Genomic DNA, 72,089 nt, shown 5'->3' on the forward strand with positions numbered 1-72,089 from the left:
TACCGGGGAGAAGTAAAGAAAGAGAGAGCCATGACCAAGGTGACCATATGGCTCCGTTTTCAGCGGGACAGTTTGCATTCTGGTACATTTTACCTGTCTCAGGTACCATTCTTTCCGTTAAGCGAAGCAGGACTACACTTACCAGAATGCATTGGGTTGAAAAGCCTGAACTGTCCCAAACTGTTCTGATGAACACTGAGCCATATGGTTACCTTACTCATGACCCAAACTGTAAAATGGATAAAAAAACAAAACAAAAACAAACCAGAAATACACTGGAAACAAATCCAAACTAGATCATCACTAAAGCAGAACGCCAGCATCGTGCGGGAAGAATGAAGGGTTCTTAAGATGGGACAGTTCTTTATGAACTGCTCTACCCAATAAGCAGAGCTCGTTCCAGGGAAGGAGGTTCTGCCTGGTCTGTTTGATCTCACAAAGTTAAGGCTTCAAGAGGCCCAACGCAAACACAAGGAGCTGAAGAGAATGGGACGATCCTGGGAAACAGCCAAAAAACAAAAGCAGGGTTAAGAAATAAACTAAGAAGCTAGTTCAAATGAAGCCCTGGAGTAAACAACGTTGATAAACATTCCACCTCAACAGTGTCTGTGCGTCAAAGCATGCTGCTGGCCAGTTGGTTAATGACAGAAAAGATGACGTTTAAAGGGTGGGAAAAATATCACGGTCCAGATAAATGTAGAACCGACCTCATGCGTTACAATATAAAACACATGTGTTTCTTTCATATGCACATTTGAGACCTATATGGAACTATATTGTTAGCTTGAATAACTTTAATCACACATACCTGCCTTGAAAATTTGAAGCAGAATAACATTCACAACTGAAATTATATAAAGACTCTAAATGCAACAATAACATAAAATACTCTAGTACAAGCTTATACATTGTCGGTAAGGTCCGTACGCAGTTTTACATTAGTCAGAGGTCTTAAACTGCTGCAAGCTACTCTAAGAATGTGGTATTAGCTTTCATTCACATACTGTACTATCCCTTTCTGTTACCATGCCCACACAATGCAAAACCACTTCGAGCTCAACACAAACTGAAGATTTTCACAACACCAGTAAGGTTTATTGTGCCATTTAAAAAGGTTAGTAATGAATAAATGAAGGTTTTCTGAAGGGCATTTGTTTAGGAAAAATTGAGCATGTTCTTAAATGATTCACACACATTAGTTTTCACACACAGCTTTTTATTTGATCAACCTACATCCTACATGTACATACAATACGACTTGCTGCCTGTTCTTTTAGGAGTTTATCAGCCTCCGGGGGGGAGGAAAAGGGTTTTGGCGGTTTCGCGAATAGAAAATGATTTGCCTCTGGGAATAAAAGTCTCGCCTTGACATTCTACCTCGGATAATTTTTTAAAAAAGCAGCTGGGTTTCAACTGTAAACATGCCAGCACGGATTGTGGGAGGCTGTGCTGCTGAAGGGGGCTGTCCTAATGGTGTGACAGAAAACTGATGGCCTGTCTGTCTCGTAGAAGTCAAAGATAAAACCAGATTTCTGAGAGAAGTGGGTATCGTCACCTCCTGCCATTCTGCACCCCCAGACTTCATCGGAAACAAGAACACACACAGAACAGGAACACCTCCAAACAAGAGCATTGGATCTAATTTTTCCTAAGGGTTCAAGCAGCAAATCATCACCCTAAAGCTAATCAGTTACAAGCATCAAAACCCAAGATAAATCTTAGTAGAGCTAAATACCTTCCTCTACATGTATTGGAACACAAGTGAGGGTGTCTTTTCAGTGTAGTATTGTATTTAAATGTGTAATTAGTCTTCAAAGATGTGTGGTTTGATTTTCAGTTTTGGAACAGTCCAGACCATCATACCGATATGACCACCTACATGACAGATGAGAAGAAAATTAAATCTAGTTGCAAGGAGATGAGGCATCTGTTTAGTAGCCGAAACAAGCACAGGATTACAGTATATACACAGCATATAGAGAAATACTTTGTGCTTTTACCACGAGACCCAAGCTGAAAAATAACCCTGTACTTCTCAAAGTGCACTCATTAGTCTAATAAAATCCCCAGCAGGCCAAGGATTATAAATAAGTCTAAACTTTTCTTCATAAAATATTTATGGGGAATGAAATGAGGAGAAGAAACAATTTTATTGGCTGACTTATGTCAGACCAGACCATGCAATGTTGACTCATAGGCTAGATAAAATATAAAAAAATTAAAACAAATCCTTACGAAACACTTTTATTGATCCAGTGCTTTGAAACAATGACAATATGCCAGTAGGCTGCAGCATTGTATTCTTAAAGTAGAAACGTTATCATTAACAAGTTGGAACGGAAGGGTACATATTGGGGGGGGGGGACAATACTCTTGTTCGGCAGAGACAGGTACAGAAGTGACCAAATGTGCAAGTCCCACATTCTGTCACATTTACAAGTATCTAACACTACTGCGTAACTTAACATAAAAAAATAAAAAAGCAGCTTTCTTATTGAGACCTACCTGTAAACTGAGGCAAAATGCAGTTTCCATCAAGTTCAGCATTTTAAAAGCAGAAGATAGTTGCTAGATTTTCACGATTGATATTATATCCCTCAAAGTGGTGGTTTCTAGTCCAGAAGATGCAAAACGTCCGAGAAAAACAAGAGTCAGAAAATAGGAAATATGGAAATGGTAATTTTGGCTCGCCCAATATGTTTGTGATGATGGGTCCTTCTAAACACACACGGGGGCATCAAAACTGAATGCATTTGGAAATAAGTTGCATTTTCATGGAACGGCCCATCTGTGAAGGTATTACATAAACTAATTTGAACTTATGATGGCATCTTTCTCGCCTGCATTGCCTCAGTTTACGGGGGGGGGGGGGGGGGGGGGGGGGGGCGTAAAGTTCATTGGTTCAAGAGAAAAATAACTGTATACATTTAATGTTCACAAAAAAAAACTATGAAATTCTTACCATGTTTTGTTTTCTGATTTGAAACAAACATAACATAAAAAGGCATATGGATTACATTGTTATAAAATGCTTTAATAAATATATTTAAGTTATTTCTAAAGAACATGTCAAACAAAATGCACTAATGAATCAATGACTTTGCAAAGCAACTGTTCTTTTGGACAAAAGTACAAATTTAAGCTATGCTTACACAAATCCCCCCCCCCCTTTTAGCATAGATAAATAGAGTCAAATTAAAAAAAACCACCACCGAAGGAATTTAAGTTAATAAGGATTTTATCACACGAAAAAATATATTATATAATATATATAGATATATATATATATATATATATATATATAATATTGTGTAGATATATCAGATAGTGAATTCTCCATTAGGTAAAAATATAAGGTGCATACATACGGAAAATCACGACGACGTCATGTATTTTATTTTTGTGATTAACAATATATATATCATATCTATATATATATATATATATATATAATATAATATATATATATAATATATATATATATATATTTTTAGGGAAGTAATCTTCCCTTCATTAGGCCTGTATCCAAAGCAGAGATCTGTTTCACAAATAGTATCACATGTTTGACATTCACAAAATTAAAAGGAAAAGGGAGATGATCCCCATGACTTAAGTATAGTACAAACAAATGTATCTTAAACTGAAGCAGTATGGGGGGGGGAGAAATAAATCAATCATTCTGTAAAGCAAACAAATATTTCCATATACATATAACCAGTGATTATATTTGACAATAATTATGTTCTAATGTATAGTTACACTTTGTATAAACATTTAAACCGTCAAAAAACATCCTTTTCTTCAAAACAAAACATAAATAAAAAGGAATGGCATTTAAAAAAAAAAAAAAAGTGTTAATAGTCTTACTAAATTCAAATATACATAGCAATTCCTTTACTATATACATATGTACAAAATAGTTTTGAACAAATACAAAGCAGTGTTGTGAATGAGCTCTTCCCTTTATTTTATTGTTAAACTGGCAGGACAGTCTGACAGCTGCTATGCAAACTGAAATCACAAGGCACTTGCTAGAAGCACAAATACTGCAATCCTAGAAGTTACACAAAAAGGCCACTTGATTCACAACTGCAGTCACTGTTGTTTTGCGCTAGCTGTGTGTTGTATAAGGCAAATGCTGTTGAAAAAACAAAGAAAATGACTGACAGTAGAAACAACTGTAAAGAGTGCTGTGAGCTGCCATTCACCGATATACTAAATATTGTTTTAATGTTCACAAAAGCCTCATCCCTTTTGTCCTATAAAAACTACACCAAGTAAAAACAACAAAAAAACTGTAAACAATTACAAAATTTGTCTTTATACATTTTCCCCTCTTTCTTAAACAGTACATTTCAAATTGAGGCACCTTCCTCATCTGGTACATAGAGTAAAATAATTAACTGTACAAAATATATATATGTCATTATATATATATATTTTATATATATATATATATATATATATATATATATATATATATATATATATATATATATATATATATATAATATTATATATATTTTAGAGTTGATAGGTTTCTTTGAAATAGTCGGAACAGTGACTTGGTAATAAAATAACTTAAACAGAAAAAAAAAAAAAAAAAAAAAAAAAAAAAAAAAGTGTTCTGACATTTTGTCTCTATCTTGGAATACCTTATCAATTATGGAATATATATATATATATATATATATATATATATATATATATATATATATATATATATATATATATATTATATATATATAAATTATATATACCAAATCAGAGTTTGAAGTCCATGATGAAGACGACGATGTGCATTTCCATTTTTACATACAAGCTTAAGTAGGCACGGAGGATTATTATTATTTTTTTTTCATACGTAATTGTCTATCACGTCTTTGCTGACAGCTGCATTTACATTTTTACACCTATTGTCCTTTGAGCTGTAGGCCGTTCGGTGCGGCTGCTTCACCAGAGTGCTGTTTGCTGTGCTGACAGCATCCCCTTTCCCAGGCAAAGTTTTTGTGCACTTGTGGGAGGGGCACTTGTCTACTTCCATGCTGGCCCTCTCCTGCTCCTCTTCCTCCTCGTCCTCTCCATCGCAAGTTCTGTTTGGAGGAGACATTAATTTTTTGCATTCATACTGCATGTCTCTGTTACTGCATGGCTTATCTATAGGATTCCTAATAGGATTCAGTGGTTCCCACTGATTGTTGACATTCTCCTCTATGGATGGATGGCTTCTTTCCCTCTCTTTTCTCCTCTTCCTGGTCCACCAGATACAGATGGCGATGCAGAAAACACAGAGAATGGTGAACACCACACACAGAACAGGAACCAGGTAATCTGCATAGAGGAGAAAAACAAATCCAGGTCAGTCTTATTTTGATTGATCAGTTCATTCAAGATGCATTCTCAACCTGCTCACATTCAAGTGGCAGAAGACAGTGTGCCCCAAACTCTACACAAAAGAGGGACAGCCCCTGGCTCGACTGCTAACAAAAGGATCTAAAAATTATGTAGATTGTTGAATATTTCATTCCTATCTCACATCATAATCCCAGGTCAAACTGAACTAGCACTTGCTTGATTGAGATTGGTAAGAGTGAAGCTAATATAGTCCGTTACATTTTCTAGTGCAGTGCTCCAAATACAATCCATTAAGGGAAGCCTCCTTCCTAAACATTGAAAATCTCTGCAAACAATTCCCAGCCCATGAAAAACTCCCCACCCTCTTAGGAGAGGGCAGGAACAAGCTTCATTAAAAAAAGAGGCAGCCCAATTCACAAGCGCCTGCAACAGCCTGAGGGACAGGCAGTGACACCGAGGCTCCTCACACAGGGAGGAGGATGGAGAAAAATAAATGCTATAGAATACAAAAAACACACCAAAAATAAATAAATATATATATATATATATATATATATATATATATATATATATATACACACACGCTCCCTTGAGAAAGATATGTACAACATATCAAAACGCTGGCTCTGAGCTAAAGTGATTGTGTTTAAGTATACTGTGTTGCTTTTGTTTCATTTTCTTCATTAACAATCTTTACAATTAACATTTATATATGTTTTAAATGTTAATTGTAAAGATTGAATTTACCCAGCATTGCTTTGGCAATACTTGTAGTAACCAGTCATGCCAATAAAGCACTTGAAATTAAAAATGAAATAGTCCAGACCAATGATTCTGCAAGGCACCAGCCAACATTAGGAAGTACAGTAGAACTGACCAAAGTAAAATCAAGCCCACCACACAAATACCTAGGAAGACAAACCATGTCTGGGAAAAAAACAGCTCCATTAGATACAGTACACTTCAAAAACTCATGGATTATAAAAACACACTGTAAAAAAAAAAAAAAGACCAAAAACATAATCAAAGCACATTTAAAAAAGTAACTTTGCAGGCGGAGTTGATGTTATCCTAGCAATACAAAAGATTGATAGCCCCAGACAAGCAGCAAGTCTCTCCAAAGCAAACACTGATCAGTGGGAGTGTCCATATATGGCCATTATTACCAGCTCCACTCACCAGTTGATTTCCCCATGACTTGGGTTTCCACTTTGACTTCTACTACAGCCAGCATGAGGGTGCTGTTCTGTCTTTTGGAGAGCGTGTTGATGATTGTACTGGCAGCATCCTGGATGAGGCCGTGGTCCTGTTCGTCGTCCACAAATGACTAAGAAAGAAAGAAAGAAAACAGAAAATATAAATCAATAAAAAAAGAGAATGTTTTTAGTACTACTAACACATTTACAACTATGATCAAGTTATTGGCAGAAAACATCAAGCCATCCATTATTAGCTCCTTTAGGCAGCAAAGTATTTCTGCATAAACCACAGTCCTTACTCGAGGGCTACTGTAGGAATCTGTTCCAGCCAGCGTTTGCACTTTTATCTGAATCTTCACTGCACTGAAATTGGATATTTTAAGAGGATATGAAATCATCTCCAAAGTGCCTCTATCTCTAAATTATCGCTGTACTTGCTGTAATCATTCTAAAACACATGCATGAGTGAAGTCATTTACATTTCTTATATGATACCCCTGCATTACAACTTATATTTAACTGGTTCCTCATTTTAAATTACTAAAAATCACACTTTAATCCTCTCTCCCTTTGTTATTTGTGGCATGAAAACAAACTGCATGCTATTAGATGAAATTATGTTTTAATCTACTATGGGATTTATACATGTTTTTTTCTCCACCTCAAAAGTTTAGAGGATGGCCAAAATTTTCCTTGTACAGTCAGCCTAATTGCGACAGAAGCAATGTAAACACCAGGCCACTCGAAGCAAGACAAGCAGATGTAGAACTGTATCTTCGGATATGCAAACGGGGCGACTGACAGTTTTTGGGTGGTGTGCATCTAAAACAGGAGTACTTACTATAGCCACTTCAATAGCATTTTCATTGGAGTAGGAGATGTCACAAAGCACCAGCAGAGATCTCTCCTTGGCAAGCGTCCTTGTTGCTGGGAGGTACTTCAGTTCGGTGCAGATGTTCTCCACAGTGGTGCCCTGTTTAAAACAAAGCAGAAATGTAAGCTTTTTGCGTCTGACAGAATCATCACAGGTCTTAGGCCAGCAAAATGAGTTTGAATCTGTGGTTTCACACAGGATTTATTTTTATTTGATGTCTGGACTCACCCGTGGCACTTTGTCTTTGTTAAAAATGAACGTGATCCGCGCACAGCCGTTATCCAAGTAGCCCGTATGCGGCTGGCATTGGGTGTTAATGGGCACAGGAGGCTCCGGGGCACTGCAGACACCCCATTCGTGGCAAGGTGGTGAAAAACAGGTGAAGAAATTGTGTTCCTGACATTGTTGACCTGCAGGGCACTGGTGATTATCTTGTCCGAGACGCTTCTGTAAGAGACAAGGCTTTCTACCACACAAAACCTGCAAATGCAAGGGAAAAAACAAACAAGCAGTGAGGTTGTGTCTTAGGAACTTTTAATAAAGAACAACAGCTCCTCATCAGTGCCTGGCTTCCATAAAAGCATCTGAAGAGAAAGTGATAAGTTGTCTGACAGAATATTATACAAGTGTAGTGACCTCACAGATCCCTTAAATCACATGATAAATGGAGAGTTAACAGAGTTTAAAACAGCTTGGAAGAGAGACCTGTGTGGTCTTACTTGAGAAATTCTGTCCAGATCACTAACTCCATGAAAAATCACTTTTTAAAAAAGAAAGCAAGACCATGTCATATCATATCAGCATGCTACTGTTACTATAAACTAGCAGTCATTCCTCTACCTGTCCCTTTGGAAGAAAGCAATGAAATATTAAAAGAGTGGCATCTACAGTACATCCTTCAGGTCGAGTCTTGTTTATGGAACATGACAAACATGTTTTTACTGTAAATGCATTCACTTCTGTATTTTTATTTATTTATTTATTTTTAAAAGACAGGAACACTATAGCAAAGAACAATTACATCTATTTAATAGTCAAACGTTTTGGGCCATAAAAAAAAAAAAAAAAAAAAAAAAAAAAAAAAACTGGACTAACTTGAAAACAAAAGCTTTACAAGAAAATAAATAAATAAAAATAACCCACCACCAACTCAAACTCTAATTCAAGATAACATTAGTTTAATTAAGTAACATTTATATTTGCTGATTAAAAGCAAACAAAAAACTAACCCTTAATTGAGCTTTAATCAACTGGGCTGTAAAACAATAAGCTGAGACTGATGAGAAATCTCTTCAAGAAGGCCCGAGACGCAGTACGAAGGCAAATAGAACCGCACTGTTTGTCTCTGCCCAACCTCGCAAAACTCCCATGTAGGCTGCGCTGCTCAAAATCGAGAGTTTAAAACAACATCAAGTTGAAGCAGCTGTTCAACAACCATACCAGTATAATTCAGTTTAAACATTCTGGTGAACTTTAGTAACTATTGGCTCTCAATATGTACCTTTCGGAATCAAATACATAAAAAAAAAAAAAAGTACTTTACCTTGGTACAAGCGATGTTTCCAGCTAAACATTGACAAGTATTGCATTCCTGCTCCCATCTGCTTCCATGGGGGAACTGCAGACTAGCATACCTGCATGGCTTTCCAATGCCAACAACTAGGAGACCATGGAACAAAAACAGTCACTTGTAAGTCAATCAGTTCAAACCTCCTTAATAAATGACCTGTGCTGCATGAACAGAATTTGAGTTTGTGTGTTTACAAGTTACTGGCTTCCTGCTTTAACAGATAGATAAACAGTTTCACAAAATGCTTCCACACTAGTTGTGGTAAATGGACAAGTGTATATATTTTCTGTTATGCTACAACTAATTTGTTGCACTTATCCCAGCCTTCATTTATTACCATCCGTGACACACATGCACATTAAAAAAAAAAACGAGATGCCTGTATCCAAAACACGAAACAATGAATTGTACAGTTAACTCTATACACATTTACATATTATCGTTACCAAGGAATCCCACCTCTCCCTCCCAATTTCTTTTATTTATGCACAGCTTTGACAGTTAAACTCTCTCTCTCGTTCCATACATAAGTTATTTTAATTAAAACAGTAAATCACTGGTGTCCCCCACCTTTACCCCAGGGAGGCACAAGCTTGAGTAGCTTTACAGGCAAATCTAAAAGCATTATTACCATCCTGGCATCTGGGGCCGGCTCTTCCGGGAGGGCAGGTGCATCTGTACCCATATATTTCATCAACGCAAGTGGCACCATATGCGCAAGGGGATGACTGGCATTCATCAATGTCTGGATAGAAAAACAGCAAATGAGTCAGCAAAACTAACAAATGCAGAGTGTTGAAGATTTTCTATTATCTAATTGTGTGCAAATCAGGCATCACAATTGCTTGGCTTTAGGAGTTATCCTTTCTACCAAGATTACTAGCAATTAAGACTTCATAATTAGCTGACGTTAAAAAAAAATAAAAGCATGACACACAGGACTTCAGTGTAGGATGAAAATGTTTTCATTAAAGTTCATAGAATTAACATAAACCTCCCATTACATCCTGTTAACAGGCATTGGTATGAATTGTTTACCACCTGGGAGCTTTGGCATCATGTAACGCCACAAGGGAATCCTCATGTTTACACCCAAAGCTCAATGGAAACTTCATGCAAGCAAAATGTAAATCCCCCCCCACTCTCTTATGCCAACTCTTTGCCAAAAGCATGTCAGAATAAAAGATGAGGGGAGAAAAATAAATTAAAAAATCACTAATTTCACAAAGGACCATTTTCTCACAGAGGAGAGAAGAGTTTCCATGCAATTAATTATTCAGGTTTGGGGGTACAGCTGACCTCAACAAAACACAAAAGGTCAAAGGCTGGGGAGTAACCAAGGAGCTAGGTCACAATGACAGCCCTACAGCCAGCCCTCCCCCTCCATCACATTACAGGCACTTACTGATTCTGCAATCTGGTCCAGCGAAACCTGGTGCACACTCACATCGAAACCAATTGATGCCGTCCACACAGATGCCGCCATTGTAGCTGTAAAAACAAACCCTCCTATTAGAGTGGAATCCTCTCACGGAACCATCACAAGCCCAGACGAGAGCTAGCGTGGGGCTTTACAAAGGCAAGCCATGTAGGGCCTTCACATGCAAATCGTCGACTCATGCTGGGATCTTTTTTTTTTTTTTCACTGCTTGCTATATTTGAAAGAGTGATGCCCCCCCCCCCCCCCCCCAAATTGTCCAGGCTTGTTTAATTAAATTGCAGAACGCAAACCAAAGAGGCACTTTAAAAAAATGTTTTTGTAAATTTGTAACACAAGGTAAAATTCACAAAAGGACCAAGTCAATTTTGACAGTTAAATCAGAAGATAATTCAATTAACAGCCAAGCCACCTGTGGTAAGGTGAACAGAATATACTGAAGATTCTCTATTCATAGCTGTTTTTACCAGACCGAAATGCATTTTTGTGGTGTTGCATAACATTGTACTAAACAATACTCAAGATATTGAACAATAAACTTACCAAGGGTGAGGATTGCAATCATTGGTATCTACATTTAAAAAAAAAAAGGAAATTAACAGTACAGTTAATCCCGATTTAAATGGGAAATATTCATCTAGAGTAAACTATTTATGTCCATAAGTAAATAAAACAAATTATTTTCCAGTGCCGAGGACAGGTGGGATATATAATGAAATATGGTTTACAATCCAAGGGCATACTCTCATACAACTGCTTCAATAACTTCATACTATTGGCAGTTTTATTATTGAAATCATTGTAACATTTGCACAGATGCTCTATGATTCCTTACTACACGTAGATACAAGAGCGCTATAAAAATAAAAAATGAATGCAATGAAAGACGACATTATCTAAGAGTCATATCCGCACAGTACAAATCAAGCATTTAGTAAAGGCAGATTATATATATATAGCTCTGGAAAAAATTGAGACCACTGCAAAATTATCAGTTTTTCTGGTTTTACTATTTATAGGTATGTGTTTGGGTAAAATGAACATTTTTGTTTTATTCTATAAACTGACAACATTTCTCCCAAATTCCAAATAAAAATATTATATTAATTAAAATAATTTTTTAATTTAATTTTATATTATATAATATATATATATATATATATATATATATATATATATATATATATATATATATATAGCTTTTTTTGTCTGAAAAAAAAGAAAAGGACCAATCTGGTTGACTGCAAGACACATACTTGTGCAGTGTTCAATATTTCGTGCAAGTTAAGTCATGTAATACTTAACTCCACCTTAACTGTTGGTATGCTCCTACAACACTGAAAAGTTATCCTTCAAGGATAACAAACCACCCACTTAAACCCAGAATACAAAGCAAAATGAGTTATTTCCATGCCAATACATTCCCTGCCCAAAAGCTATTAAAACTGCATGCATACTCTTGCAAAGATTTTTGATAAAAAAAAAAAAAACACGTATTTAAACCCCACAGTGATACCAATTTGAATTCTTACTCTGTGTGCAGGTGGCTCCTTCCCAACCTTCCTTGCAGATGCATGTAAAAGTATCACCTCCTCCAACACACGTTCCGCCATTCTGACAAGGGATTGGAGTACAACTGCTGTTCTTTGCTGCAAATTAAAAAAAAAAAAAATAAATAATTTAGCTTAAAAACGCAAAGATTCTTGAAGATCATTTAATTACATAGACGCAAAGGCAAGAAGCTCACCAGTATTACAGGTACTGCCACCCCATTCAGGAGGGCAGGCACATCGAAAAGCATCTCCAACGTCATAGCAGGTCCCGCCGTTGCTGCACGTGTTAGCGTCACACTGGTTTTCACCTGAAAAGAAGCAGCATGCCTGTTAAAACAAAGCTAAAGCAGATAAGCTGTAACACCTTGCTGTCTCACTGAGTCTTTACAAAAGACAGAGTAAAGACTACAAACAAATCAAACCAATCAAGAGGAAGAAAACAAAACTGCTTACGTGAATGACAGGTTTTGCCTTTCCAACCATTCTGGCACTCACAGTAGAAATCATTTACCAAGTCCACACATTTGCCACCGTTTTTGCAAAGTTTGTGACGACAGTCATCTACATCTGAAGCAACAAACATATCAGTATAAAAGACTGCAGAGCAATTATAATAAAAACAGACACAAGTTGTCTAATACAATATACACTTACTAATCTCACATAAATTCCCCTCCCAGCCATCATGACAGAAGCACTGAAATGAACTGATTCCATCGATGCATGTTCCTCCATTTTTGCAGGGATTGGTAATGCAGTCATTAATATCTAAATTAAATTAGAAAAAGAAAATTAAACATGGTTCACACACACACACACCCAAAAGCAATAGGTTTAAAATTCCTTGCTTACTTTCATGACAGTAGATCCCAGTAAATCCTTTTTCACAAGCACAAGTAAAGTTTCCTCCTGGTTGGCTAATGCATCGCCCATGTGGTCCACACACATTGGAGGAAATATACTGCAAACCTTCCTGGGTGGTGTTGGTTGCAACTGCGACGGTGCAACTGTCAATTACTATAATAATAATTTTTAAAAAAAGGAAGTGGAGGAAGAAAATTATATTTTATTCCGCAATGTTCAGGTTTAATGATCGTCTATTGGCTGCAGCATGAAATTGTGCAGTTTAATGATGCAATGACCGGAAATCAATATGCGATTCCCCATTCCAGTACCAGGAACTACAAAATCGGTTTTCTACATGTTTCAAATATGGTATTGGCATCCAAGTACACAGATCCTTATTTAATTTATCTTAATTTTATAGCGTTATTTGTAAATCAAGAAGTAGAACAGAAAAAAAAAAAAAATGTAAAAATTTTATTATAATATATTATATATATATCATGCTGGTGATAGAATGTGGGTACCTTCGCAAGGGGTGTTTTTGCAATAATCTTTGAAGTCTGAGCAGTTTTTCCCCTCATAGTCTTCAGAACAGGCACAGTAGTAATCTCCTCCAACATTATAACATGAAGCTTGATTCTGGCAAGGGTTGGGGTTACAGGGATTACTTCTAACCTGAAACAAGAAAACATTGTTGAAACTTTAGAATCACTGGTAGTGAGAAACCCTTCGAACACACAGATGAAAATCTAAAGAGTAAACCCAAGCAGTCTTCCTGTAATCTTATTAAGATGATGCATCTTCAAGTCTGAGCTCTCTTACTGTAAACATCTTAGCGTCCCCAGCATCAACAGGACTAATCTTGTTAGGAAGGTTACCAGAGGCGGCTAGCTTATAGATTACACAGAGCCCTATTTAGCACAAGACTTGAGAAGCTAAAGCAGTTTTCAATAGAAGTTTGTTTTTTTTTTCTCCCCCAAAGCATTAAATCATGCAGATGCAGTCATATTCTTTCACAGTTTTAATGCTTTTGTAAGTCACACATCAGGAAAAAAATTCTTAACTTAAACAAAACTTTAAAGCTTGTAAACCATCATTGCCACTATTGCCTTTTATGGAAATACTGGAACCTCTATAGTTTTTCATGTAGCCCAGTTGATTAAATTAACCTTCGAGCAGGACTTGTAGGTTGCTCAAATCCTGTGATAAAATGGAGTCTATTAGTTAATGGTTCGCTCACGCCTTTGTTCTTTTTAAACAGTCAATGCTGTCTGGTTTCTTGTACTCTTGAATGCAGATGACGGGAAATAAAAGCAGATGGGTGCTCTAAGCTCACTCGTACTATTGTGCCAGTGGAATCCCCACATACAAAAGGTAATGCAATTACTTATCAAAAGGTATTGCTTTCTCACCAGATTATTTTATTAATTACAAATTGAGGATAGATATATATCTCCTTAATTTATAATTAATCAAAAAAACTGAAAAACGCCACCACACAGAAAATCCTTTGCCTGCCAAAACAAACAAACAAATCTAATATATATATATATATATATATATATATATATATTTAGAGGTTCGTGGCGTAGGTAACCTCCCCCCAATATGAACACAAGTTCAGCCGATAGTTTTTCTAGTGGCTAAAGTGTGGCACAAGTTCCCTGCTATGCTTGAGTAAAGCTGGCCAGCTCTCACTATCGTAAGTCTTTTGATCTGCTACACCCCTTTTTTTTTTGTATGGTTTCTTGTTTGTGAAACAGTACCCTTTCAGTAAATCACATTAAAAGCAAAAGCAAGCTGCTTTTCAAGTGCAGTCATTACCCCTATACTTGTTCAATTCTGTTAACGCCTGGTTATTTAAATGAACTGGAATTTTTTTTATTCAATCTTTATCATAGAATTCTGAATGTAAAATGAACACAGTGTAGCTGTAACTATTCTTCAGGTCTCAGCTTTCAATTACTCCAAGTATTGTCCTAAGGAGTATAATACATGTCACCACAGTATCTGAATAATAGAAGTAGTGAGAAAGGCAGATTGTGCAGCTTCAGGCTGCACTTGACTCATTTGCCTGTTACACAGAACATATCGGGTGACATCCCTGTTTTTTTTTTTTTTTTTTTTTTTTTTTTTTTTTTATATATGGAAAATGGTTTCATAATGGCTGCCCATTTAAAAAAAAAAAAAAAAAAATGGGAAGGACTCTTTGCTTACTGCTCACCTCACAGAAAATACCAGAGAAACCCTGCTGGCACTGACAGAGGAAGCCATCTATCAGGTCCTGGCATCGCCCCCCATTCATACAGGGGCTGCTCGCACATTTGTTTATCTGGATTTCACAATGTTTGCCAACAAATCCTGGATGACAGAGGCAGTGATACCCATTCACCTCATCCTGTTGTAAGAAAAACAACAAAACACACCTCAGGATGTAAAAAACAATTCGCCATTTCTGAAAACAAATCGACCAACACACCCAAGCTTTTAGAACAATATCTCCAGTGCTGGTTCAGTAAAAAGCATTGAAGGAGGACTATACCTATGCTAATTCATTCAGAATTTACACCCACCTTACACGTCCCTCCATGTTGACATTGCCCATTGCAGTCATTAATATCTACAGATAAAAAAAATAATAAAAAGTTGTTTTATTTACAATATATACGAAACATGAAAAAAAAATAAAAATCAGCCTTTTGACACACTATAAAAAACAACTTCTGGAATTAAACTCCAGGGAGAAGCCGAAAGTCGTTACGGAAACTAAAATTAAACTACCAGCTTCATACAGAGTACATGTCACCAGGACACCCTTTTGCAGTGTGCTAGTCATAACAGAATATTGAAGACAGGCAGGTCCCGCTGCATGAAAATACTGGTTTTCAACACACACATACACACATTTGTTAAACTAAAAATAAAATACAGCTATATAAAAATAGCTTGTTTAAAAAAACTGGGTAGCAGCAAACAATGATCAATACTAACTGAAGTCACAGTTTTGGCCATCCCATCCTTGAAAGCAGTCACAATAATATCCACCAATTAAGTTTTTGCAAGAGTAAGCATTAAGGCAAGGCTTCCCCACACATTCATTAGCATCTGTAAAGAGGAAAAGGGAAGGGGGAAGGAAGACAGTAAGAAACAGGTTTCCAACCACCAAAGGTCATGCATTAGTAGTCTTGAAAGAGACAGTTTATAGATTCACAACACAGGCCATTTTGGCTTCCTACTCCTGACCCATGACAGGCTAAAGGATGCCTTACATTCTTCAAAATCAGAGTGGAACCTACAAACTATTTTTTACTTATTTCAAATGGGAGATCAGGTCAGAATCTATTACACTGTCACTTTAAACACCGCATAATTTTGCAAGAAATCCAATCACAAGTATAAACCAAATGCCAACCAAGACACCCATACTTTCTGCACCCAATTATTTTTTTTAAAAAAGCCAAGCAGAAAGGAGTTCACGTTTTTACTTTGCATTATTTAGTAGGTCTCATCAATTTGCAAACAATTTCTATGTATTGCAGCTGCCTGTCTACGAAACCCAATCTCCATGCTTAGGCACTGGCAAAAATGCAGCGTCAAGAGAGGAATATATAATTGAAGACGTAAAATAAAACCTGAGAACTTAAATTTCGTATCGAAGCTCATTTACAGATTATAAACAGTTTCCTTTCGGAATCTGTTTCCTGAACAAACTCTACCACCATGAACAATTTGAGAAATGCACTATTCGATCTGGTCCCAAAGATAACCCATTTAAAAGAAACCGAGTCCCAAGGCTAGCATTTGCCAGCAAATGTATTATTTATAGCTTTACTCTAGATGTCACCTGGATCATATTTCAAATAGCCTGCTTTCAGTACTAAACCAATTAAAATGAAGTATACCGTAAGATTACTTTCACAATTCTGGGGGCAAAATAACCACATGGAGCAACAAACTACAGCTTCAAAACAGAAATTGCTGTCTTTCCCCTGCATGTTTTGACACCTTGTTAAAATAGCAGAAACCCTTACCTATCTGGCAGGTCTTGCCAACCCACTGAGATGGACAGATGCATTCAAACCCATTTACTTGGTCAATGCATGTACCCCCCCGAGCGCAGGGATTGGAGGCACATTCGTCAAGGTCTGGAAAATAAAATTCAATACATTCTTCTTACAGCACATCCCTCAATAAGTGTCATGTGTTTGTACCGACCAAAAACTGGGGGAAAAAAAAAAACATTTCAGGAAAACTAGTGAATGCCAAGTGTAGGCATGGATTCTATAGATTTATGGTGCAGAAATATTTTCCAACATTGATATTTAAACAGTGAGTATTGTATTACTATTGTTTCCTTAATTAGTCCAACCAACAAACTATAGTTCATTGCAGATGTTACAATAAATTAGGTTTATCTAATATTCCAAATGACTGTAAATCCTATTTCAAGGGCCACATCCAAACAAGAGCATCCAGGACTAGAATACAAACCAACTGGCAGGAGGTCCAGCTAAGAGTCTAGTATTGAGAGAACATGTTGCTGACTTCACACTGCAGCACGATTACTCTTTATATAAAATCGGGGGGGGGCAGCTACAGATATTAATGCTATCAAAAAAATCCTTACACTTGGACTCTGAATAAACGTCCCAGATAAGATACAATACAGAGAAGTTCACACCAATATGTATTATATCTTTACATTTCCAAGCAGTAGACTTAAACTTGCCATGCCAAGGCAGTTTTTTCCTCCAGACAGAGTTGGATGGTCGTTTTTCGCAGTGAGGCGAGGGTGGGAGTTCAAATTAAATTAGGTCAGCATTTTAGGAGGCTGTGTGGTCCAGTGTTTAAAGATAAGGGCTTGTAACCAGGAGGAACCCCAGTTCAAATCACGGCTCAGCCACCGCCTCATTGTGTGACCCTGAGAAAGTCACTTAACCTCCTTGTGCTGTCTTTTGGGTGAGATGTCGTCGTGACTCTGCAGCTGATGCACAGTTCAGACACCCTAGTCCAAGTCACCTTGGATAAAGGTGTCTGCTAAATAAACAAATAATAATAATTTTTGTCTTAAAACAAAGCACACTTAGTTCAGCTAGTCAATGATCAGTAGCTAAAAGTTTGAAGGTAAAACACTTACCGTTGGCACAGGTTGGACCGTTCCACCCTGGGGGACAATGACATTCAAAGCCAGATGGGATTTCATGACAAGTGCCACCATTTGCACAAGGATTTGAGACACAAGCATGTTCAGCTGTAAAATTAAATATGAACATATAACAATACATTTGCACATAAGGAAAATAAATAAATGCAGGACTTTAATACAGACACAAACCTGCTTATATCAGCAATAAAACTCTTATTTACTTATAGCTTTTCTTCCTGCTTACCAATTTCACAGTTCTTGCCAGAATAGCCGTCCGGACAGACACACTTGTATTCATCAGGCTCCGTGTTCATGCAGGTCCCTCCATTAATGCAGGGGTGATGTGTACCACAGTAGTTGAGATCTTTAAAATTAGAAGACAGAAAAAAAAGCGATACAGTATATAGACAGGAGCAGTAACACAAAACCAAAAGTACCATTTCAGTTTAGAGACTAAAACAGATCAGTGCCGACTCCCCATTAAAAGCAGTTAATCTTTGCACAGCCTGTCATCACATTGCTCTTGGGGGGGTGGAAGGGCGGTAGAGAAAGCATGAACACACTCAGCAAGGGGCGATCTGAAAACCTCTGTGCAATACACTAACTTGCGATTTGGCAAACATTTCTACAGTACAGTGGATTTAAAATCAAAAACAGGACATCACGTGAAGACTATTTGATTGCACTGGAAGGAAAACACACAGTCCACAACAAAAATAATTTATTTATCTGAAGTTCAGACTGGAAAGCACTTTTTTGGTGTGGCCATAAAAAGTAGGATTCAAGTTTCAATGCACCTGCATATAAAATTAGCGAACATTTGATGGGATAAGCCACAAGCAGAAACAAATGTATAGTTCAGCATCCAAAAGCCACTTAAAAGGGTTGGTTAACAGTCAAAAGGTGTGCCTACTCAAGTAATAAAAACCTCAAACCCATGCAAGTGTGCCACGTTATGAGAATGCATACCTTTGTTGCACAGCAAGCCACCCCAGTTCTTCTCACAGGCACACTGCCAGGGCTTGACACAGGTTCCATGGACACAGCCAGGGTACGGGAGACAATCGTCGCAGAATTGTCCTTGCCACCCGTACTGGCAGCTGAAAAGAGAATGCATGGATGGAATCATTAGCTAATAACATAGAATCGGATCTCAACCCAGTGAACAACTTGCACTGGCTGTAGGCAGTGGATGTCAAAGGTTGCTTAGATCTCTACTATTTACATTTTTATACACTGTGCAAGTAACATATTTGTGAAATTCTTTTGACCTGAATAAAAATGGTCGTCACATACTGCCCGCTCCCACCCTCAAAATCAATACATTTCAAAAGTAATTGTTTACTTCATCCTACTGAACCAGAAGACACAAGGATCTCTTACTTGAAATAGGATTTGAGAATATAAATTAGACTGCCACTTAAGAACATGCTCTCCTGCTTCACCATCCTTCCCTCCCCTCACCCCAAAGGAGTTTTCAAATATTTTGAAGCAGTTGTAGTTAAAATGTTACTGGGAAGGTAGATGCTTAGGGGTTAGCAAATCTGTTGTTGCAGGGCAGCAGGCTGTTATTCCAAGCCCACGAGTGCTCAAAGTCACAGCTGTCTTGTCAATTCTCTCTGTGTTATTTTAAGCCACCTTTCCCACAGAAGTAGCCCATTATGCTCCAGCTGTTGAATGAAATGCAAGCTTCAAAACTGTGCCCAAGAAACATTTTCCAAATGCATGACTGGGACCACTGCTACTAGTCCTTCCCTTTCATAGGCACCGAATTCACCAACATTTAAAAAGAAAAGAAACTGGATATTTTAAGGACGGTATAACAAAAAACAAATACTCAGATTGCAAAAACACAACAACTTGAGGGGAGATACTGTATTTGATTTACAGCAATGCCCTGGCTTCCAGCACACAGCATGCAAGGCGTTCTGCCAATCCATAAATAACTTCAGTGATACTTCCAAAATAAAACTTTTTGAAAACAAGTGCTCCTTATCTTTATAAAAAGGTCTTTTCACATCTGCTAAATTACACCGAGCTGAAACTAACCAACCATAACAGCTCTGCAACTACTTTAATAGTAAAGCTGTGTGTAAACTGTTTAATGCTGCAGCTAAAAATACTCTGTTGCAGATCAGTCAGAGTAGTAATAACACCCTGTGACTACAGAGTTTTATAAAAAAGGAGAAATTCATCCCACCCACACCCAAATTAAATGAATGTTTAATAAACTGTGGCATGAAGTGCCCAGGTAAATCACTGGTGCAGAAGTAACTTGATAGCTTTTGAATGCTGTAAGCAATTGGTCACAGTCTTCATCCCAAAGCTAATCCTAATGTAGTATACTGCTGGCCTTTCCCAACCAACTGGGCAATTTATTCATCACCCCATGGTTTAAAAACAAAAACAACAAACATATCCAACAACACTATTCAGCATGCACATTCAAATACTGAAAATGATTATGTATAAGAATTTTTGGCTATGAACTTTACATTTTTCTAGGAGATTGAGATTTCCAAAGTCAATTAAAATATCTCTTTAAAATCAAGTGTGTAATTTTAATCCTACCCTGTACAGAAAATGCTACAGCAGGAGTAGGGCTCGAATTTTTCAGTTTTTATTTTCCAAATCTCTACCTCCCATTAAATGTTAATTAGTAGTTGTTAAGCTGTCTCTGCATCCTAATAAACTACTAATTAAAAAGGCTGGGTGCAAGATGTTTTTTTTATTTCCTACAAAATCAAAGACATTTGAAACAATGGACTTGCTATCAGTGTACACTGTACTGGGTATTTTATTCTGAAAAGAATGAAATGTGATTAGGATCAGCGACGAGCAATTCAAGTAATTGGGTCACGTCTGTTTGAAACAAATTAAGTGAAACAGAAATCAGGCTCAGTCAAGATATGAAGGTAAAAAACAACTGACATGGTTTTGTGATTAACAGCTTTTCCGAGTTTAAAATTAGGAAAACTGAATATGCTTGAAATAAGTTGATCAAAAATAAAATAAATAAAAACTTCGAGCCCCAAGTATGAGCAAATTTATTGAATACAGAAATTCAAGCAAAGTCCTGCTGTACTTCCAAAAGAAGTTACCAGTTTATTACAGAACAGGCTTGTACGACAGTATTAGCAACTTCATGCCCACGTGTCAACACTGCCTGATTATTCCCAGGAAAATTCAGCCTCTAAGCAGGGTGTTTTCAGTTTAAAACCCCTGTTTACAAGTCAAAACGGTTACTGCGTGGGATACTGGTTCAATTCTAGGGATTGTATGGAAGAGCAATCTGGGTCTTCCTGTCCAACAGGAAGTCTTGTTGCATCCTTGATTTGAACAGGTACTAAACATAACTGTTTCCATTTCCTCATGAAAAAACAACAACAACAACAACAACAACAAAGCATTATGTGTGTTTAACAGAACAAAATTCAGCCAACAGCAGATAGACTTTGACAGGATTCCAACATCTATGTGCGAAACGCTCAGGCTAGGATTCAGCATGTTAAGAATTCCAGTACAGATCACACGGTTTCTTAGGGTGCTGCGTATTTTACTGTGTCACTTTATATTCACTCCTTTCATTTTTAATGAACAGCTCAGTCATTAGACTTCCTGCTGGTGATAATCTGACCTCTCTAAAGGAAAAGTCCAGAACCTGTTCAGTGCACAGTAGTTAGATATCAGCGCTGTACTTTGACACACTTTTAAAAAAAAAGTTTCATTCAGCATGTGAAGACCAAATACACACTTGTATTCAGTTCTTTATTGTGCAATATGTGAAGCCCGGGAATTGACTAGTCACGGGTTACATGCTGAAAGACATAGAATAAAAAAAATAGACAAGGATGCCGTCAGTAGCCTAGTGCGTTTCACAACTGTTTGCAATCTTACAGTCCTTCCTATCACTGAATTAAGAGAATCCTCCACCTGACGCACTTCCAAAATGACAGCCAAAAAGACAAAGTGAATCAAAGGCACCGACATCTGTGACAGGGGCTACACTCATGACTGGGGCGGGGGGGGGGACTCGGTTCAGTGGAAAAACAGGCAACAGTTTGTGTGGAAGTGAACAGGATGGTGTCAAAACAGCACAGAACAATAGGTCTCTAATCAAGGTCCATCAACTTAGTACAGCAGTGGGAGGAGGGAAAATAAATAAATAAATAAAATAATTTACACCGGTTTCACTTGGCAGACAATGAATTCGACGACGTGACACTTATATCCTCCAACATAATGGGATTTATATTAAAATGGATAACTCTGCACCCCTCATTCTCATTTTACACTTGATCACCCACAGAAGGATTTGAGACCTGCTGTATGAAATCACCCTGCAACTGTTTAAATATCTGCGCACAAGGATATCCTCTGGTTTGAAATATTGTGGAATACAGGAAGCAACATCCAGCATGCCACTCAAGGGAATATTAAACGTTTACATGAATGCTAGAATTGACTTCCTCATTTAATACCAAATATAGAATAGTTTGTATTCAGTTTCTAAAACTGAAAGTCCTTCACACACACAAAACACTGTTACAGTTTTTTGCTGAAAAATTAATAAAAATTAGAAATCACAGCATTTTGTAACACGAATGTTTTAATACTTGCAAAAAAAGGCACATCCTAATTTGGCTGTGTCTGTAATCAACAAGTCACCAAGTTCAAAACAGGGCCGCATTTACCAACTTTAGCAGCAAAGACAGCTACGCAGGAGAGAGGAAGCAAGCGACAGGGTACATGTAAAAATAATGGTTACAGCTTGGCAGATCACCTGTCAAAGCATGTAGTGGTCAACTTTGTCCTTGTGACTAAAGCTCTGGCTCATTAAATCCAACTACAGTATATATTTCCAACCATTGTGGAGATACAGAAGCTCTCAAAAGAATGCACTGGAAACATCTCCATCTATTTCCTGCAATAGCCCATCTCTCACCTTAAATCTCATTCCCACATGAAAGCATTCCAGGAGCTATTTTTTGCCCAGACCTCATTAGTCAGTAAATAGCATGTATGTAGTTGTCTACAGTACAGTTCAAGTGTAACATTAACATATTCATTTTTGCACAAGTTACTGGAACCTAAATACTACAGACAAGCGTTCCTTAGCTTTGTTTATTACTGTTTTTTGCAGGGACCCATGTATATTGTTCTTCAAAACTTACATGAACAGTTGCCTTCAAAATTAAGACTTCCCTTAACTAAACAAGTACAGTATGTACAGAAATATTTTAGAATACTTAAAAAAAAAAAAAAAAAAAAAAAAAAAAAAAGACAACTGCTGTATAGCATATTGAGTGAATCACAGTTTCATTTAAAAAAACTCCATGCACATGTCTTAGTGAAATAAAGAATTACTGTAGAGTTTGAAATTGTATTGCGCTGTTTACAAAATAGAGCAGCTTTTAGCACAGGGTTTAATTGAAGCTTAAGTACTAGACTCCTAGCCCAGACTCCTGGCACCAACAGGCCTGCAGTCTCACACCCATCTGCTTTCCTCCCATTCTGCTACTTAAGGAAGCTGTCTTGTTTGTACCGGGTAAGCGAAAAGTGGCCATCTTCCAAGAGCCAAGAACGCGTGTTGCATTTAACAATGGCATTGCTTAGGAGTTTATACTTACTCAAAAGCTCCATGAAATCTGATCCCGCTCCCAAAAAGAAAAAAAAAAACCACTTAAATGCATTAAAGTCATACTCTGGTGCAACAGTCTCCTGCAGGTTGCCTTCAAATTAGATCCTAAACTTACTGATAAAAAGTCACTCAAAGTCACACAGAATTTAACTAGGACACTAATGTATTCATTATTCAAAGCATGGTCTGTATTAGGCTGTACTAGAAGTGATTTACACATGTCCCTAATGACCCCATGATGACCAGCACTATGGTTTCAAGATCCCATACCATGCGACTAATAACTTGTAAAATTGTTTTCTTATGCTTGGCTTAACCTAGTCTGCAAGAACAACTGCACTGGTTAATATCCAATCCAAATGCATTTTCCCAGCACGGAGGTAGCTAGCCGGAACCCCCCCCCCCCCCACCTTAACCGACATGTTTTAATAGCTTTACAAACAAAGCAACAGCAAGCAGGGGAGGGGCTTGACATGCTTACTTGCATTCGCCAGGTTGAGCACAGGATCCATGGAGCAGGTTGCAGCCTTGTTTGCAAATAGCTGTGAAACGAAATAGAGGCTGCCGGTTACAATTTGTACATCAGTTAGTGAACTCCACAAAAGACATAACAGACAATAGATATGCAAAAATAGACTTTTAAAATAAAACAAACCACAACACCCACAAGAATGTACTATACAATTAACACATCGATTTATTAAAAAAAAAAAAAAAAAAAAAGGGTGAATGTAGGCACTACAAAAAGTATTTAAGGGCATAACTGTCTGGGTCATAAATGCTAGTTCTTGTCAGAAGTCTGAGCTGCGAATCTCTGTAACTGAAACTTCTCTGTATCTTACTGCACGGACTGTATGGCAGTTACCTTGCACACAGTCTTCCCCCATCCAGCCTTCCATACAGGCCTTGTTCCCATTCTGATCACAAACAAAGTGACCAAAATAGTCATCTCTGGGTCGGCAGTGCTTGTTACACATAGAGCCGTAGTCATTCTCGCTGCATTTCACACGGATTTTGTACTGGAAACTTGCAGCTGGTCCATTGTGCTGAAATGTTTGGCTGTCTTCTCCAGGGTTGATCATCCCAGTGTGGACGTGACGTTCGATCAGCAGCTCAGGATCTAAAAGCACGAAGCAGGAAAAAAAAAAAAAAAAAAAAAAGGACAGAACATGGAGATCACAGTCCTGTTTATCTGCTCCCTCCATCCCCAGTCAAACTTGACATTATGCAAACAGTCTCCTACTTAAGATTTGAAAAAAACAGCCCCATTACAAAAATTAAGGGAGTAGCTCAGAACTGCACGAGTTTGATAAACTAATTTTAAGTTTCCCTGCTTTGTGCATTAACTTTGTAGGAAGTCCAGCTTAAAAAAAAAAAAAAAAAAAAAAAAAGGTTTGGGGGCCAAAGAGGAAATTCAAAACAAACAAATCTGAAGCACATCCCACCACACCCACAAACCAAGACAAACAGAAGCAACCCCGAAATGCTTCAGCCCCTGCTTCAAAGCTGCATGAACTGCACAGTCATGCATTCTATAAAACACGGCAAAACAAGGAGGCCCAAACCAGACCACCCTGGTGGTACGTTGTAGTAGCTGATCCCCATTCAAGACAAATCGCTCTTATTCTTATTTAAAAAGGGCTGCACTTACACTTGCTATGCTTAACCTCCTATTCTCCTTAGAAGCTGCAACAAAAGAGGGAGGCTCTCCCAGAGAAGTTGCGCTTGTTTATAGCTGCTATAGCCAGGGTTAGGGTTATTGCTCTTGGAGAATGAGAACACAAAAGGATACACCCCCTTTAAATATGATATACAGATTACCTTATAAAAAACAGTTCTGAGCGATTTATCACCATGTGAATACACATTTCAGCACAGTAAAAGCAAGAACTGATGTTACAATTCAAAGCATAATCTATCCTAAAAGCATGCAAGTGTGACGTGATTTAACAAAGAAGGGGTATGCAGACAGATTAAAAAGAATATAATAATAAAATGAGAAGCCGTTTACATTTTTAGAACATAAAGTATTATTAAAAGAAATAGTGCGGCATCTTCTGGTTTTTAATGGCTTGCCTTACAACATCAGACAAATTAAGGAACAGAAGGGTAACAAAAATAGCTCTGGTATCCCCGATAAAGAACAATGCTCCAAGTCACACAAATTCTTTATTGTATCTAAACAGAGGGGCCAGCATTCCCCAAAGCCCTTCCTGCAGAGTAAACATAAAATAACAGGCTTCTTCCGGCTCTGCGAGTGTGTTCCCACCAGCACGGACCATGTACTGTAGTGTAAACTAGCCATAAAAATCATCCCCTACAGATCCAATACATACATAACACTACATTTCACCAATGCGAAGACAGAAATTCAGTAACAAACACACAGATATTGTAGCTAAACTAGATAGTACGTGGCTTCTATGCTGCTCTAAAGTGAGTGTTATTGCGCACCAATGCACTTGCAGTTTAAACTGCATGTCTGGCTTTGTGTAATTATTCAGTAGTTTAGTAACATGTCCTACAGGGCAAACATTGTGGCCAGGCTTCACTCCAGCTCAAAAGTTGTGCAAGGCCTGGCGAGCACAAGTGACCTCACAAGGAGGTTCATCAACTGCATCAGCACATCCACATGCTCTATGCTGTAGTGCTGCAAACTCGCATCCCAGTGCCCCTCTCCTGTGTCTCAATCCATTGCCAAATGTTTGACACAGCAGAGATCCAGCCCCGACAGTAGCTAAAAAGAATTAAACCCAAAACCTCACACCTAACCAAAAGCACACATTCCAACTAGTGACCAAGCTGTGCACTGACCTCCTAATTGCCAGTGTTGAGGGCTCACGTACTGTAATAAAAGTATTTGTACTTCATGAGATTAGTAATTCCACACCACCCGGAAATGAAGTAGAGGACTCTTTTCATCAAGACGGACCTGTAGAATACAAGCCATTTTAGCACTGCACCTGCCTTGCTGGAGTTTTTGAAAATCTACAAAGCCTTGTCCTCCAATACAACCACTCAGAATACCATGCTAGTCCAAGTCTAATGCAACTGATCAGGTAAAAAGAGAGAGAGGCTGGCAAAATCGACAGTGTTCCAGAACAGGGATCTTCAATTAGTATGGATTATTCTTTTCTGCTGTAAATTGGTTTTATACCCATCATCCTAATTGCCTGCAAGAGCAGTAAAACGGGACCTAGCGATCCAGTGGGTTGGGCAGCAGTGTCTGTGGGGTCCTCATGTCATTTCCACCGGTCTGTACTTCAATCCCATTGACCCTCCAGTGGAGCCAGCCTAGGGCAGCTGACTCCACTAGCACCCAATAGCTTTACAGGATGCTACCATACCACTGGACTCTATGCAACAAGATAATATAAAACCATATAATTACACATGCTTATCCAACAATCACTTCAGCTCATCATCCCAAAGTTCACGCAAATCTAGAAATTATCTACACCGTCCTGAGAACGTCAGAGAAGACACTATCTGCTTTTGGTTATGCGGTTAAGGAATATGGAAATCACTGGTGGTTGCGGCTGTGAACTTTTCTAAATCTTATTATTGAAATTTCCTACCCTTAGGCAATGAATCTCGAACAATTGTGTGTGTTTGTTGGGTGGGTGGGGCTCGGGCTGGAGAAGAGGGTGTTGACGGGGGAGGTCATCTCAGTTTATCTTAATTTAACACAGTGCAACGGATTCAAGAACTTCAAACAACTTCTTAAATCGACACCGAAGTATTGCATAACTGAACCAAAAACATCACCCTTAACAAAATACTTTTGTTTGCAAGAAACATTCCACAAAAGAGTACTGCTGCTTAAAATACACAGAAACACAGCGTGTGATCTGCTGTTTGATCAACTGCGGTTTACTTTGAAATTCATTTAAAAACAAACAAAAACAAAAAAAAAACACCATTAACTTGGAAAAACAAAAAACTCACTTCCACTACAGTATGGTTCTTTTAGTAAGAATATCTCTGCAGTGTACAGTCTCTTATAGATCAAGGAGTGCAGTGGCTTAGAGAAACACCTAGTAGCACGTTACTCGCATTGATGATTCACCAGAAACCTAAATAAATCCTAAAACGAGATAACTCAAGCACATCAACTTAAGAACTCTTAAGAACTGGAACTTACATCACAGCTACCAATGGAGTAACTTGGCATGAGCTGGATTAAAATTAAGCCCTAAAAATCACAACTTTTTTACTACAGAGTTTAAAAAGATCACTAGAAACAGGAGAACCGAGAGGCATTTATCAGAATCGCGTGGCCTTTCAGAAGAACTACTCAATTACTGACCAGCTGCTGCTAAGAAAACACCTTGGTAACTTCATTTGAAGACACCTGCTTTGAGGCTATTTTAGGCCTGCATGCTAAACCTCTACTCTTACCCTCATTCCCATAATTTCTCCCACAGCACAATCTATAGTTATGCTGCATGTTTAAGGGCTCTTGCTTCCTGCATTATAGTTTTTTTTTTGTTTTTTTTTTTACATGGCCTAAGAAGCCAATTCTAGATCATTCTTTATATATATATATATATATATATATATATATATATATATATATATATATATATATATATATATATATATATATATATACACACACACACACACACACACACACACATCATTTTCAAGATCTTTAAAAGGGGGTTGGATCTGGAGAGGACATGATACAGACCGTGATAGATATTTAATATACTGTAGACATATTGCACATTGTCAATATCTTCTTTTTTGGCACGGTAACTGGTGATCTTAACAGAAAGAGAGGCACCATAACAGCATTGACCAAACGTCTAAAAGACTTAGACTGGCCATCTGCAAAGTAGTAAAGGGGTTAAGACGATCACAATTGTGCCTCAATGTAGACCCCCCCCCCCCCTTTGGAAAAGCAGCCCCATGCTGTGAGAATAAAAGATCCGGACACTAATTCCACCACCAAGACAAGATCAGGTTACAGCCTTGCTGCATGCACGGGGATATCAACACATGCTCACTAAACACGCTTATTCCCAGCTATTCCCACAGGCTTATTCCCAGCTATTGCAGGGTTTGAAACACCCACTTGTCATGCACCCAGTCCTTGGTTTCAGAACTTCCTTTGTTTAGGTTTGTAATTGAAATAATTTGATAAATATGCTCAGAAATGACCATGCCTATCACTGGTATTCATCGAGTCGCTAATGAGATTTCAAGGGTGGTATACATCTGAACAAAAAGATCTTAAAAGATACACTTAACTCACCACACACACACACACACACTTGGCCAATACACTGCGTAATCTGTTCGTATTTAAAGCTGTAGTTATGGCTTTTGGCAGCGGATGCTCTCTCTTTCAGTCCATTAAACATCTTTTGCACAACTAAATATTTCACTGCTCTATCTGTGGGCTGAATGGAATTTATCTACTCAAAGTCTGGACTCCTCTCTGCCTCCTAGTCTTTGTTTTCAAAAGCTCAGCCAATAAACCAGGTCCAATATGATCCCCCCTGCATGTCTTCCTTGTACTCATCACCTCTCCTGCTGCTGCCTCTTCAAAGTCCTTTTTCTCTATTTAGGCCGAGGCTCCTTCAACTTCCAGGATATTTAAACCTTTTAAATTATGCATATTTCCCCAATAAGGTATAGTGAAAATGAACACGGACGCAGCAGGTCACACTATTAAATTAATGAACAGGTTAAAATGGATACTTACTGCTGGTTGAAGTGTTGTCCCAATCCCAAGCTTCAACAATCAACGTGTATGCCCGCTGCAAAGACAAAGATAAAAAAAAAAAGTGAATAAATTTAGCAGTTTGTTCCACTAGAGAAGTATTCAAAAGTGAGGCATATTTAGTTTATCCTGAATCTAGCAGGTCTTCATTTAGATAATGACCTCAATATATATATATGTTTAAGTGTGAAAAACCACACCTACAGTATCTCTGACCTAGCATTTAACGGATACTGCTCATCGTCTTCGTCACTCTACCCCTAATGGTACGTGTCCTCTTCCACCACCCCCCGCCCCTATAGTATGAGCGATTGACATGGCATTTTAACATTCTTGCCAATGAGAAAGTCAAACTAGCAAAGTGAAAAATGCTCACTAAAACCAATGACAAAAATCTGTTGAAGCTCCAGTTACATTTACGGACTCGTTCCTGGTCTGTCTGAATGGAAACATGACAAAGAAAATCAGACACTACAACAGGCTTTATCATCCTATTGATTTTGTCATGAATTCTGGTGCTAGGAATACGCCAGTATATTAGCAATTCAATGCTGATTGAGACATCCTTAGTCTTTCTTACCGAGACACAGAACAAAATGAACAAATCTGCTGTGATTGTCTAGGATGCCGAACTACATGCGTGGAGAAAATTAAATCTCATCACTAGAACCAACAGTTTATTGCCTGACTCCATAGATACAGTACACTGGAGAAAACAAACTACTGTAGCTGTTCATATTTCAAGCAGCACAGAATAATATTTGGAAGCAAAAGTAATAAAAAAAAAAGCTACAAAAGCAGTTCATTAAGATATCACATTGAACACATGGACTGTGCATACAAAGCGTGTAACTGTATTTGTATGGGGTGGAGGGCTTCTAACTACGCTGTTAAACACACACTCCTAATTAATAAAAAAAAAAAAAATAATCAATCAATATTGGGTAATACACCGTCACCCCCCACACCGACTGAAGTGACCCTGGAGACTGGACAACAATGATGTTCTCATGCCTTAAGTCTCCACAGACACAATCAGGCATTGATTAGTTGGATTAATTTAAGTGACAGCTGCCCAAACACCCACAGACCACACAAATTTGGAAGAAAAAAAAAGTTCCACTGGAAATTCTTTAAATGCAAGATCTGCAAAGGGTGTTCCAAATTTCTGCAAACAACACTACAAAAAAAAGAAAAAAAAAAAAAGCCAAGGAAAAGGGTGGCCGGGCAGGCAAGCAGAGCAACTGCATATATTGTACGCCCAGAGTAGGACAAAAATCAACTTGTGCAACAGTGTATCATCCCAACTGATTAAGAGATTCTCTAGATGCACGTAACCTTCACACTGTAAAGCAAGTGCAGAAGGATATGACCACTGCATCCCGGTCGTAATAAGGTATTAGCATTATAATCAATGAATGCCACAATCATAGCCTAGCAACACGTAAGCTGCATTTATAATGATGGCAGATGACCTCCAGATGGTGGGAAGTATAATAGAATATCTTAAAAAAGGCACTTTAAAAAACCACCAAAACACACAAGCAAAGCAGTGGTACTGTACCATGGGAAAAAAGGCAGCAACAAGTGCAATTTTCTGCACAGTGTGAACTTAATAAGGATTACAAAGTTGAGTGCACCCATTAGCGGTTAACCAGCACTGCAAACTTTGAAGACTGCCCCCGGAGAACCTTACCAGGCTGGGAGATGCAAATGCAGACTCAAAACAGATATCATTAGACTGTACCCTCACCGATGACGGTTCCTTTTCTAATCTAGGACACAGCAACAGGGACCAAGCCAAGGCAATACACCCAGCCCCCCTCCCTCTTCAGAAATGGGGGTGTTTGTAATTGTTTAATATTAGAATTTGCTTAGTTTTAAAACACTTCTATTGCCTGTAATGATGCCAGGGTTAATCTCAGCATAGGAAGGAAAGGTGATGCATCTCCCTGTAGTGACTTATTACATCATGATCGATAGAGCAAATACCAGTCCCTGTCTTCCTTTCCCAAGGTTAAACCATCATTACTCTCCCTTATTCAATTTTTCTGCTCTAGGTTTTTTGGCAGCGTGCAGCCTCCTGTGCAAGCTAGCTCCCACCAGTATCAAATAACAGGACTTATCCCCTGCAAGCCACAGAAGGAGGCTTGAATGTTGCAGTCTTGCAGATGTTCCACACAGCCTTTTCTTTACTCCCCCTTCCCACTGATGAACTCATGTCAGGTCCCCAATACGTCACACTGTTCTAATTCATCAGAAATCACCACAGGTCATTGAACTTATCAGAAGAAGGACAAGCTTCTCACCATCACTTCTGATAAAGAAGGGTTGCTACTATCAGTGTGAATGTAAAGCAGACAGCAATTCGAGACAGGGCTGTCTCTCAAGACAGAGTCACACAGTCACTTAACATGGTGTTGAATAATCCACACTTAGATTGGGCAACTCCAAATATAAGTATTCATGGAACTTGTTAAGCTTTAGACCTATGCCTGCCCATTCAAGGAGTTAACAGTTCATTTTATTTCTAATTCATTGTACATGTTCAGTTAACTGTTACCATGACTGCAGTGGACTGTCCATATCCTCCAACATGGCACAATGCATCTATGAGGATCTAGAGAATTACAAAAATAATAATAACGAAAAGTGGTCTAAAATAAAACATCCTTTTAGGCACAGGATGCTTTTCAGGGATTGCTAGTCACCTATTTGTACACGAGAATGATTCAGCCTATTCTTCTCTCTCCAGACACCCATGTATGTAAGAGAGACAATTGTTCTTGCATGCCTTTCAACAGTTTATTTTAAACATCCTGACTCAATTTGGTTACACAATGCAGAGAGAGGCAGTGGGTTTTCTCTGAGGTTTGTATACACGAAAGGCTGGCCAGTGAGACAAAACAAAAGATGCAGCAAAAACATTAGTGCTACTGGCAATAAGCCATCACTATAATACCTGGCTTCCCCTCATTCTTCCAAGTTGCACAGAACAAACTTCTTTTCTAAACTGATTCAATAAAAATAATCAAAACTGTGTGCAATAGCATTCACTGTAAAGATTGACACAGCAATGGGGAATAAACCAAAATTCATTCAATGGTCTTCTATTATCAGTCCTTTCCACAATGAACCATCGTCAGATCTTGCAGCATTTTTGTATTTGTCTAAAAACATTTCAACATCTCTGCATTTGTATATGCAAGAATGCCTGCAAGAAAATGAACAAAAGGGATAATGCAGATAAGGTTGACCTTTCTGTCTCTCACATGGGAACAGCATAATTTGCACAAGCCCCCCACCCCACCCTACCAGCAGACAAGAACAGAGAGAATCCCAATACCAGCTAGCCAGTCAACCAGCACAGCCATGTCTAAAAGACAGGCAAGTCTAGACTTGGGTCTCGGGACATGCAGCATATGGAAAGATGACCCTCCTGGGCAGAGGTCATATCTATTGAAAGGTAGAAGAATGGTTCTCAAAGATCAAACAACTGTGATGGGACGTTCTATACCCACTGTATTAAAGGCCTTCAGTCAGGTGCTGAATGGGCAGTGTCTCTTTACACCCACCGAATACTAAGAATCTCTTCGACAGGAGCCACAAGACATCGAAAGCTTTATAATTCTACCAGGTTTCCTTTTTCTTCCTCAAAAAAAAAAAAAAAAAAAAAAAAAAAGTCAAGTCATTTCACCTGCTACAGTAAACCTTACCAAAACTATATGTATTAACACCTGCGTAGTAACCAACACAGAATTTTCAAATCTGACTTCTCTTCCCAAAACAGATACATTTCAAAGTCTGAAAAACAACTTATGCCGGATACTTAAGTCTACGAGTAAGGAGTTTAATTGTTATTTCAAGCAAAAGCCAACTCTAAAAGATGCTGCACAGTATATAATCCCTGGTTTAGAGCCAAAGATCCATTTGCTGGATTTAGATGGACATTAAAAGTGGGCTTGGAGTCTGCTAGGCAAGTTAGATACAGTAGCTTTATGTTGAATTGACTACGAACTCTAACAAACGCAGTTCCACCTACTTGACAACAGTGGTAGAGGAGTATGGGTAAGTCTATGAGTGGTGTCAGGATCAGCTAGTATCTCCTTTTACCGGAGAACATCCTTGTTACTTTAATTAGCCTTCAGCAGGCTCAAATAGACCAGAACCTTTGTCCTTCCTAGGAACAGAATCTACACTCACAGATCTAGAAAATGTTGGCTTTTCTTTGAGATGATCAAATTTAACAATAAGTCTGTTCCTCCCAATCTTATATGGACATGTAGTGTATGAATTAAGTTTTTTTTTTTTTTTTTTTTTTTTAAATGTATGCTCACTCCACTGCAATTCTTTCTTGCCATGTAAAATAGACAATAGCAGCACAAGTCATTGTTTTGAAAGGCACATTGATAAAGGAGTTAGAGGGATGACAAGCTCGTCTTTTTAAAAAAAAAAAAAAAAAAAGCTTTTACGCTCCACAGGCCAAAGGGTTCGGCCAACAACATGGCCCAGGATCGTGCAGCTTCAGAATACCAGAGCAACCTTTTAATGTACTCCTGTAAAACCTACAGAGCAGCATATGCAATACAGGATCAGATTTCTGCAAGATCTATATTTAAACTGCTTGCTCTGAAGAGATGTGGCTAATCTCCTCAAGGGATTTCATTTTGCAACCAACGCGAGTAGGAATAAATCATCTTGTATGGCAATGCATGGGTGTGTAGAGGACAGTCTGAATGGCAAGAAAACAGCATTTTAATATTTAGGAGAAAGCTTTTTTGATGGTTGAGCAAGAACAGATCACTGGCATTTGTTGACTGGCAAAAACTGCAGTAAACAATTACCAGTGTGTTGATTATAACAGCTTAGAAGCATGACAGGTCAAAGGTTAAAAATCCTTTATACAACAGGTTAGAGGGCAAATCAAGAGGACACCAATTGAGCATGTGACCTGTCAGCATATCATTTGAAACTGCCACAACAGAATCCATTATATTACCAAAAATAAATAACACATTTAAATAATGTGTGACCCAAGGACAAGTTCTAGGGTGGATATGACAGACTCCGGTCAGTCAGTTAATTCATTGAACACATTTTATTTGTTCTGTTGGTAAGCATTCTTTACCCTGCCGTTGCTATGGCAACAACAAAATTAGCATAACACATAAACAAACTGCTCCCTAGAAGCTGATTGATTGATATGGTCAAACAGGAGCGAGAAGGTTTCAGCTGGCCACTGAATGCAGAACAGCACTTTCCCACACAGACTCACACTCACCAAGATCTATACAAAAGCCATCAGGGGTTCCTACAGTACATTATAATAATTACATAAACAGTTTAGAATTATTCTGACAACAGTAATAACGAACTGCTACCCTTTCATTTCAAGAGACTAGAGCCAAAATTGCTGTCACACTTTCTGGTTTTAATGTTGACATGCTTATATTTATTTCTTTGTTTCTGTTTTAAAAAAAAAAAAAACACAGTTCAGGAAGGCATATGTTTGACTTTTAAAAAAAAGAACATTGATGAAATTAATTTGCTGTATGACATGCCAAATAGCAAAATATATTGTTTGCATGAAATGTCACTGGCCGAAGGGTTTCTTTGTGGTGGAGATGGGGATTTTAGTTTATTTTAATTTATATTATATAATAAAAACAAATGATATATTACTCCTCTATAAACTCCAAGGCTTTGGGTCTAGATATTGCTTTGTACTTTGGGTGGTTAATTCCGTGCTCTGTTATAATTAAAAAAAAAAGAAAAAAGAGGTTCAAAGAGCCAAGTGGCAATTAAACAAGCAATGTAATAATGCACTTTAATTATGTCTCTGAACAGCTGAACACCTGCATGCATTTCATCGTATTGCTGCTTGGAAAGATTAAAAAACACACACATGCCTGGTTCAAATCTGAGAGACATCAAAACATGCATGAACTGCCCAGACAATCAACATGAAATCATCAACAATCAAACTTATTAAATATAAACTTCAAAATATTAGTTCAATTTTACACCACCAAAAAAACCTCTAACCTGCATTTTGCCTGTTAATTCCAGTCCCCTCTCTAGGCCTTATTAAATGCATCAAGCTGCACTTGTCCCAGCTGCAAATCACCCCACTTCTCATAAGATGGAATAACAGTCAATTATAAATTAGTCAATACAATTGCATTCACCTCCACGCAGCTGCAGGGCATCAATCCAATGCATTAAGCCTAATAAGAGCTCTGTGCCCGGAAACCAGTAAAAAAAACATATGTTCAGGATTTTATTTGTCTGAATATATTTTTATAGTATTGGTGCTTACTCATTACCACCAGGCTAGCTACCACAATATGGGAAACTGCTAATGGCGAGGGTATAAAACATTTTGAACCCATAAAATACACTGGCAAGAACTGGCCAGCATTAAAACGTAAATCTATCTTATGACTTACTGACTAAGAGAAAAAAATAAAGCCAGAATTGAATCCCAAGCAAATGCTCATAGTGGAGTGTCATTTATAGAAGATACGAGCAAGTTAAAACAAGAGGATCTGTCAAACAGAAGCACACCTTCTTTAAAAACATGAAGAATCCAACAGAATTGTCTGTTGACAAAATAGACAATTAAAATGAAAATGTACACACAGCGTTTTCCACACTTTGACTTGATATTCACTGCCTTTGCAAGTAAAATGTCACACGTCATTGGTTACAACACTTCTGTGTGTGTTTTTGAATACATTTGCATACACTGTCACAATAAATGGCAATACACTCTGTACTACACATTCAGAATTTGACCTTTTACCAAATCAAAACCTCTTATTTACAAACTACAGCAAGTAGAGAACAGATCCAAAAATATCTGCCCCATAATCTACGCCTCCAGTGTTTGACTAAAGCGATCCTTTAAAATAAAGTGGATCTTTCATTACTGTACATGGGAAGTACTCCCAAATAACCCTGGAGATAAACAGAACCAAAAAATAAGAGTTTATTGAACTCAGAAACACAATGCTTGCTTCTGTAAGATGCAGACTGCATGCAAAACCGTGTGTTTTGTTACTAAGCTGATAAGCATGCAAAGAAATTAGATATCAATCCTTAGATTTGTATTATAAAATTAGAGAATTTATTAAATACATTCCAGTTTAAAAAAAGGGGAAGGGCATTTGTTTGCTTATTGTCTACATGAAAATACAACTGTAGGACTTAATGCCACCTGACCTAACAAATCCAAGGAGAAAAAGCATCCTTTTACAATAGTTGTATACAAATGATAACAAAAGAAAGCTGTGTTAAGGCTACCAAAACTATTAAAAAAAAAATCAGACTTTGAAAGAAATAGATGACATGTGTCTCCCCCCCCACCCCACTCCAATACTCATTAAATCAATACTTTGAATCATTATACCCTGCACCCAGAAACATTGCCCCAGGTGAAAACTGAATAAAGTAGCCTCTTTCTGAAATGCCAGGCCAGGGGGGCATATAATTGGCTACTAAAGGGCTATTAAGTGGTTTCCTAGCAACCCTCCAATCAAGTATGACTGAAGCTGTCATTTAGCCTTGAAGTACTGTGCCTGCTCCATCTAATGGAAGGTTTGAACTGCCATAAACAGCGCAATTTCACCACAGATGAAGTGCTCACTGAGGATACTCAGCTTAGTCTTGTTTCCATTTTCAGACAATACAGAAAGGTTCAGAAGCTTGGTTACTTAAGCAGTGCTGATTTCTCCTGATTTGCATTAAACTAGCTGCAGTACATTTTAAGAGGGACAATCACATTAGCTTCCAGAGAGATGTGCATTTTAAAATGTACTCTTGCCGAGTTACCCAAAGCGTTCCCAACATATCATATTAACTGTTAAACACCACTACACAATGCATGATTGCAGACGATAGTTAGCATGTGCTTTTACGGTCATACCTCACTGCCAGAGACCTAGAAGACTAAATGGGTTCAGCTCTGCAATAAATGCAGTTGGTTCAGTGAATTACAGTAGTAGTAAGCATAACTTGTGGATAACACTTAACACAATCCTAAACGGCTGGAACTATAGGTTGTCTCCAGATATATTATTGGGTTATGGAGAGGGAGGGATTTACTTTGGACAGCCTGAACCTTGAGTATTGGAAAACAATGTATGCAGAAACACACATGTTCCCAACCAACATACCATTACAAAGTGTCTGTGCCACAAAAAGGTCCATGGTTAGTTAATTAGCAAGGGCATTCATCAATTAAAACAATATAACAATTCAAATGGCTTCCAAAGTATTTGCTAGTTATGGTAAAAATAGAATCCTGTGTCTGACAGTCAGGCAGTCCACTGGTAAGCAAGCCTTGCGTTATACCGCAGACTAAGGGCACAGTCCGGGGGTTAACAACAGGTGGCAGGCCCCTAGTCTCTGTGCAGTGTAGCATATCTCTTTACAATAAACTCTAGATTCAGTTACAAGGAACACGCTTCACAAGTTTATTGCAGTAAACGGCAACTTTCCAGCAGCTATTTCATTAACTCTGGAACAAAGCCTTGAACAGCAGAGCATATCATTGTGAATATTTAATACAGCCTTTCATGATAAACTCCTTTTATAAAAAAAAAAAAAAAAAAGAAGAAGATGATGCTGGCTGATCGCTGCTTCATAATTCATTTAATTTCATGGTACGCAAAAGAAAACTGATCACTTTCTGGAGATAAACCACCGCAAATCCCCATCTGTTTGCAGTCATCTCAGCCCACTTTATTATTGATTTATTGAAGACAAATCAAAAGAAAAAAGGTAAAAATCTGATTACAAACTAACAGAAGATTTTTTCTTTGAACAAATTAAAAAGGACTAAGATTCCGCTTTGGTTATACATTAACTTAATGCTCAGCTTTTGCAAAGGCAAGAACCAAAGATGGTGCTTTGTTACCAATAACAGAATTGTTTAACAAACTGTCAACAGACTCTCAAATAACCAATTCCAAATGAGCGCCAGTGAACACACTATGGGGGCCGTATCCCTTTACTTTGCTTACTCAGGCTGTAACCCAGATCTGTAAACAAATACTTCCATATACTGAACATGCAAATGCACCACATGAACAATAAAGCACCTTGATGGACGGAGATCACCAATATTATCTTGTCCGAGGATGACAATACATTCATTTTCTAATATCCCAAATCTTTAAAAATCAAACGATAACACCCAACAAAAACATGTCATACCTGTATCTCCTAGATAAGACAAACCTTAGTTTGTTTGTTCTAAACTGGCAAACAAACATTCAGTCCATTTTGGTAGATTAGTCAGAATGATTTACCAATGTCCACCAATGCACTAATCTAAAATGAGCTCTTACAAATTTGCTTAGAAAATAGTTCCATTTTTAGCTCCCTCCCCAAAGGGCACCAGCATGTATTTGTTAACACACAGGCTCTTTGACAACAGTGTTACCTAAAGATGATGAACCGAAACACTGACCCACCAACCCTTAACTAGAAAGCACTGGCCTTCAGATTGTTTTTTCAACCAGGTTGTTTAGTTTGTTAAAAGGAAGAAAGGCACTTTACTTTCCGGGAACAAGCCTAGTCTAGTTAAATGCAGCCTTAAGTAAGTCATCTCGCTGTTTCTGCTGGTCTTCCTGTCAGGAGAGCATTTTTCCATTAGCCAAGGCTATACAGTTTCCTCTCAAACAGAAACATAGGATACAAAAACCCTGCCATTGGGATGGTATTGATTGTTCTAGTTTTGCAAGGTAAAGCTCCTCTCCCATTTCTATCATTATATCCCCCCCATAAAAAAAATAGTTTTTATAAACACAGATATTTAATAATGTTTCTATATAAGATATTACATTTGAGACATACAACTGTAAATTATTTAAGTTTCTCTCGTTATAAACAAACACAACTGGGGTATTAACAACATTACATTTCTTTACCAAATTAAAAGCACAGAATATTCGGGGGTTAATAATAATTTTAAAAAGTTACAATAGAAACGACTGACAACTGTCCTCACTGACTACAAATCTGGTGACCTCATGACTCTTACAACCACTGCAAAGCTGCTGCGGTCCAATCACAATCAGCACGCGCACCCCTCCTCCCACCCGAATGGGCAGTCGCGCGCTCTTCCACTTTACAGCGCATCACAACTGCGCATCACAACTGCACACACGTTTGAAGTTTGCTTAACCTGCATTCGCCGATCATAATTTTGCTAACCTAACTCAGAAGTGCAACCGTCTGTTTGACATTCACATTATTTTATAACCAGTATACAGTGCACTTGACTGGGACATCTAGCAAGCAAGACTGAGTATGCCACTGATCCCGAACGGATCGCAAAATGCAGGTAACCTTTAAAAACTTCGATCCCTGTTAGCACGAATCTTTAGCTGCTTAAATGTTACTTTATACATGATTAGTGTAATAGTGGACTGTGAAACCACCTAAAGTGTAGCCTAGTACCGCATCCCTTCCCTAATGCTGTATTATGAGGAGTGTTTTCAGACTGTTGAACAGAAGTGAAGAGGCAGTATTAGGCTACAGCCAATGTAACTAGAATCTGCATTTGATCTGGACAACACGCACAATGCACAGTGTGTAAGCAATTGTTTTAATTGCAGGTACTGTAATGTGAACACTTGCATGCCCCCTGCGTGTCAGTATTCTCCCCCGCAGAGTGCGTTTAACCCATTGGATATAGCTACAATATAATGCAAAATTACTGACATCAAACACTGCTTGTGTTCAATAAATAAACACACACACATACAGTAACTTTAAAAATGAGATCAAAACAAAACCTACCGGCCAAGAAAACTGGAAAGGTATAACCACCTTGCCAGCCTCGTCGAGCCTGTTCTGCATGTTCTTAGTAGTACTCGTAAAAAAGAAAGTATTTCCACCGAGAACGTTCGTAGATCCAGCTCCGAAGGTGCACGAGCCCGTGGTAGCGACCTTCGCCTGGTATTCCTTCAAACATATTTTAAAGTAAGTATCGCATTCATCCCGGGTGCAGCGCAGGTCTGCGTTTCTGGGACCGTCACAGCAGTCCCCGTTGGACAATTCACCGTTTACATTCTGCACGGAGACCAACTGAAGCTCGAAATAGCCCGAGGACTGGGACACCTAAAATACATTTAAAATATGGAAAATGATCAGAACTAAAATTAAGAACCGCAAGCATATAAATCAGAAACAAATGCTATTTAAAAATCGGGTGTAAAAATTTTTTAATTGTTATATATATATATATATATATATATATATATATATCTATATATATATATATAGATATATATATATATATATTTGACAACTGTTTTGAAACAGTTCTTTCTCAAAGTGTGCATGACAGCGGGAAACAGTTTTTTTTTGCTGCACAACTAATATTGAATACAACTATCTTAAAAAAATGAATGCAAAACAAACAAATAATTAATCAGTGTGAATCGGTTTCACATTGTGTTACACTGCAAAACCTCGTGAAACATGCAAGTCTGACTTTAACCTTTAAATTGATAGATAGCATTACAAGATAATATGGTTAAAACAGGTGACGTCTACACAATTCAATGAAGAATACAATTCCCCTAATTACATTAATTTTTAAAAATGAAGAATAAGTACGATTAGTGCACACACACACACACACACACACACACACACACACACACACACACACACACACACTTATTGCACTAATTAGTAAATTACAGAAAGTTTGATTTGCACGCAATTTTCATTAGTTTAAAGAACAAATACATGCCCTTACCTGGGTCCACAACGACAGCACCAGGCACAGTATTACAAAGCAATTAGTAATCCTCAGGAAATCCCTCATGCCTCCGTTTAATTAATAGATCATGAGAAATAAATGAAATGACGCAGCCGTTGACCGGCGAGAAGATCCTCCGATCCTTGCATGCAAGATTCACAAAGGCGAGCTGTTCCTAGTACTATCTTTCCAAATGGCTGAGGCACATTGATGTTAATTGAAGAAACCCCCGAGTAACAGTGATGGTCCAGATTGAACTAAAACACGCACGCTCTCTCCGTCAAATCGCTCCACAGCAACTGATAGGTTTCGCAGGGAAGTGAGAGAAGTGGAGAGGCTGCTGATTGGCAGCTGAATTGGCCATTCACAGGCTAATGTATTCCTGCATAATTAGTAGACTCTATAAGCCAACCAAAAAACACGTGGGCGTTTCTGCTTGCATAGCCTCGGGTCTTTGTGTAAAGTCATGAGTTATTTTATTAAAGGCAATTAAATTGAAGGACTAAATTATTCCACGAGTTTAGGGCTGCGTGCGTTCGCTTTGCTTTGCACGGTGCATGGCTCTCACCCTGCTAATGTGCACACGCACGCAATCCCAGATTAAGTTATATTAAACCTCAACAGAATATAGCCAGTGGTTTATATTCCTTTCCAAAAATAAGAGGAATCTGATTTATAAAGTAAGGGTACATTTATCGGTAAGCATTATTTGTTGTCCACTTTTATACAATTTGGACGTGAAAATATTGTCAATTTAACGAATTATAAAAATTCAAATATTTAAAAAATCCGTACAGTATATTATTAAAAACAACAATGCACGCAGGCATATTTTTCAATGCCACCGGTACATGCCACCAACAGGTATTGGTGCATTTAGTTTCTCCCGCATGGCTGTATTGGAAAACGTGAATAAGAGTCGTTAGACAGTGTTATATCGTTGTTGTTCCCATAACCATATTCTTTTTTTTCATTTAAATTTCGGATTTAAATGTCAACCCTTTAGATGTCAAACCTTTTAACTAAATCGTGTATCCCAATACAAACGTGGTTGTGTACGGGTTAGGCTCACCCTCTCCTATGTGTAATAACTTATAAGAAATCCAATATAGGTGTGGTGCAGTGACCATTTGTATAGTACATTACATTACCGCATAAAAACTAGACCTGGAATACAATACCCAGTTCATTTAGCAAAACTATATATGTCGACTAACACTGATGAAGTAACTAAAATTCATCTATCTCTGACATAAAGCTAACTACAGGTGCAAAAACCATTGAATAGTAAATTATAGAGTTCGTATGTGTTGGTAAATGACATTCGCTATAATATTTTAAGTACCGGTCATTTAAAATTGTAAATGTATATGGAAATTATGCCCAATATGAACTTGGATATACCTTTAAAAAAAAAAAGTTAAGCTGCAAATAAAATATTCAGAACTAAAACAATGTACAAAATCATACAAATTAAGTCATTAAAAAAAACAGAGGCAAGCTGCTATGCAAGACCTGTTTTATCTTTTTCCTGGCATTATGCTTGCAGTACTGGAGAAGGCTTTATTTGGCGTTTATCCACACCAGAGTCACAGCGCCCCCTTCAGTACCGTTGAGTACTGCACTTTGCTGTTTTTTCTAAACGCCAATCCTTGCAATCCATGGTTTTGTACTGCGCATTTGTTAATTTACCGCACAAGTCTTTTCTAAAGTAAGACGTCAATATTAGAATGCAAACTAAAGTCAGGTGCATATGCGCCTTGCTGAGTGTGTTTTTATGTTTTAAGTAACGTGATTGTATTGCATTACTGGTTAAACTGTTTTGCAACATAGGGGTATACATCTGTTATGATACACTATCAAAAAGCACATTTCAGGAAATGTTTATACTGTGCATATGCAGTATAATTATTGTAATCTGTTCTATGTGTAACCTGTTTAAGATATGTATTTAGTTTGTGCTTCACTGACCTGATAAGAGTGTCTTATTATTAAGTTTTCAATGTAAATGTTAATTTACTGTATGCATATTTAGTATGTGGAAGGGACAGCTTGCATCTTTAAGTCTCTAGGCCAGCAGGTCTTATAGATGTCTTTACATCATCAGTGACTAAAGATCTGGAACACCTTTTCATCTTGATTAATTAAGCCAATACTTGGTTCAATTAAGTGACTGAGAGATTGGTTGAAATGAAAACCAGCAGCCACAGTAGCTTTCCAGGACCAGGGCTGGTGACCCCTGCTCTAGGCTACAGGCTGAAAGACTTATGAGACAAGATCCTTTCTATTCAGTAACTAGATTTGATAGAAAATACATGCAGAATATTGTATGGGTGAAGAAGAGAGTGTTAAAGAAGATTCTCGGTATGTTGCCACAACTATATAGTGTATTATGAATGGATCCAGTAGTGCAGGGCTTCTCAAACTCGGTCCTGGGGACCCCCTGTGGCTGCTGGTTTTCATTCCAACCAAGCTCTCAATTACTAAACTAGACCCTTCATTGAACTGATAATTTGCTTAATTAGACCTTGAAAATATGCACCTGTTCAAGAGCTGAAGACAAGTAAAAAAGTCTAAATAAACAAATGTTAAGTTCAATCTTTTACAAATTACAGAAGAACAGTACCTTTTTACCTTTCTCTTGTGTAGGTGAAAGTCATCAGTGAGTAAAATAATGAGGATTTTTTTTGGTTTTGCTTTCAAATATTATGATCAAAACACACATTTTTACAAAATGTGAGTTTCTTTCAAACCCCAGAATGTGGGAAAATATGCAGCGCTTCATTTTTTGAATTATCTGTACCTGCCTTTATCAATGGAAATAGCAGGATTTTCTTGAAAGTCCACTCATTGCCTAATACATTACATGGGCGTCCTGCCTATTAAGTGATTTAGGCAAATATTTAGAAGTTGAAAGCTACATGAAAAGCGATATATCAGAAGGACACAGTTGATCTGCACATTGAACATTTGATGATGAAAGATATGTTGTCTGAACTTGCGTGACAATTGCTCACTCCCAACACACATGCACAGAAGCACACCAGTGAATAGCATTGCTTCAACACTTCACAGCATGGTCCCTTTCTTGTCCTTTACGGTATATTAGAAATCAACCAGGGAAGTCTCCCGTGGACTCGCTGGGTCTTGACCAATAGGGGTCGCTGGTGTGCAATAAGGTCACCCTTCCTCAGATGATTTTAGATAGCTAGGACAATGATTGCTCCTTGTGGACACCCAGCCAAGATCAGCAACAGGATTCGAACCACACTTGCATGGCAGTGCTGCGTTTAAGCACTGAGGACCTTCTCAACGAATAATGGATATTACAATTATTAAAAAGGTATATGTTTCTGAAAGGAACAGGGGGAGGAACAGGCCTATATATGCGCATTCAGATCAAAGCGATATATCTAATCTCTGTGCTCACGTTTGTAACGACATCTTAGACTTTAACGCTTATCTTTTATTTGATAAGAGTATTCAAATCCTTTCTCCATACCTAGTTTATAAAGTGTTTGAAATGCAGAAACAAGACATTGGTGTCTATTTTAGGAAACGGGTCTTATGCCTGACACCTTTTGTACATGTCGTCGTCTTATTATTTTCATTACAGCATTACACAAATAAATACTGGTATACGAAAAGGATTGGAGCCCTTTTCAAACAAAGGACCTGAGTGTGTGATACGACAACCCCCTGCTCCCATGGTGACCAAAGCAAATATAAAACCAGGGACCGCCACATGGCGAATGAACCAGACTTGGAAAAAATGCAGTCATTAACTAGTGTTTTTAAAAAAAGAACCGTGTTTCCCCTATAGGCTTTCCATAGTTTCTTGTGCCCAAAACAATTGTATTTTATCTATAGAGCTCTAGCTTCCTGTCTTTGTTTATACACCAAGAAAGAGGCAATTGTCTAAACGCAAGTAATGCAACATGCTCAATTCTTATTTGTGTACCATTGAGTTTTTGAATTTATTGCATTGTCTATTTACAGTAATCACCGAGTTAAGTGGCTACAGATTGCTCGATGCACAGTGTACTGTGAAATACTAGTCATTTTGAGTTTCTCGAAAAGTATAAGAGCAGTCACTTTTTATAATGTGTCCACATGCCTAATTAACGTAGCTGTGAGTAACTCGAAACTTATTTGATTTGCATACATTGTATTAGCTCCTCATTGGTTAAACATAGATCTGAAACCTAGTTTTATTAGGCTAATTCATTAGGGGTGCCAACCCTAGTGTGGGTTATTTAATTACAACAGGATCTTGTCTGCATTGGTTGGAAATACCCGCTTCTGCAGGCAAAGAATGTTAATCTCGGAGAGTCTTTTGTATGAAAACAATCTCCACCACGCTCGTTCTCATTCAAAGGATATCTACTGTAATGTTTACCAGATCATCTCCAAAAGATAAGTATCACAAGAAAGGTATCTCTAAGGAGAGAACAGTTGTAGAATTGAAACACTTTCTTTAGGTTGCTTTATATGTCCTGCGGTCTGCAGTACCAATGATATTTCACGCCGGCTATCAAGCTCAACACATAGAACATGGAGCTTTATCATCACTGTGGGTTGGAAGACACCAAGAAATGTATCATTTTTAGGCTTCAGTTTTATTTATTTATTTTATATTCAGGTGTCATAAACGTATCTGTAGGGCTATCTTAAAAGCATAGCCCCAAAACACAATCCACAGATAAAAAAAGGGGAATGAGTGATAATATTGCTGGTGTTAATAAAAGGTAAGAAAACTTATTTTAACCTTGATTGACACTCTTTTAACTAGATAAGCGCATTGTGTTAAGATAGGGGCAGCAGTAACCTCTTGAAAGTCCTTTTCTCACATGACCCGGCTTCAGGTTAGCTGAGCGGAAGATTAGTGGGTGCTTTTAACATGATTAACCTCAGCTGTTTCACTGACCTGTATCTTACCAGCACTTACGGATCTATCTGGCTATCATAGTGAGTGCAGTCGATAATTCAAACCAGAGTCATAGATTCATAATGACACAAAGCAAGCATTTTTTTTATTATCTTTTTGAATGTTTGGCTTTGAGAACATTTGTCTAAAAAATCTCTTTAAGTTGTGGTTTGGCTTAACTTTGTCTCTCTGCATTTCAGTTTGCTTTTTTTTAATCTTTTGTTATGGAGGAAGGAACACAACATTGTAAAAGAGAAAAAGAAAAACATTTTTTACAATTTTGTTCTCTTCATATCCATTGAGCTGTACAGGGGGATTTATTTTTTTAATATCCCGTCATTAAATGTTATAAATCCAACCTTGTAACGTGGCTGGCTTTTAATTAAAATAAGCAAAACAGTTTGATCCTTTGATTGTTGCATGAAGATTTGCCAACTTTAATTTCAAAATAAAATAGTGAAGGAGCATCATAGCAATAGGGTTGAAAAGATTTTGTCACAAAAACTGTGCCGTAGGGTACCGCTATTACTGAGGTCCCATTTGTTTCATACTCTATTGAGTGAAAGTGGGATACCGAAAGATGAGCTGATATATGTCTGAATGACAACACAAGATTATAAATGATTGATAAACAGGGTAAACGCACCACCGCTTTGGATGCAGGAAGACTCACATGATGGTGAGTTTGCTGATTTGAAAAACACGTTGCACCATCTTGAGCAATGGTTTTGGGGTGGCAGTTGTCTGGGGATAGTTCAGTTCACTGTGCTACATCATCTACTGGCCATTGGCTTGACCTGAATGAAGAAAGCCTGTTAGTCTTCAGTCTTCCCTTACAGGTAAAGTTTAGTTTCTCTCTCTCTCTCTCTCTCTCTCTCTCTCTCTCTCTCTCTCTCTCTCTCTCTCTCTCTCTCTCTCTCTCTCTCTCTCTCTCTCTCTCTCTTTCTCCAAAATATACCTGGATTTTTAAATAAAGTGGACCAATGTGTGCTTCATGTAAATGCATGTTTGACATCAATGTGTGCTTGACGTCTAATATAGTGTGCATTTGCTTTTTAATGAACTTTCTGAAAGATATATCTGTAGAACTTGCATTCAACTGATCAGTTGAAAGTCTGTTTCATCTCTTTCCTCCACCATGGAAGGCTGGTCTGACTAATAGCTTGCTCATGGATGGTTGATTTACTGTAAAAAACCCTTTGATTAATTGAACCAATACTGGAACCGTGCTTCAGAAGTTCCCCCGTTGCCAACACAATTGCCCGTCTGATTTCCTTTCACCGTTTGTGAAGTGTCGTAATTTATTTGGAAGTGTCTACAGATTACTTTTATCTGATTGAAGCACTGTGCAATTTGCAGTTCACATGATAACACAGCTATCCAGGCATGGGATGTCACTCTTGGAAATGGCAATTGAAGGGGAACACACAAACTTTTGGAGAAAAACTGGTCTAATCACACAGCATTGACAGATAGAAAAATAGGCATTAACTCTACAAATCCATTCTGCATGTCTACAAGTTACAACACCCTAGATTTTACGGTGGATTTAAATGTAACCAAACAACAAAAGAAGCCCATTTTGTGATAAACATATACAGTTTTGTGCTGCACATTTATTAGAAAACTCCATCGCTTCGGTATAGATTTTTTTGTGCATATGAAATCAAACTACTGTAACTGAAAATCCTGGAAAAAAAAGTTTGTTCGTCTTCATCTCTGCCCAAGAGATGAACAAACTGCCCAGCAATAATTGAGAAACTTTGAAGTCAGCCTTGGTCACAAATCAGCTGATCTTCCTACTGTGTAGCAGGTGCAGGCAATATAATACATATATGATTCGATTTGAACTTTTACTATGTGCCAATTCACCATACAAGAAATGCAGGCAAATCAAAGCCAGAAAGAATCAAGACAATATATTTTAGTAAACATGCTTTTCTTTGGCATACCGCCAACTTTTAATATGTTTATTTTAAAATTTGATTACAGAAAAAGGCTGTTAGAGAAACCCCTTAGGGAAACTTATTGATACTTTTTGATATGTCTGATAGATACAGGATTGTATCAGACACAGTTGTATATAAAAGACTCCAGTCTTATCTGGAAGTACCACGCCTGTCTCTTTGAAGGAGACCGATTCCAAACCAATAAAAATTCTAAAGGAATTCCATGACAGGTTCTTGTGTGTTTTATGGTCCACTGCTTCTCTGATAGTTTTCTTTATCAATATCATAAAGCTCTATGTATTACAAAGTGACATGCTGTCTTCATGCAAAGAAAATAAATGTAAAGAAATATGGCGGCAATAATTGATATCCTTCTATACCATTTAATTGACGATCAATTTCTGTGCACTGCAGTTTCTGTTAGATTTTTTTTTTTCTAAACGTACAGAGAATGGCTGTTGTAGAAGCTTGGGTCACAACCAATGGTAATTTGGGGGAAGCATTCTACGCCATTGCTCCGTTTGAAGATAACCTAAGGGCAAAAGTCTTTGCATTGGACTTAAGTCTATGCTATAAGGAAGATGAATGAGTTTGCACAGAAGTTACTTCTTGAGTGAGGAAACTTACAGAACATGAAAAATTACCTTAAGTAATAATAGATTTGTATGTTGACTAAAAATTAGCAGTCTTGTCCTATAGGTTGTACCAGCATGTTATCCTTGTTCTTCTGTTTAATAAGCCAGGCAGTGTAGCAGTGAAGCTGGTAACATGAAAGTATACTTCCTGCTCTGAATCAGATTTCGAGCAGGTGAGATGGACATTGGAATAGACAGGAAAAATTGACAAATGTGAGAATATAGAAGCATGACAGCACACAGGCTTTTTTTATAACCCTTCAACCAACTGATACTGGGTGCAGCTGTACATTAATGCAAGTCTCCCATGCATGGATCTCTTTGACAAATCAAGGCAATATCTATATTTCCATCAGCTGCTTTTAATGTGACAATGGCGGTCTTTGATTTCCTCTGTACTTATGTTTGGCCAAAAAAGTTTACTTTGTTAAGTTTGTACAAGAGAGCCAACAGGAAGCTCTTGACATTAAAACTTACTTGGAAGGTTTGCTTGGAATTATCTCTCATGCAGATTTCCTCTGCTCTGCTTACGCATATAGAAAATGAAAACGATCCAGCATCATGCACTGCTCCATGCCTGGCCCCCTGAACAGGTTTAGATCAACGACGGGAGACAGGAAAGGCAACTTCCACAGGGACAGTTAACCTGCGCAGCAAATATTCAGTGCTGTAGAATTCTGGAAGTGCCCAGAATAATTGACAAAACACAATGTCGCAGTCCGTCGTCCACATTCTCAACATTGTGAATACGACATGACCTCATGCCATTGCCTGTATTAAGCACTGATGTCATTAAAGACACAAAGCACAATGGTGCTGGGGCTACCTAATTTTGTGCTATCTATAGCCTGACTTTAATACAGTTTATGTGGCATCACAAAACCTTTATTTTTCTATGTTGCAAGCGTCAAAGAGAAGGCAGTGGGACACTTTAGCGACGGGGGTGTAGGTGTGTTAATTTTACACATATTTATGGTATGTAATACGGTTGAACCCTGGAGAATGAGAGTCCATAGCAGGCTTGGCTCCGCACTTTGTTTTGTCAACAGAGATTAGATTTTTCTAAAAGATGTACTTCCAAACCTCAGCAACAGTTGTGTGAAATGTCTTCAGAGAGTTAAATCTGTCATCAGGAATACATTTTGAAGTTAGTTAAGCACCTTAAAAATCACCATATCAGTTTAAATCCTCCACAGCATTGTGCGCACCATTTATGAACTGTATGCAAAACAATGATCCTTGTGCATTTACTACCTCTTCAGTCAGTACTTATTATAGAGGTATTATGCAATGTGTCTTCAACCAGGACCAGCCTTGGGTTTTATTAATACACACACTGCTGGTTTCATAGATTGATTAGCACTGATCGTTGGTATTCAATATGTTTTCCCTTCTCATTTGGCAGGATTTACACTAGATGCTTGATGGACCAAACGATATGATTATCCTACACACTGAGAAAATATAACAATGATTAAATTAATATAATAGTGACTATATAAGATCTCATTTTTGTGTATCTGTATTTACTATGGCCACTTTTTTTGTCTGTCTATAGCAGATGCAATGCAATCGTATAGAAATGTTGAATGCTACACAACGGCATATGAAAAAACATCTTGGGAAAAGATTCCAGGGCTCCTTCTAATATTTCTTCACCCGGTGTACATTCTCATTTGCATACAGATGGCCAGTAGAGTGCTACTATGTAGCAGAATCATATTGAATAACTTTTTCCATTGTCCGGAGTTATACCTCCAGATGTGCGCACAATGTATCTGAAAAGCTCTGCCATGCATGAAAAGGCTATCACACCTCTGAAAATGGGAGCGAGAATGCAACGGGGAGAGATTAGAGGGATAGGGAAACGGCCTATGCAAGCCAACACAGATGGCATATCCTGAATAGAAACATTGGGAACTATTATTATCGAATGTGTCAAATTACACATGAAAGGTTTTTACGACCTCCTCTTATCACACGTGCGACGTGATGTAAAAAGGTTGGCTGATCGCTTGTGTGCTGTATGCCTGCTTGGATTATACATGGTGGGGGAGGGGGTCCAGACTTACAATGGAGAAACACAATAGAGATGTAACCATTGTCCCAGTGGTGGAATAAAAGAGTCACAGAGATGAAGGGAGCCAGAAAGTAGAGTGAGACATGTGGTTTATTGTATACTGCACATAACAACAAAGGAACCTATCTTCATCTACCCAATCTCTCCCCCATACAAAACCTCGCCTCGGCTACCCTTCGGAGCCAGGAAAGATCCAGGCAACATCATTCAGACATTCCAAGAGTGGCACAAAGTCAATCGCACACTACAACAGATCACTATCAGAGCTCAACAAACCCACACTACAACAGATCACTGTCAGAGCTCAACAAAAACACTGACAGTGGGTATAGAAGTTCCAATACCCTGTCTTTAAATGTATAGCGCTGGTGTTAAAACCATTTATTTACATTTACATCACCCACTTGATTCCATGATAACATGAGGAGTTTAGGTGTGTGTGTGGGGTGGGGGGGTTAAATGCCAGGGAGAAAAATAGGGAGAAACTATTCAGTGTAACCTACCTCTTTTTAATCAGTACTGTACATGTTAATTCCTGGTTACATTGTCTGAGAGGTTCACCTTAATGACCGCTGAAGTAAACCGTCTGAAGCGAAACAATTGGTGCCGTCATACTGCTATCAAAACAGCGTGCATTCCACTGCTATTTATATTCAACACAGGACACTAGGTGGACAGGACTCCTGTGGTGTTAAATCCATTGTAACCATTTGTGAGAGAAATTCCTTCAGTAACACAGAACCATTTTTAATACAACACCACAGTAGTTGCAGGAATTTCCACTGAATAATACACCGACATGTCACAGGAGTTTGTAGGTTTGAGAATGAGATGCAGAATGGTTTGGGATCTAAATCCCTTACTGTGTTCCCTAGGAACAATGGCGTTTAATATTGTCAGTTTACAACAGTGTAGAGTAATACAAGGCAATTATCCAATAGTTAAAGTACAGTGTAAATCTCTAAATGGTATTTATCAGAGCTAAACTCCTATTGCTATTGGGAGATAGAGACTGTTAGTATCTCTGCTTCCCCCTAGTACGTCTTCTTAGTTTAATGTGTGGTACAATATAATATTGTACGTCAGCATGGTTAATCTTGGACAGAGACTATTACACCAAACTAAACTGCCTACATGTTGATTCCAAATGTCCACAGTGGATTGAAAGATTTTTTTTTTGTTTGTTTTTATGAATAAATGAAATTCTGATTTAAAAAAAAAATCTGGACACTTAATAATTTAATATAATGTGACAAAACAGGAAAATGCTCCTATAAATCCAGGTTATATATTTGTGTTGACAGTTTTACAAGAAAAAAGTAGACAGGCATTGTCGATAGACAAAAGAGGGGTTTGTATCACATGATCTGCTTTCATCCCCGTTTCTTGGTAACAGGTAGTTAAGGAAGCAGTAGAAGCTGGCAGACACAACATTTTAGAGACCCAAGAGGCTCAGTGTTTGTATCTGTCGATTGGTATATTGTAGTGGTAATTGCTTTATCTAATTGTAATTCAGTGGTAGGTTTTATGATTATCCTTTGGTTTTTTTTACACATTTTATTTTTACAGTTTTTTTTTTTGTTAATGGTGTATTCATGATAACTGTAGTATTTTATTGTTTATAGTTTCATATTCCTCCTAAATCACAGCATTTCCTTGCCTGTAGGCTGCTCGTATATTTATGGTAGTTTGTCAGACGATTATTGAGGAGTTAGTTACCCTTGAAGAACAGAAATATATATACATTTCTAAAACATCTGAAAAGCTTTATACATTCTTAGTTGATTAACCCTATGCATTTACACGTAACAGCCCAGATGTTCCCAATTTTTTCCACGGTGAGGCCCAGCTCTGTTTTCAGTGATGCTCCCATGGACCGCTGTCAGCATGGGACAATGCATTTCCACAAGAAAATAAACCAGAACTGGAGGCTGCAGCGATTGATTAGAATTATTTCATCTTCAATGTAGATGGATAAATAGCCATTGCCATGTTGTTAGGATGTGTAGTTTGTTAGTGTAGATGTTGTGCTACGTGTTGTGTGGTGAAGGAGATCTACGAGACCAGCGCTTCAGTGATTTACTTAAAAGAACCACAGCTAGGCCTGGCCCTCCGGACTCATATCTTGTTCTATTTTACAGTGTTAGTAACACTAGAATCATCTTACCCTATTCACGAGGGTCAGATAGAAAAAGAAAATACATGGATAAATGGCTGACCTTTGCTTTTTTCTTTCTTTATTTTTAAAAAAGCTTATTATCTGTTTAAAATTTCTTCGTGGATTTGGTTACGCTCAACCCAGATACATTGATTCCTTTTTTTTTGGCAGCACTACATTTTCCTTTGCCCTCCATGAGCAGGTGGAGCAGCTGCAGATCTGGACAGAGAAGGAAATTTTGGATCCGATTCTCCCACTAGTGCATCAGCCCAGTAGCCACTCACAATTTTCAAAGCAACCGGAGGGGGTGAAACTCTTCTCTCCAGGACGTAGCCAAGACGAAGCGTGCGGTCCCAGCCAGAGGTTCCAGAGTGACACTACGCACCGCAGATGGCCCACACCACCTGCAAGTCACGGAGACTGGCTCTCGCTATCTCTGCCAGATGGAATGGGCTCCCCAGTTTGGATTTGGATGGGATTCCAGGCTGGAGGGGGCTGTGCAGCTGGATGGAAAGAAAATACAACAGCAGCTCTGAGAATCCTATGAACTTGTCCGTGCTGCACAGTTAACCATTCCAACCTCATGTTCCAGTGCAAAATGTAAAAGCCGAAATCATCTGGTTTGTTTTACGTGTAAGTACTCCTGATACAAGCTTGCCTGTTTTCAATATGAAACAGCTCCCACAGAGTAGGATTAAAACTTCAAAGGTTTATGTTCCTTAATTTCTCATTCCATACTTAAGGTTATCTTATGTTTGCTTTTAACATCAATCTTAATTTAGTAGAAGTTTTTTTTTTCTTTTTCCCATGCCTGTGCATTCTGATAAGCCCTTTAGGAAGCTTCTATGGCCCTGCTACTCAAGGGGATGGTGGTCGCATCACTGCTGGATACTCCTGGTTTGATTCACTATTGTTTTGAGGTAGGCGTTGTATGAACAGGTTTATTTTTCATATTGCATTTTGTATATGGGTGAGAAAGGTTTCTCCTCTTGCAGAAGTAACTGTTCTAACTGCATACATTCAGAACATCCTGATCCAAAATAAAATACAGTTATGACTGCAATAATAAATAAGCTGAGGCACAAAACAGATCAGGAAGTATCATTTAAATTTCCCAGCAAGGCACTCAGGTTTTGCCAGAAGAGCTACTTTTATTTATTTAATGAGCATGCTGGAAATGTTTTTCAATGTAGAGGGGACTGGGCAATACTGAGAAGCCATTGTTTAGAATCCCATTGCTACCCAGAATAAAGTATTAATATTTAATTTAGAAATTCCTGCAACAAGATAATGCATATCCATTCACAATAAAAAAACACCCTTTTTATATTAACAAAAAATATGGATTCTAATGTTATTAGGATGAACATATCAATACATTTACAATATACAGTGGGTTCTAGTGAAGTCTCTAGTGGAGTCGCTAATCTTAACCTGGCACTCCAAACTGGCCTATAATCTAAACGTTGCTATCTGCTGTGCTGTGAAAACATAAAAGTAACCACCAGCTAATGGAATCAACCAAGTACTGTGCTGTCCACGAAAACATCATCCATCGAAACCATCTTTGATTTTTTAGAATGCCTTTGCTACTCTCACGAGGGTCAGCTAGAAGATTTGGTATGCCCTTCTCCTTTCAGTGGTATAAGGATTTATGAACATTTTAAGATTGAAATTTACAAATGTGAGATGTTCACTGAATAACAACAAAAAAAAAAGCTTTTCTATTTTAGCAACAAAGACAAAAAAAACTGATATTTAGTTCTTTAGTTTAGACTGCATTTGACCCCTCTGTCTCTGCTACAGTGCTCTCTTGTATCAGACGTTGCATTTGAAGATTACGGGATGTTGTCTGATGACAAAAGAAGACCAGGCAAATCATTATTGTTGATATGTTTACAGGAAAGGATAACATTTATGTTTTTTGTTATTGCTAAACACTGCAGAGAACGCAATTACTAGATCTTATGACGATACAGGCGCTGTAAGTTTAGCAGACCATGAAAAGCAACTCAATGCTGTTAGATGTTGTTTCTATATGTAAAAACTAAAATAATGGCCATGCAATCTGAAAGCACACTGACTGCAGCTTTGGGTTTAAGGGTTGGCAGAATTAGAGTTTAAGGCAGTATATTAAAAAAAAAAAAAAAAAAAAAAAAAAAAAAAAAAAAAAAACACATATAGCACAGCACAGCTCTGATTTGTTCACCTGACTAAGTAATTTATAATGATATTAATTTGTATGATAACATAGGTAATTATATAGTTACATAGCATTAATCCATTCAAAAACTACACTAAATAAAAAAACACATCTTATAAAATGTGTCCATTAAAAATAATATTACATATATCCAAAAACTTTCAAATGCAACACTTGCCATCTTTGATATGATCAGCAAGCAGCCAGAGGCCTGGCTGAACCAGGAACACATTGGTGATGCAATTAAACCCAGGAACTACAAGCCAATCCTATTACAGTATATCAATCAGAAATTCATATAAACAGGATTCCTGATAAATACAGACTACGTTTATTACTTTCAGGGTGCTTTGTCTGGGTGACATCATCGACTGGATTGATCGCCCGTATACATAATATAAGGTTTTCCAAAGCAAAAACATAAACAAAAGCTCTGGTTCAATAGAACGTTCTGTTGCAATGGACCCAAGGCTGTGGAAGGCTTATTTATTTGTCCCAGGTTTTACTTAAATGTATGGTTCCTGGGCCACTGTGTTTGTACAGCTCTGTGCAATGCTTACACTATTTAGGCTTATGTTGCATTTTGACTACAGTTTCTGACAAGGAAGCTTCTGTCTTCTGTTTAGAGTAACCCACCTTGGCAGCTGCATTCCATCTAGTCTCTGTTTGTTGTAGTTTTGAAGGGAGAACAGCCAAAAACAATAAAGACATGCTTTATGCACTATAAAAAGAAAACACCACAGGGTTCTAAATACCACTGATGGTCTTCGATAGATTCAGTTCAATAGTAAAATGGGGATTTTCCAAACTCTAAAGGGAAGTACCGATGAATTTTGGCATAGTTATAAAGTGACACGTGTCAGTCCACAGGCCATTAAAGAGACACCCCTGTAATAGAAAAGAAGCAAGATAAACCTGCACGATACAAATGCTGCTCAAAAGGGGAAAAAAAGAACATGAAACAGGTTAGATGTTATACGTGAAGCAACAGACATTGGTTACTACAAGAGTTAAAGAAACAAACACCTGGGCTATTTAAAATCCAAGCTTTAACTGGTATTCTAATAAAATGACAACAGAAACGGGATGAAATAGGATGGCACACTTGAATTGAAAATTGTTTATTGCTGAGATGCAGCATTATTGGCATCTTGCCTAAACATTGCAGATGTAAGCCCGTTTTTGGCCAATTATCTTTTGTGCTAAGAGGATGTTGAGCGCCAGACAACTGCATGCCGAATGTTGTTCTGATATGTTTTAATCCTGCTATTCTGAAGTTGAATGTTGTGCATGTAATACGCTCTGAATTTGAATTGTGCATGTTTCTACAACCCTAGTCCCATAATGAAGTTTAACATTGCAAACCCCTCATATATATATATATTATATATATATATATATATATATATATATATATATATATATATATATAACTATTATATATAACTTATATATATATATATATTTAATTCGGGATAAGGATCTATGATTTTAAGTATTTGTGTCTTATTTAAGGTATTTGTGTCTTTACTATTCTATCTACTAAATCTTTAAATATTGTTTTTGTGTTACTAGAGCTGTAACCAAATGGTTGTGTCTTGGGTATAGTAGCTTAAATAGCCAGGCTGGCATTTTGTTTGTCTGTGTTTTTGTTTTCTTTTTACTTAAGGTTCATTGTTATTTTTTACAATGCCCACTACAAAGATTAAAGCAAGGAACCATTTATTTATTTATTTATATTTTACCTCCAGGTTGCAATTCCATGTGTAGTTCTTGGATTCATTACACAAGTCACTGCCACAAACCTGTTGACTCTTTCTTTTGACGAACGTGCCACTGGCAAAAACAGGATTCTGTTAAGCACCTCCAACTGCAAAGCTGTAGATTACTGTTGCTATAGAGAGGAGTGGATAATTATCTTGGGTTAGTTAATTCCTGTTTTCCTTTTCCCTGTTTTTGAATGAACCAAAGTCTAGTGATTACCACAAGGCTTAAACAGCAGCATACACATATCACCTTGGCGACTCAATGTTCTGATCAAACTCATCAGTCAAGGGACAAACTGAAAGTTTCACTTTTTTGTTTTTTTTCCCCCCAAACCTTTGTCTATGAGCTGCAAGGCAGATTTGACAAATAGTCTTTTATTTGTGTACAGATGACACCGTTCCCAGCTGCTGGGTGAGATTCGGGTTATGGTTTTGTCTTTTGTTTACGAAACTCAATCAGTTGAGGTCCAGTTACAGAACATGGCCTAACAAGCACAACTAAAGTGAAGGATATGAGGATCAAATTCAGATACCTGTAACTATTTGTTAAGAGTGCTTGCATTTCTGTAAAGATTAAACAGTTTCGGATGACATTTCCTTCATTTTTATTTCCACTGTTCCCTTGCTGTTTTAATGTGTTTGCAATCATTCCGAGTGGTTGTTAATGCTGTTACTCAAATGTTTGAATTTTTTTGAGAAGCCTTGGGTAAAGATTTTGACTTTTGAGTTAAGGAGCTCTAGTTGCCTGCAATATATCCCCTTCGGTCACTATTTTTTAATGACATGTTTAGACATTTGCAAATAGTTTGTGTGAACTCCATGGAGTTCGAGAAGTTGCCATCAAAACTTTGAAAAAAAAAAAAAAATATTAATTATAAAATAGATACATAGACAGATAATGTTATATGGTACAATTATACACACAGTGGTTGAAGGGATATATGTATATCCCGCAATTAGAACAGATATGAAATGAATAGATTTTGCAAGTCAAACCATGGATGCGATTAATTATGCTGTTTTGGATTGACTAAAGATCAAGTTCAACAATGCCTGGGATGAAAGGATGAAACCACATTCTTAAAACAGGTAAACATACACCTGGATTAACCCTTTTTGTGAATTTAACCCTTTTATTTACAGATTTACTACAGATGTAATTCATCTAAATGTAGAGCTCATGCAATCACAGTTTAATGATACCCTTTTCAAGAAGACAAAAGGTATGATATGGCCAAATAGTTACTAAGAGACTAATTAGAATATACAATGTAAAAAAATAACACAACAAACAATTGCAAAAAAAAGTTGCCTTACATAATGTCTACTTAAAATAGTTTAAAACAAATTCAAGTACAACTGCAAACCCTTTTTAGTGGGTTCCTCTTTTTTCCAATACTGGCATACAACCTCAATATAAAAACAAGTTATGCAGGTACATATAACAGACGCTACAGCCAACTGACTGGCCTTTCTGCCTAAATTACTAGATATAATTTAGGTGTACAGGTTTTCTCTTTACACTGCAAACATACCCTCTCAACAGCCAAGGAAATCACATGACTACCGCAACTCCACTTTTTATTTATTTATTTATTTTTAGCATAAAAGGAGCTTTGCTGGTGTGACCTTCATAAGTGAAAGAACCTGCAACTCCTTGGTTGACATTTGGTGTGAAACATCCATCTGTTTGGCTTGAAGGGTGGACTTTGCCCTTAGTTTCTGCCCCCCTAAATCCAATACACTTATTATGTCTTTTTATGGTGATACAGGGCCCAATTTTGAAGTGAACTGACCAGCTTACACCTTAGTTTGTACTTGTTAGTTTTATTCCCCTGCCTTTGACTTTTGTGGTTCCTCTTAATTGGTGATACAGTATGTGGGAAAATATTAAGGTGATCATGTAAACCAACTGGACTGTATAAGAGTAACTTTGTACTGTGAACTTTAACTTATGCTCTGTAACCCATGAGTGAAAAATAACAATATTTTGCTGACCTACCTATGCTCTTAGTTTTAGTCCATAGAAATTGTTTTTATAAAGATCATCATATCCTGTAATGAAATCCCACTGATCCTCATTACTAAGAATACAGCTGCTGCAATGGAAAAATCATATTTGTTTGTAGTGTAAGCTGGATGTTCTTAACCTTATTTACCTTCTTTTCAGCAGTTTGTATTGTAGATTTTGTGAAGAAGACATAGCAAATGATTTTCTTAAGACACAATGTTGACAACAGGTCAATAAAGCCTGATCTTTAAAGGGTTAAACTATGTCATATTAACACATCAATGTCAAGATCTAATGTAGGTGCTCTTAAAGTTGCTCTTGCTGCCCGTAGTGGCTACAGGTATCATGTTGTGTGCAGTAGTGTCAGTGTAACCTTATCCCTATTATAAATAAGCAAGGTTCTTTAATAAACAAGGTCATGTAAGCAAGTGATCCATAGCCATCATAGCTGGGGTGACAGGTATCCAAATGGCTCGGGCCATGCATTTTGCTATACTGGTGTACTAAAACTGCCTGGAACATTTCTATATAGTATGATTCAATAGCCCAAGGCGCTATCGTTTCCTTTTGCCATCCCTTGTATTTTTTTTGGTGTGTCTTTCTCATGTTGATTGTTTCTAGCAGTGCACCATTTAGCTCTTTCAATCATTAAAAGCCATGGTCTCAATATCTAACCTGTGAAGCTCTAAAGCTAGCTAATTTGAGAACGCTGCTATGTGCTGATTTTTGTTTTTATCTGCTAGATGCTAGATGGCAGAACCTGAGTTGGCTGTGAGTGCTTGAAGGGATCTGTAAAAGGGACCCCTCCCACTAACACTGTCACACCTGATAGCAGCACACGCGCTGCCAATAAAAAGATCTTACCGTGCTTATTAAAGCAGAAACAAAAAGACAACAAGAATTCCAGTTACTGACTGATCTCAAGTTGCAAAATATCCAGAAAGCAAATACAATACTACAAATTATACTTGCGGTAACCCTTGTTTTATTTATGTATTTATTTTATTATTTAATTGATACGAGTCTTATAGGTTCATGAATATGTTTTTTTTTCATTGTTTCTCATTCAATGCATCGCCTTGTATATTAGTGTGGTGGTGGTGGTGGTGGTGGGGGGGGGGGGGCGGGGGGGTCACACATAACATATATAAAAACACTAAGAATATCTAGACTATTATTTCCAAAATACTGGTCACATCACTATTCACTCTTTCAGCAGCTTTTACACGTTTGTTGAAATTTTGTACTTGGGTGCCATATTGCTATGGAACCACATAAAGCTGAAGAGGACCCCCATGGTTTTGGGGAGGCTTTCATCAAATGCAAAGTTCATGGATTCCGGTAAAGGGACTTTCACCACTTCGATGAGCTCTCCTTCCTGGGGTTCACCGCCACCTTCCCCAACACAGTTATCATCGGAAACCTCGGCATAGAACATGGTCTGCTTGGATCCAGTGACTCCGACTCCAGACCTAAAAACATTAACATGAACAGCGTTAACTCCTTCTGAAAAATAAAGAAACCTTCAGTACCATACACAGGGCTACAGATTCTCAAGGCATTGTCATTCCTTTGTCATTCCTTTCCTTTGTTTATTTGTCATTAACAAAGGAAAAATGCAACCAAGAAATAAATAAAACCAAAAGCTAAAAAGGCTTAAGGAGTTTTTCATTCATTTTAGAATTGCGCAGGTGACAAATCACCCCAAAACAGTTTTAAACCCTACCGTCTCTGATTTACACCAGACTTGGTTCTTAGGGTTGCTTCAGGAAAACAAGCTCAAATTTACATTTTTAGACTGGAAAGTATAAAAAATATATTTGAAAGAAAATACTCAAAAAATGACCAAGAAAAGGTCAAGGTGTCAGCTTCGTCTGTGCAAAATTTCAGGAAGGTGATATTTTTGCTTTGAGAAAATCAAAACCTAACCTGTACATATTGGATAGGTATGATAGAAAATGTCTCTGAGGAACTTTTATATCCAATTCATGCACCCTGGTGGGAAATCACAGCAGTATTGCTGGCCAGAGAAGGATGACAAATGATGGGTATCCCATGTCAACATTCTTTGCAGTGTTATTTGCCCTAGTGTCACTTCGTCTTCCCTAAGAGGCTACAAGTTTCAGAATCAAGATTCAAAAAGACTAAAAGGTGCTGACTTTGTCTCCCCCACTGATGAGGTGTTATTCATTTACTCATGTCACCTGATTCAAATGAAATGTTACCTGAAGATTATTCAGGTTTCTTAGAAATGGGGGAAAGCAAACAAAAATATTACCTTCCTGAAAATGTGCACAGACGAAGCCGATACCTTAACCTTTCCTTGTAAATCTGCCTGAAACAACCCCAAGAACCAAGTCTGGTGTAAATCGGAGCTGGAAGGGTGTTACCTGTTGGATGATTTGTCACGGAATGACCCGGGGTGTTTTTTTGTTTTTTTTGTGTTTTTTACCTTGTGCCAATAAAGATCTGGAGTTCATAGCTATGAGTCTCATTGAGCCCACTGGACCTTAAACAAAACATGACCCACTCGAGAAGTCAAAGGGGGAATGATGAGGTAAGAGTGTTTTGTGGATTGATTTGGTCTGGAACTACTGTACTGTACTCTCCCTATTACAGCTGGACAACACTGAACAGAAATTAAGAGAATAATATTCGGTAAAATTACATTTGAAATAACAAAAATGGTTGAGCTTGGTTCCAACATAAAAAAAAAAAAATCCTTAAACAATCCTTACATTTTTTTTGTGAAAAGCTATATGGTTATATGATTAACAATTAATGGTTAACCATCACTGGTATTTTATTTAATATTATTGCAGTGCTATCTTACATTCATTGGTTCACTGTATACCATTGGAATATTTTCACAAAGGCTGGCACACGATGGTGAAACATTTCCAAGAGTATTACTGAATCCCGCCAAAAAACCAGCAGTGCATTTCAGTAGAAGAAAAAGAAAAATATTCTTTACCTGGGTCGACCATAACAAAAAGAAATGAACAAATAAAATCAATTGGAATTTGTAACTGAACAGCCAGTAAAGAATTCAGATTCCAAACTTAGACAAAAATATTCAATAGAGAATAGCGCAAAAGATATTAAATAATTACTTGTTTTTAAAGTAGAAGACAATTTTTTTTTTTCATGTCTGAACACAGAAAATATGTGAGGTACCAATTAAACACACCTTATTGCATTTGTATCATTCTTTATTTTTTATTTCAACACTTGGGCAGTCTTAAAGGTGTTTGGCACTGGATGTTGAAAGGGAATCGTGTCAGTAACCCACTCACTAGGTTATTATACATTTGGTCTGAACAAATGCAATAGTTTACTGCAAAGGCCTGTGCCTGCCTGCCTAGGAAGTGCTTAAGTGCAAACACTGAGCGTAACTCATGGATTGTGCCTCTGCTCTGACTTATATGGGCATAGGGGCCAGTTAATGATGCACACTGTGATGAAGACCGCCCATCATAAAGCAGCATGCCATTCCAAAATCCTGGCTGTGAAATTAGTTTCCAGCTCATGATGTTTACACACATGGGTCGTTTTTAGCTCACATAAACCAATAGGCGTGACTCACCCTATTGTGTCAATGATCTATTTTGTTGGAAAGCCCTTGTAACATCAAGTGATACTAACATTATTTGTCTGCCACATGGAAAAATTTGGAAAAAGGTCAGCAAGATGGGCATTTTCTCCCAATGTGGGAGTTACACTTTTTTTTTTTCTTTACCTGCATACAACGCACTGCATGGCACCATTTGGTTTATGTATCATTAACCACAAATATAGGAAACTCCTCTCAAGAGTTTGGGACCAGCTTAGGAAAAAATGCATATTTTAATGGAAATAAAAAACATGCAAACATACTTGAAAGGATAAAATCACCCTTATTTAATAGCGTAGCTCAATCTTGTTTTAAAGACAATTAAAAAGAGATCTACGGTAATTAGGCAACAAATGAAGAAAACCTTTGTTCATGAAATTATTACATCTCACTGTATGAAATAAGATAAACTTGCCATCACTGCTGTGCTGACTGAAAATGTACAGCATTTTGGTATGCAGCTGTTTACAGAAAAATGAAGTGTACTTGAAAGATCCATCTGACTGATACGATTGTGGGTGTCTTATCAAGGATGGCTTCTGATAACAGGGATGTGGTGTGTTTGGTTTCAAGATACAAACTGATGGCAATCTATACTATAAATGGAAGAAGACATATCAAGACCATTCAAATTGCCATGGTGAGATGTTTAACTGTTAATTGACACTATTTAACAGACAATACCTCAATATGGGCGTGATGTTACATGTGCATCATAGGTCTAGGTCATGGCCATCTGTGAATTGTTTGTATATTCCTGCAAATATGAAGTATGTATCTCAAAAATTTTTTCTAAACTAGTATCATCTAAAACTGACTTACACCGATATTATTATTATATATATATATATATATATATATATATATATATATATATATATATATATATATATATATGTGTGTGTGTGTGTGTGTGTGTGTGTGTGTGTGTGTGTAAACATGATTTTGATATTTTATTTAATATCATGTAATGAGAGAAACTACAAAATTATATCACAAGAGTCTACTGGAAGCCATACTAGTAGGACAGATTTCATGTCACGTTTTCCAATTTTTGTCAGTTTTTCGTTAAGTATATTGAAAAAAAATTGTTAATTCTATAGGGTGATGCAAAACCTTTGGCCATAGCTGTAGAGTACAGATGTAAACCAATATTTCAAAGTTTTCAGTGCCCTCTGACAACTACCAAAGCCACATGCTATCTTAGTAAGGATAGAGTCATTAAAACGTTCCAAGCTGTTTGGAGTTGACTGTCGGGTTCAAATCGCTGTCCAACCTTAGAGAATGTTTACAAATACTTAAAAATAAACTTTAAAGGCTCAAGGTGTTGTGCATAGAGCCCAGTATCTCAACTGTTTCAGCTGTTTTCAGACGGTTCTCATCTGCACAGTGCAACCATGTGACACTCAACACAGACAGCGAACATACCACAATTTGAATGACAAAAGGCTGTTTATTTATTTTGTTACCAGCTCTGGAATAGCAAATATGATATTTCGTTGTTTAAAATGCTAGTATTTTTATTTATTTTTTTTTTTAACTTCTATCGAATATTTGAATTTATGGCTAAAAGCTCTACACAACACAGCTAAGGACAGTGAATATATAACATTATAAATGTTAAACTGAGAAGTTCATTTATCTGTGATCTCCAAACTCAGGGATAGCTGAGCAGTCAGGCCCTGTTTATTACATCATGGCAGTTACAGCTGAATCGCACTGTATTTGTATCGCATTCTTGGAAATATCTCATGGGTGTACCGTAGCCAACAAAATGAGCATTTTATTCTGTCTTATTCCAGTACAACACAAATGCACTGTATTTAGTAGGCGCCATAAAACTACATTTCCACCCAGATACATAATTACACCAATAGACTTCAGTCTGAATTTTTAAGTTGTGAGCAGGCCTACAATTGTGCAATTTCTCATAAATCAATCCATCGTAATATCTGACTACAATACACGACAGCACTTTCTTGGAATGGTGTTTTATTACTAATCCATGTTTTGCCTTTACTGATCATGTCCTGTGTGTTTAAGACTTTACAACATCAATTGCTGACTTTTTTTCCATTTATAGAGTGGTACTGTTCTTAATTTTACACACACCAGGATTTTTGTGGCAGATTGCAGGTCTGATATCAACCATCCAAGGACATCTTTTTTTTTTTATTATTATCAAACAAGTATTAACTGCGAGGTGGGGATTAGTGTAGCTGAGTTTCAGAAGTGTCATTAAATAAAAAGCTGGCAAGGGTGTTCCACGATGAAGCACGAACTGGAATAAAAACAGGAGCTCCAGGCATGCAGCTGTGCCTAGGAGTGCATCGATATGAGGAGCAATGATCGTGTTTGCACACACAGGGCACTTGAACTGCAACTGATAAGCAGAAAAGGAAATGCCATCATTTTTCATTCCATTGCACCATGTCTACATAAGGCGAAAGCAGGTGCAGGGAAAATAAAGTAATATCAATTGAAGGAGGGCATTGTATTACAGCAACTAGCAGCAGGTGCATCAGCAGGTGTTCATGACTAATTACATGCTTTTATGATTTTAGAGCTTTTCACAACTGTAATGTGCTGATAAGCGTGCAGTTTAATGCTTTTGAAATTGATACCAATACTTCTGGAGAGATTTACGGCATTAAGTTGCCGTATTTACTAACCGGTGAAGGAATGCTTCTGGGAGACCGGATAACCTTTGGGGGTAACTGTCTCAAGTAAATGATGGTTGTTTCCCCACCAAATAAGCAAAAATGTAAACGCATGTGTGTTGGTTAGGGTATGGAGTTGCTCTAATAGAGCATGGGTTCCACTCAATTGATCCAAACATAACGAATAGAAATACCTCTACTGAGATCATTCAAGTTTAAGAACCAAGGTTATGAAAAATCAACCTCCTAACAGTGCATGTGAGTGTCTTCAGTGCCATTCTTGTCTGTAAAAACATGTACATTGTCAGAGAGGGTGATATGCCACCGTTTATGTCCATGAATAGAACCCTATGTCTTTAACCTTAAAAGGTGCTGACATAGTTAACCCAAACCATTACTTTAAGTGCAGTACAGAAGCCAGGACCAGGACCAGGAAACAGACAGGACAGAGGGAAGGAGAACATGCTGAGTGTATGGAATGGGCTACCCACTCATGTTGTTGAGGTAGACTCACTTGGAAACTTTAAGATCCAACTTGACAAAGACCGGGTGAACTTAGGCAGGCCGAATGGACTCAGTTTCTTCCTAAATTTTCTTATGTGTGTTGCGTTTGGTGCCTGATATTGCAGAGCTTACATTGGTCTTAATGGCACCACTTACCACACAATGGGCTTTATATTTTCTGGGTCCATGAAAACTGCTTAAATAACCTTATTATGGTAAGAAATTCCACTGAAGAGAGCCATCAACATTTGCTTGCTGACATTGAAAGCCACCATATAAACGATATTTTATCATCTAAAAAAATAAACATTGATAATTCTGCCCATCCAAGATGGCTAGATAAGTTCTCCCCCGCATGTCAATATAACTCATACTCTTCCAAGTGTTATCAGCTATAAAACATGGGGCAGTTGGAAATGTACAAATCCAAATATAGTATACAAGAATATTATGGTTCAAAGTCTAAATAAATAGGGCATCCCTCACCTGTAGGATGTTATTTTTCTGAGCTTCGATACTGGCACGTCATAGCCGCATTCTTCTAGGATCTCCTGCCTGGCTATTTCTTCCAGCGAGAGATCTGGCTTGTCTACTAATCCTGCACAGAGCTCATAAGTGACTCCAGCAGCTGCAGTCGGTGGGTCCCCATGGCTCTCCTCACTCTCCTCCTTCTCCTCTCCTTCTTTTACCTTGTCTTCGGGACTCTGAGGGGTGTGTTTCTCCAACTCACACATGTATACAGCTTTAAAGAGAAGAGGTTTGAAATACAAATGATTTAGAATATTGGAGGCAATGTTGCTTTTTACAGCTCAATATACAACACCCCCTCCAAATGTCACAAATCTAACAATAAATAAGCACAGTGATTGATCTACACTATCACCAGGGTGAGACCAAGCAACAACTGTGCTTCAACAGGTTATTGTTTAAGAATTGCATCATTGCTTTCATTATTTAAGGCTTTTGCTGGCCACGTTTTGTTGCTATAGAACATTTCCAGTCTAAACGGAGGGACTTCCTTCCATTATGAACTCAGTAACACACTCTCCTGGCTCCCGTGCAGTACAATGCCTCTCAAGGCTGCCATTACTGAACTATATGAGAAACCAGTAGGAAGTCCCCAGCTACAGGACAGGCCTGCACAAAGAAAAAGGGACGTTTGTACCTGATTCTTGTAACTTAATATTTCAGCACTGGCTCCCACACCCTCACACACACACAAGCGGGAACTGGGTGTGTTTTCCTCAGTTTCTCAGTTTTATCACTGGATTGTTTAATCTAAGGGGCGGGCAGGCTCATTTTTGTTGTAATGCAGCCATGTGCAACATAAAAGGATTTTTTAAAACAACAAACTCCATCACAATTGCAAAAATGGGCTTGACCCTTGCCTACAATAAGGCTAAGCTTGAGATCAGGGAAAGCAGCAGCTTTGGCGAACAAAGATGATATTGCTAAGTAAAAAATCTTCTTAAAATGATACAATGAAGAGCAGATTAGGGACTTCTGGGGACTATCGCTATTTTTGTATATGTGTAAAAAGAGAAAGGTGGGTAGAAACAGCCCCTGTATCCTGTCTGTAGTCACTCATTTTTAATGAGAAAAATCCCAGATGAAATTTAAATTGTACAAAACATGCACCCTATCTCTCATTGAATTTAGAGCCTTTATTTACTAGGAGGTCTTTGAGCTGACAAAAGACAATTAATTAACATATAATTTAAACAAAATTTTATGATGGATGACTTCACACCTCTGATATCAGCCAACAGTTTTATGAATGCTCTTGTTTAAAATGTCTGCAATTCAAGACCATAACTGATACATGCCTGTTCATTAAATCTGCAATTTACATTGTGTTCTTAAAACCACCAACCAAACTCCTATAGCAAATCATGCTCTTTTTTAATTAAGTAGAGGAACAGCATCATGTAGCTGGTGTTTCCCACCATTGCCTGCCTGCCTTCCTGCTGCATCCTTCTAATAGGTAAAACTTCTCAACACAATGGGTATAAAAAGTCAGATAATGCTGATTACCTGGACGAAACTGCTTGACCAGGATAAAGCAATGCGAAGTGGTATTGAAGATTAGGACCGAGACGCTGGAAAAGAACGGACAGGACAATGCATGAGCCAGAAGAAAAGCACACAAGCCATTTCTTTAATCTGTTTTCAAAAGACTCCCTTGCCTTACCTTTGATGCTCAGTGGTAAAGTGTCTTTGCAGCATTTTAATTTGGGCAAAACTGCTTTCTGTGTTGTATATTCACTGTTCAGTGGACGAAACCTACTGGGATAATGGCTAGATCTGTGGATTGTTTAGTCATGTTAATGGTCCTTGGTCATTCCACTTTTTGGGAGTGAAGAAATGCAAACATTTTTTTTTTCTTTTTGAGTTTCATTAATGCTCTAGATTCTATGTTCAAACACAAACTTAGGTGCGTCTGCATTTCCATAGAGAGCTAGGATGGAGTGCTGCAGGAACTGAAACAGGCTGCAACTTGATTGGTTTCAGACCTTAATCAAGGCTTGTGCTTGGGCTCCAGCGATGCATAATGTATATTTTTATGATACGGTAAGCATCTAAGCAGCTGCTGCACCTCATTGTGAACCACGCCTTGGTGTAGAAAGTGCATGCTGTATGAGTTGCTGTTTTGGATGTGTGAGATTTCATAAGTTAAAAATGGGCATTTTTGGCTCTATTGGTGAAACCCATACCATAGTAATGTACTGAAAATCCTCAACTGTAATGAACTGGAACAACACTGGGGAGAAACTGGTAATTCAGTGTGCCTCATAAAAGCAAATTACATTTGAATAAATGAAGTTTACAACTAAAGTTCAGGAGGAGAGTCAGACACCAATCTCAATGTCACCAAACTGAATCATTCAATTTACACATTAGCTAATTAAGACTGTTAGCACTATAAATACCCTCTTCGTTTCGATTTCATTATAACCCACCACCTCCCCATCTCCACCTATTCCCAATAAATATTTATACTAAAACATGTTGTGATTGGTGTTTGTCCCGAACTACAGAAATGATTAAAAGAAATAAATAGCAGTTCTTACTTAAAAAACATCACATTACATTTATTTATTTATTGAAATTTGTTTAAATAGGAAACCTAGAGCCGGAATATCTTGTTTACAAGAAGGTGTTTCAGTTTCAGAGATGTGTACTGGTCTTTCGGCTGGGGGACAGAAATTCAAATCTGTCCGATGATGATGCTAAGGAATAAACAAACACAAATAAAACCCCTAACTAATTTCAAAACTCTCCAGAGACACAGTAACCACTGCAGGCCCTAGCAAACCGAACACTGAGGACAATGTAAAAAGCCTGACGACTGGGAAAACGAGAAATCAAAATGTGGTTGCTATGCAACCGAATACTCCAATGCAACAACTTTGTTTTTGTAAGCAAAATGTATAAAAATACCTGACCTAATAATCAGGATCCATACCAATTAATGTATGGTGTGTGATTAAGAAACACAGATATTTTACATTATGCCTATTTAATTACAGTGATAAATCCTAGAATGATTGTAAAGCATAATGTACTGTTCTTTCATTAACCTCTTAAATGCACACATGTTGCTTGTTCTCACACCCTCTGGCATGTAAATACCTTGTTGCAGGGATGTAAAGAGCTGACTTAAACCAGCTAAAAACCACAACCCATCCATTTTCAAACCAGACAGTGTCAATTAGGCAGCAACCTTTGATATTTCCCAGACAGGACTCTGTAACTTGCAAAGAGTAAGGCAATCATCCAAAATTAATACCGAGCAGTTTGGTATCTCCATTACCCTCTTTGAGGACATTTTAAAGAGCTTTTGAAGTGTTTTTAAGGCAAGCTTAACTCAGCCCTCCTATTAATAATGGTTGGGTGAAGCACTGTCCATTACTGAGAGACAGAGGAAGCACAAAACAAAACCACTCTGGGAGTCTGAGTGAACAGGAACAAGAGATAAGGCCGGTCAGACTGCAGATGATTGGTTATCTAAGGGAGGATTTAGATTGTTTTTGTTTTCCAGGCTCACTTCAATTTTAAGCTACTGGAGGGAATTCCTTCAAAAATGTCCATTGAAGAAAGCCATTACAATAGGATTTCATTACAATCGGACAGGCAGCACGGTAACGCTGCACATATTCAAAGCCTTTTTTTTTGCTTTCTAGTTAGCAGTGCTTCATTTGTAATTAGTCTAAGCTTTTGCAAAATTACTGTAGCTTGGGCGTTCGCTTCTACTAAACAGCATTTCTTCTAACTGGGAAACATTTTCAAACGTAATATCTTTTCATTAAAAGCCAGTGAAGCCCAATGGTTGAACTTTGCAAGGCAGTTTTTGTGAAGAGCTTTAAAGACATGTCTTGTCCTGACCGTCACAATTCATAGGAACAGTCGATTTCTTCTTTACAGCTACACCAAACAAATCTGGCCCCTGCATGTATGAGTAACAATATTTAGACAGAGCATTACAGCAGAAGCACATACTGTGTTTAGCAGCTATAAACCCTTCAGTGTATATACATTTTAATATGCTATCAAGGTGTGGGCATTTGATTTATGGGTTTTGGTTTATACGATACCAATATCAAAACATAAACAAAATCATACAGCAAAGAAAGTAAAAAGGTAAAAGCCGACAGAAATGGAAGAAAAAAATAAGACACAATAAACACACAGACAGGTAGAGACTTAAGAAAAACGTTCGCCAGATGAACAAACTGAGCTGAAGAGTGCAACAGGGGCAGTATATTCTTGTAGTTAAACTAAAGGACTTGAAGCCAAGATACCCAGGGTTTGCTCTCAGTGTGACGTTGTACAAGTAATTAGCCACTGGCCGAGTGTGACCATGCATGAGTAATATTATGTTTTTGTGCACCACTCAATCACTCAATTAAAAAGAACAAAAATAAGAAGTCACTGGAAAAGTAATATTGCTTCTCAGCTGGGCACCACTGTGGAAAGTACTATAATCTTAAATAAAACAAAAAAAACTTAATCAAAAATGGTCACTGACATGGGATGCAGAAAGTTAATTTCAAACGTCTCACGTTTAACTTGTGTTTTCCCAGTTAACTGGCATTACATCATGCCCCAATTTAGGGGCAGGTGTCTGCAGCGTTGGCAGGGTTGAAACTGCTAAGGAAGCAGGAAGCCCAGCCTAGTACACAAGCCCATACTTTCCCATGGTGAAATGGTGAAAGATAGATCTTGGTGGAACAAGCTGTAGATTATTAACAATTAAAGTTTCATGTTGTGCTATAATTAAAATGTGACCAGGCTGGGTGGGAGCCTGTTGTCTTTGGGCTGTGATTTTGAATCCAGTTCGTGGTTTGAATCCAGCTGAACTGCTTCTTCACTCCTAGCAGAGCTCAGCAGGGCACACTGAAAAGACAATGTGGGTAGCTGTTATTGTGCCATGAACTGTTCTCTGTCTCAAGATAATGATGCTTTATAGTGTAGTTTTGATGAAAGGCCTACAACTATGTCCTCTTAATTTATTTTTCCAGTTCCTACCATCCAATTCCTAACCAAATTGTTCTCCTGGCCTGATGAAACTGATTTTACATTTGTGTTTCGATGCATGCAAACTTAGTGATGAGGAGAACAGCACTCACCAAAACTCAATCCAGTCCTGAACACCCCCTGCCACAAAGTGGTGGTTTTGTTATATCTACAATATTGAAATCTGAGCTGGGTCTGACTGAGTGAAAGGCTAGGGAATTAGCTCAGACAGAGAGATTTTTCAGTTCTCACCAAACAACCCAGATGTGTTGAGTCACCAGGCCTGTCGTCTCACCTTCCCTTCCCTAAGGTGCAGGGTTAACAGGCAGAGTGAATTGGTTAATGTCCCAAAATGACTTTTGGCAAATTCACAGTGCAACTCACATCGGAGAGTTTTTCCGATAACTTCGCCATTAACTCTGCGAGGAGATTCAGAAAACAAATGGTTGTTGGCTTTATGGATGCTGGCTTGGAACAAGCCATCCCCCTGGACCTACCCACATAACCACATCTACACTGACACCCGCATGCACTCACAATACTAGGGGTGTTTGTTCTTCTCCGAAACAAAGCACTAACCACCCACCTAAACCAAAACCCTCAGACTGTCTACAGGTTTTAACAACCACTCAGTTGACTGTCAAAAAAAGCAAAAACAATACTTAGGAATGAACCACTACTCTTAAGAGTTTTTCGGATACTTGACGCATTGTTTCAAAGCGTAGTCCACAGGTACGGTGGAGGAGGAAGTCCTTGTCTGTGTTTTGTAATACTCGATAGGGTGTTCACCCCCCCCCCCCCGGAATGTTCTTATACAAAAACGCCCCGAAGTGCCTTAACTTTGTTATTTCCTTTTCATTGTAAATACAATCTGAACTGGAACGGACAGCAGAAAATCACCCATCACTGGTTAAAAACAAAAAAACTAAAA

At 37.8% G+C, this 72,089-nt stretch overlaps 2 protein-coding genes across 4 annotated transcripts in view; both read right to left on the reverse strand.

The window, feature by feature from the left end:
- Positions 1-4,775: 4,775 nt before the first annotated feature.
- jag2b (jagged canonical Notch ligand 2b) lies at positions 4,776-41,434 on the reverse strand. Of its 2 annotated transcripts, XM_041276322.1 has the most exons (26): positions 41,133-41,434; positions 40,166-40,486; positions 29,339-29,393; positions 24,488-24,742; positions 24,104-24,164; positions 18,951-19,081; positions 18,226-18,345; positions 17,973-18,086; positions 16,867-16,980; positions 15,827-15,940; positions 15,409-15,455; positions 15,060-15,233; positions 13,360-13,510; positions 12,842-13,006; positions 12,644-12,757; positions 12,443-12,556; positions 12,184-12,297; positions 11,969-12,085; positions 10,980-11,007; positions 10,404-10,489; positions 9,630-9,743; positions 8,972-9,087; positions 7,657-7,908; positions 7,396-7,527; positions 6,535-6,682; positions 4,776-5,331 (listed from the first exon to the last, which is right to left on the reverse strand). In XM_041276322.1, the coding sequence occupies exons 1-26, from the start codon at positions 41,199-41,201 to the stop codon at positions 4,859-4,861; spliced, it is 3,699 nt and encodes a 1,232-aa protein (XP_041132256.1). In that variant the 5' UTR covers positions 41,202-41,434; the 3' UTR covers positions 4,776-4,858. The 2 variants fall into 2 exon arrangements, with proteins under 2 accessions (XP_041132256.1, XP_041132257.1); XM_041276323.1 differs by lacking the exon at positions 15,827-15,940.
- Positions 41,435-57,966: 16,532 nt separating this feature from the next.
- The window catches only part of LOC121330300 (uridine diphosphate glucose pyrophosphatase NUDT14-like), a 37,109-nt gene continuing 22,986 nt past the window's right edge, over positions 57,967-72,089 (reverse strand). For both annotated transcript variants that reach the window (XM_041276715.1, XM_041276716.1), the window contains exons 3-5: positions 67,676-67,740; positions 66,128-66,383; positions 57,967-60,336 (exon numbers count right to left, since the gene is read on the reverse strand). In XM_041276715.1, the coding sequence (XP_041132649.1) occupies positions 60,087-60,336; positions 66,128-66,383; positions 67,676-67,740 (571 nt within the window). In that variant the 3' untranslated portion in view covers positions 57,967-60,086. The remainder of the gene's footprint in view (positions 60,337-66,127; positions 66,384-67,675; positions 67,741-72,089) is intronic.

Source organism: Polyodon spathula, chromosome 17, assembly GCF_017654505.1.
Source record: "Polyodon spathula isolate WHYD16114869_AA chromosome 17, ASM1765450v1, whole genome shotgun sequence".
Lineage (NCBI taxonomy): Eukaryota > Metazoa > Chordata > Actinopteri > Acipenseriformes > Polyodontidae > Polyodon > Polyodon spathula.

Coding starts and splice junctions, on each gene's coding strand:
- jag2b (XM_041276322.1), bottom strand. CDS start 41,201: ATGAGGGATTTCCTGAGGATTACTAATTGCTTTGTAATACTGTGCCTG. Junction 15,456..15,826: donor TGGCCAAAACTGTGACTTCA/GTTAGTATTGAT, acceptor TTTTATCTGTAG/ATATTAATGACTGCAATGGG. Junction 7,528..7,656: donor ACAAAGACAAAGTGCCACGG/GTGAGTCCAGAC, acceptor TGTTTTAAACAG/GGCACCACTGTGGAGAACAT.